At 42.1% G+C, this 72,089-nt stretch overlaps 1 protein-coding gene across 1 annotated transcript; it reads right to left on the reverse strand.

Annotated features, from left to right (window-relative positions):
• Positions 1 to 17,424: 17,424 nt before the first annotated feature.
• Positions 17,425 to 36,616, reverse strand: LOC139421722 (NLR family CARD domain-containing protein 3-like). Its single transcript, XM_071172837.1, has 9 exons — positions 36,483 to 36,616; positions 32,771 to 32,896; positions 28,419 to 28,503; positions 28,061 to 28,289; positions 25,911 to 27,708; positions 25,452 to 25,625; positions 20,556 to 20,729; positions 18,368 to 18,414; positions 17,425 to 17,999 (listed from the first exon to the last, which is right to left on the reverse strand). The coding sequence occupies exons 1-9, from the start codon at positions 36,608 to 36,610 to the stop codon at positions 17,467 to 17,469; spliced, it is 3,294 nt and encodes a 1,097-aa protein (XP_071028938.1). The 5' UTR covers positions 36,611 to 36,616; the 3' UTR covers positions 17,425 to 17,466.
• Between the last annotated feature and the right edge of the window lie 35,473 nt (positions 36,617 to 72,089).

Consider the following 72,089-nt stretch of genomic DNA (forward strand, 5'->3'; position numbering starts at 1 on the left):
TCTATCTATATCCTGTCTGCTGCTCTCTGTGTGAGGGAGAGACAGAGAGAGACAGACTACAGGGAGTCCCACTGTCTCATCTATCTATCTATATCCTGTCTGCTGTTCTCTGTGTGAGGGAGAGACAGAGAGAGACAGACTACAGGGAGTCCCACTGTCTCATCTATCTATCTATACCCTGTCTGCTGCTCTCTGTGTGAGGGAGAGACAGAGAGAGGCAGACTACAGGGAGTCCCACTGTCTCATCTATCTATCTATATCCTGTCTGCTGCTCTCTGTGTGAGGGAGAGGCAGAGAGAGACAGACTACAGGGAGTCCCACTGTCTCATCTATCTATCTATATCCTGTCTGCTGCTCTCTGTGTGAGGGAGAGACAGAGAGAGACAGAGAGAGGCAGACTACAGGGAGTCCCACTGTCTCATCTATCTATCTATATCCTGTCTGCTGCTCTCTGTGTGAGGGAGAGGCAGAGAGAGACAGACTACAGGGAGTCCCACTGTCTCATCTATCTATCTATACCCTGTCTGCTGCTCTCTGTGTGAGGGAGAGACAGAGAGAGACAGAGAGAGACAGACTACAGGGAGTCCACTGTCTCATCTATCTATCTATACCCTGTCTGCTGCTCTCTGTGTGAGGGAGAGACAGAGAGAGACAGAGAGAGACAGACTACAGGGAGTCCCACTGTCTAATCTATCTATCTATACCCTGTCTACTGCTCTCGGTGTGAGGGAGAGACAGAGAGAGACAGAGAGAGACAGACTACAGGGAGTCCCACTGTCTCATCTATCTATCTATACCCTGTCTGCTGCTCTCTGTGTGAGGGAGAGACAGAGAGAGACAGACTACAGGGAGTCCCACTGTCTCATCTATCTATCTATACCCTGTCTGCTGCTCTCTGTGTGAGGGAGAGACAGAGAGAGACAGACTACAGGGAGTCCCACTGTCTCATCTATCTATCTATATCCTGTCTGCTGCTCTCTGTGTGAGGGAGAGACAGAGAGAGACAGAGAGAGACAGACTACAGGGAGTCCCACTGTCTCATCTATCTATCTATACCCTGTCTGCTGCTCTCTGTGTGAGGGAGAGGCAGAGAGAGACAGAGAGAGACAGACTACAGGGAGTCCCACTGTCTCATCTATCTATCTATACCCTGTCTGCTGCTCTCTGTGTGAGGGAGAGACAGAGAGAGACAGACTACAGGGAGTCCCACTGTCTCATCTATCTATCTATATCCTGTCTGCTGCTCTCTGTGTGAGGGAGAGACAGAGAGAGACAGACTACAGGGAGTCCCACTGTCTCATCTATCTATCTATACCCTGTCTGCTGCTCTCTGTGTGAGGGAGAGACAGAGAGAGACAGAGAGAGACAGACTACAGGGAGTCCCACTGTCTCATCTATCTATCTATACCCTGTCTGCTGCTCTCTGTGTGAGGGAGAGACAGAGAGAGACAGACTACAGGGAGTCCCACTGTCTCATCTATCTATCTATATCCTGTCTGCTGCTCTCTGTGTGAGGGAGAGACAGAGAGAGGCAGACTACAGGGAGTCCCACTGTCTCATCTATCTATCTATATCCTGTCTGCTGCTCTCTGTGTGAGGGAGAGACAGAGAGAGACAGACTACAGGGAGTCCCACTGTCTCATCTATCTATCTATATCCTGTCTGCTGTTCTCTGTGTGAGGGAGAGACAGAGAGAGACAGACTACAGGGAGTCCCACTGTCTCATCTATCTATCTATACCCTGTCTGCTGCTCTCTGTGTGAGGGAGAGACAGAGAGAGGCAGACTACAGGGAGTCCCACTGTCTCATCTATCTATCTATATCCTGTCTGCTGCTCTCTGTGTGAGGGAGAGGCAGAGAGAGACAGACTACAGGGAGTCCCACTGTCTCATCTATCTATCTATACCCTGTCTGCTGCTCTCTGTGTGAGGGAGAGACAGAGAGAGACAGAGAGAGACAGACTACAGGGAGTCCCACTGTCTCATCTATCTATCTATATCCTGTCTGCTGCTCTCTGTGTGAGGGAGAGACAGAGAGAGACAGAGAGAGGCAGACTACAGGGAGTCCCACTGTCTCATCTATCTATCTATATCCTGTCTGCTGCTCTCTGTGTGAGGGAGAGGCAGAGAGAGACAGACTACAGGGAGTCCCACTGTCTCATCTATCTATCTATACCCTGTCTGCTGCTCTCTGTGTGAGGGAGAGACAGAGAGAGACAGAGAGAGACAGACTACAGGGAGTCCACTGTCTCATCTATCTATCTATACCCTGTCTGCTGCTCTCTGTGTGAGGGAGAGACAGAGAGAGACAGAGAGAGACAGACTACAGGGAGTCCCACTGTCTAATCTATCTATCTATACCCTGTCTACTGCTCTCGGTGTGAGGGAGAGACAGAGAGAGACAGAGAGAGACAGACTACAGGGAGTCCCACTGTCTCATCTATCTATCTATACCCTGTCTGCTGCTCTCTGTGTGAGGGAGAGACAGAGAGAGACAGACTACAGGGAGTCCCACTGTCTCATCTATCTATCTATACCCTGTCTGCTGCTCTCTGTGTGAGGGAGAGACAGAGAGAGACAGACTACAGGGAGTCCCACTGTCTCATCTATCTATCTATATCCTGTCTGCTGCTCTCTGTGTGAGGGAGAGACAGAGAGAGACAGAGAGAGACAGACTACAGGGAGTCCCACTGTCTCATCTATCTATCTATACCCTGTCTGCTGCTCTCTGTGTGAGGGAGAGGCAGAGAGAGACAGAGAGAGACAGACTACAGGGAGTCCCACTGTCTCATCTATCTATCTATACCCTGTCTGCTGCTCTCTGTGTGAGGGAGAGACAGAGAGAGACAGACTACAGGGAGTCCCACTGTCTCATCTATCTATCTATATCCTGTCTGCTGCTCTCTGTGTGAGGGAGAGACAGAGAGAGACAGACTACAGGGAGTCCCACTGTCTCATCTATCTATCTATACCCTGTCTGCTGCTCTCTGTGTGAGGGAGAGACAGAGAGAGACAGAGAGAGACAGACTACAGGGAGTCCCACTGTCTCATCTATCTATCTATATCCTGTCTGCTGCTCTCTGTGTGAGGGAGAGACAGAGAGAGACAGAGAGAGACAGACTACAGGGAGTCCCACTGTCTCATCTATCTATCTATACCCTGTCTGCTGCTCTCTGTGTGAGGGAGAGACAGAGAGAGACAGACTACAGGGAGTCCCACTGTCTCATCTATCTATCTATATCCTGTCTGCTGCTCTCTGTGTGAGGGAGAGACAGAGAGAGACAGAGAGAGACAGACTACAGGGAGTCCCACTGTCTCATCTATCTATCTATATCCTGTCTGCTGCTCTCTGTGTGAGGGAGAGAAAGAGAGAGACAGAGAGAGACAGACTACAGGGAGTCCCACTGTCTCATCTATCTATCTATATCCTGTCTGCTGCTCTCTGTGTGAGGGAGAGACAGAGAGAGACAGACTACAGGGAGTCCCACTGTCTCATCTATCTATCTATACCCTGTCTGCTGCTCTCTGTGTGAGGGAGAGACAGAGAGAGGCAGACTACAGGGAGTCCCACTGTCTCATCTATCTATCTATATCCTGTCTGCTGCTCTCTGTGTGAGGGAGAGGCAGAGAGAGACAGACTACAGGGAGTCCCACTGTCTCATCTATCTATCTATACCCTGTCTGCTGCTCTCTGTGTGAGGGAGAGACAGAGAGAGACAGAGAGAGACAGACTACAGGGAGTCCCACTGTCTAATCTATCTATCTATACCCTGTCTACTGCTCTCGGTGTGAGGGAGAGACAGAGAGAGACAGAGAGAGACAGACTACAGGGAGTCCCACTGTCTCATCTATCTATCTATACCCTGTCTGCTGCTCTCTGTGTGAGGGAGAGACAGAGAGAGACAGACTACAGGGAGTCCCACTGTCTCATCTATCTATCTATACCCTGTCTGCTGCTCTCTGTGTGAGGGAGAGACAGAGAGAGACAGACTACAGGGAGTCCCACTGTCTCATCTATCTATCTATATCCTGTCTGCTGCTCTCTGTGTGAGGGAGAGACAGAGAGAGACAGAGAGAGACAGACTACAGGGAGTCCCACTGTCTCATCTATCTATCTATACCCTGTCTGCTGCTCTCTGTGTGAGGGAGAGGCAGAGAGAGACAGAGAGAGACAGACTACAGGGAGTCCCACTGTCTCATCTATCTATCTATACCCTGTCTGCTGCTCTCTGTGTGAGGGAGAGACAGAGAGAGACAGACTACAGGGAGTCCCACTGTCTCATCTATCTATCTATATCCTGTCTGCTGCTCTCTGTGTGAGGGAGAGACAGAGAGAGACAGACTACAGGGAGTCCCACTGTCTCATCTATCTATCTATACCCTGTCTGCTGCTCTCTGTGTGAGGGAGAGACAGAGAGAGACAGAGAGAGACAGACTACAGGGAGTCCCACTGTCTCATCTATCTATCAATATCCTGTCTGCTGCTCTCTGTGTGAGGGAGAGACAGAGAGAGACAGAGAGAGACAGACTACAGGGAGTCCCACTGTCTCATCTATCTATCTATACCCTGTCTGCTGCTCTCTGTGTGAGGGAGAGACAGAGAGAGACAGACTACAGGGAGTCCCACTGTCTCATCTATCTATCTATATCCTGTCTGCTGCTCTCTGTGTGAGGGAGAGACAGAGAGAGACAGAGAGAGACAGACTACAGGGAGTCCCACTGTCTCATCTATCTATCTATATCATGTCTGCTGCTCTCTGTGTGAGGGAGAGAAAGAGAGAGACAGAGAGAGACAGACTACAGGGAGTCCCACTGTCTCATCTATCTATCTATATCCTGTCTGCTGCTCTCTGTGTGAGGGAGAGACAGAGAGAGACAGACTACAGGGAGTCCCACTGTCTCATCTATCTATCTATACCCTGTCTGCTGCTCTCTGTGTGAGGGAGAGACAGAGAGAGGCAGACTACAGGGAGTCCCACTGTCTCATCTATCTATCTATATCCTGTCTGCTGCTCTCTGTGTGAGGGAGAGGCAGAGAGAGACAGACTACAGGGAGTCCCACTGTCTCATCTATCTATCTATACCCTGTCTGCTGCTCTCTGTGTGAGGGAGAGACAGAGAGAGACAGAGAGAGACAGACTACAGGGAGTCCCACTGTCTCATCTATCTATCTATATCCTGTCTGCTGCTCTCTGTGTGAGGGAGAGACAGAGAGAGACAGAGAGAGGCAGACTACAGGGAGTCCCACTGTCTCATCTATCTATCTATATCCTGTCTGCTGCTCTCTGTGTGAGGGAGAAGCAGAGAGAGACAGACTACAGGGAGTCCCACTGTCTCATCTATCTATCTATACCCTGTCTGCTGCTCTCTGTGTGAGGGAGAGACAGAGAGAGACAGAGAGAGACAGACTACAGGGAGTCCACTGTCTCATCTATCTATCTATACCCTGTCTGCTGCTCTCTGTGTGAGGGAGAGACAGAGAGAGACAGAGAGAGACAGACTACAGGGAGTCCCACTGTCTAATCTATCTATCTATACCCTGTCTACTGCTCTCGGTGTGAGGGAGAGACAGAGAGAGACAGAGAGAGACAGACTACAGGGAGTCCCACTGTCTCATCTATCTATCTATACCCTGTCTGCTGCTCTCTGTGTGAGGGAGAGACAGAGAGAGACAGACTACAGGGAGTCCCACTGTCTCATCTATCTATCTATATCCTGTCTGCTGCTCTCTGTGTGAGGGAGAGACAGAGAGAGACAGACTACAGGGAGTCCCACTGTCTCATCTATCTATCTATACCCTGTCTGCTGCTCTCTGTGTGAGGGAGAGACAGAGAGAGACAGAGAGAGACAGACTACAGGGAGTCCCACTGTCTCATCTATCTATCTATATCCTGTCTGCTGCTCTCTGTGTGAGGGAGAGACAGAGAGAGACAGAGAGAGACAGACTACAGGGAGTCCCACTGTCTCATCTATCTATCTATACCCTGTCTGCTGCTCTCTGTGTGAGGGAGAGACAGAGAGAGACAGACTACAGGGAGTCCCACTGTCTCATCTATCTATCTATATCCTGTCTGCTGCTCTCTGTGTGAGGGAGAGACAGAGAGAGACAGAGAGAGACAGACTACAGGGAGTCCCACTGTCTCATCTATCTATCTATATCCTGTCTGCTGCTCTCTGTGTGAGGGAGAGAAAGAGAGAGACAGAGAGAGACAGACTACAGGGAGTCCCACTGTCTCATCTATCTATCTATATCCTGTCTGCTGCTCTCTGTGTGAGGGAGAGACAGAGAGAGACAGACTACAGGGAGTCCCACTGTCTCATCTATCTATCTATATCCTGTCTGCTGCTCTCTGTGTGAGGGAGAGACAGAGAGAGACAGGGAGAGACAGAGAGAGACAGACTACAGGGAGTCCCACTGTCTCATCTATCTATCTATATCCTGTCTGCTGCTCTCTGTGTGAGGGAGAGACAGAGAGAGACAGAGAGAGACAGACTACAGGGAGTCCCACTGTCTCATCTATCTATCTATACCCTGTCTGCTGCTCTCTGTGTGAGGGAGAGACAGAGAGAGACAGAGAGAGAGAGACTACAGGGAGTCCCACTGTCTCATCTATCTATCTATACCCTGTCTGCTGCTCTCTGTGTGAGGGAGAGACAGAGAGAGACAGACTACAGGGAGTCCCACTGTCTCATCTATCTATCTATACCCTGTCTGCTGCTCTCTGTGTGAGGGAGAGACAGAGAGAGACAGAGAGAGACAGACTACAGGGAGTCCCACTGTCTCATCTATCTATCTATACCCTGTCTGCTGCTCTCTGTGTGAGGGAGAGACAGAGAGAGACAGACTACAGGGAGTCCCACTGTCTCATCTATCTATCTATATCCTGTCTGCTGCTCTCTGTGTGAGGGAGAGACAGAGAGAGACAGACTACAGGGAGTCCCACTGTCTCATCTATCTATCTATATCCTGTCTGCTGCTCTCTGTGTGAGGGAGAGACAGAGAGAGACAGACTACAGGGAGTCCCACTGTCTCATCTATCTATCTATATCCTGTATGCTGCTCTCTGTGTGAGGGAGAGACAGAGAGAGACAGAGAGAGACAGACTACAGGGAGTCCCACTGTCTCATCTATCTATCTATACCCTGTCTGCTGCTCTCTGTGTGAGGGAGAGACAGAGAGAGACAGAGAGAGACAGACTACAGGGAGTCCCACTGTCTCATCTATCTATCTATATCCTGTCTGCTGCTCTCTGTGTGAGGGAGAGACAGAGAGAGACAGAGAGAGACAGACTACAGGGAGTCCCACTGTCTCATCTATCTATCTATCTATACCGTGTCTGCTGTTCTCTGTGTGAGGGAGAGACAGAGAGAGACAGACTACAGGGAGTCCCACTGTCTCATCTATCTATCTATATCCTGTCTGCTGCTCTCTGTGTGAGGGAGAGACAGAGAGAGACAGACTACAGGGAGTCCCACTGTCTCATCTATCTATCTATATCCTGTCTGCTGCTCTCTGTGTGAGGGAGAGACAGAGAGAGACAGAGAGAGACAGACTACAGGGAGTCCCACTGTCTCATCTATCTATATCCTGTCTGCTGCTCTCTGTGTGAGGGAGAGACAGAGAGAGACAGACTACAGGGAGTCCCACTGTCTCATCTATCTATCTATATCCTGTCTGCTGCTCTCTGTGTGAGGGAGAGACAGAGAGAGACAGACTACAGGGAGTCCCACTGTCTCATCTATCTATCTATACCCTGTCTGCTGCTCTCTGTGTGAGGGAGAGACAGAGAGAGACAGAGAGAGACAGACTACAGGGAGTCCCACTGTCTCATCTATCTATCTATACCCTGTCTGCTGCTCTCTGTGTGAGGGAGAGACAGAGAGAGACAGAGAGAGACAGACTACAGGGAGTCCCACTGTCTCATCTATCTATCTATATCCTGTCTGCTGCTCTCTGTGTGAGGGAGAGACAGAGAGAGACAGAGAGAGACAGACTACAGGGAGTCCCACTGTCTCATCTATCTATCTATATCCTGTCTGCTGCTCTCTGTGTGAGGGAGAGACAGAGAGAGACAGAGAGAGACAGACTACAGGGAGTCCCACTGTCTCATCTATCTATCTATACCCTGTCTGCTGTTCTCTGTGTGAGGGAGAGACAGAGAGAGACAGACTACAGGGAGTCCCACTGTCTCATCTATCTATCTATATCCTGTCTGCTGCTCTCTGTGTGAGGGAGAGACAGGGAGAGACAGAGAGAGACAGACTACAGGGAGTCCCACTGTCTCATCTATCTATCTATATCCTGTCTGCTGCTCTCTGTGTGAGGGAGAGACAGAGAGAGACAGAGAGAGACAGACTACAGGGAGTCCCACTGTCTCATCTATCTATATCCTGTCTGCTGCTCTCTGTTTGAGGGAGAGACAGAGAGAGACAGACTACAGGGAGTCCCACTGTCTCATCTATCTATCTATACCCTGTCTGCTGCTCTCTGTGTGAGTGAGAGACAGAGAGAGACAGAGAGAGACAGACTACAGGGAGTCCCACTGTCTCATCTATCTATCTATATCCTGTCTGCTGCTCTCTGTGTGAGGGAGAGACAGAGAGAGACAGACTACAGGGAGTCCCACTGTCTCATCTATCTATCTATACCCTGTCTGCTGCTCTCTGTGTGAGGGAGAGACAGAGAGAGACAGAGAGAGACAGAGAGAGAACAGAATGTTTCCTCTCTCATTGGTGGAGAGGAGGTATAAACAGAATGTTTCCTCTCTCATTGGTGGAGAGGAGGTAGAACAGAATGTTTCCTCTCTCATTGGTGGAGAGGAGGTAGAACAGAATGTTTCCTCTCTCATTGGTGGAGAGGAGGTATAAACAGAATGTTTCCTCTCATTGGTGGAGAGGAGTTAGAACAGAATGTTTCCTCTCTCATTGGTGGAGAGTAGGTAGAACAGAATGTTTCCTCTCTCATTGGTGGAGAGGAGGTAGAACAGAATGTTTCCTCTCTCATTGGTGGAGAGGAGGTATAAACAGAATGTTTCCTCTCTCATTGGTGGAGAGGAGATAGAACAGAATGTTTCCTCTCTCTTTGGTGGAGAGGAGGTATAAACAGAATGTTTCCTCTCATTGGTGGAGAGGAGCTATAAACAGAATGTCTCCTCTCTCATTGGTGGAGAGGAGTTAGAACATAATGTTTCCTCTCTCATTGGTGGAGAAGAGTTAGACCATAATGTTTCCTCTCTCATTGGTGGAGAGGAGTTAGAACAGAATGTTTCCTCTCATTGGTGGAGAGGAGTTAGAACAGAATGTTTCCTCTCTCATTGGTGGAGAGGAGGTAGAACAGAATGTTTCCTCTCTCATTGGTGGAGAGGAGGTATAAACAGAATGTTTCCTCTCATTGGTGGAGAGGAGGTATAAACAGAATGTCTCCTCTCTCATTGGTGGAGAGGAGTTAGAACATAATGTTTCCTCTCTCATTGGTGGAGAAGAGTTAGACCATAATGTTTCCTCTCTCATTGGTGGAGAGGAGTTAGAACAGAATGTTTCCTCTCTCATTGGTGGAGAGGAGGTATAAACATAATGTTTCCTCTCTCATTGGTGGAGAGGAGGTATAAACAGAATGTTTCCTCTCTCATTGGTGGAGAGGAGGTATAAACATAATGTTTCCTCTCTCATTGGTGGAGAGGGGTAGAACATAATGTTTCCTCTCTCATTGGTGGAGAGGGGTAGAACATAATATTTCCTCTCTCATTGGTGGAGAGGAGGTATAAACAGAATGTTTCCTCTCTCATTGGTGGAGAGGAGGTAGAACAGAATGTTTCCTCTCTCATTGGTGGAGAGGAGGTATAAACATAATGTTTCCTCTCTCATTGGTGGAGAGGAGGTAGAACAGAATGTTTCCTCTCTCATTGGTGGAGAGGAGGTAGAACAGAATGTTTCCTCTCTCATTGGTGGAGAGGAGGTAGAACATAATGTTTCCTCTCTCATTGGTGGAGAGGAGGTATAAACATAATGTTTCCTCTCTCATTGGTGGAGAGGAGGTATAAACAGAATTTTTCCTCTCTCATTGGTGGAGAGGAGGTAGAACAGAATGTTTCCTCTCTCATTGGTGGGTTACAGTATATATTATATATATACTATATACTGGTTTATATTAATAGCTTCTATTTTCAGACCTTGTTTAATTTTTCATCTTTCCCTCCATATCTATTGACATATTGACATATAATCGTAATGTTTAAACTCTATCCCAAACCTTAACCATTCATAATGAGGCACTAAACTTAATCTTTAAACTCTATCCCAAACCTTAACCATTCATAATGAGGGGCTAAACTTAATCTTTAAACTCTATCCCAAACCTTAACCATTCATAATGAGGCCCTAATCTTAATGTTTAAACTCTATCCCAAACCTTAACCATTCATAATGAGGCCCTAAACGTAATGTTTAAACTCTATCCCAAACCTTAACCATTCATAATGAGGCCCTAAACGTAATGTTTAAACTCTATCCCAAACCTTAACCATTCATAATGAGGCCCTAAACGTAATGTTTAAACTCTATCCCAAACCTTAACCATTCATAATGAGGCCCTAATCTTAATGTTTAAACTCTATCCCAAACCTTAACCATTCATAATGAGGCCCTAATCTTAATGTTTAAACTCTATCCCAAACCTTAACCATTCATAATGAGGCCCTAATCTTAATGTTTAAACTCTATCCCAAACCTTAACCATTCATAATGAGGGGCTAAACTTAATGTTTAAACTCTATCCCAAACCTTAACCGTTCATAATGAGGCCCTAAACGTAATGTTTAAACTCTATCCCAAACCTTAACCATTCATAATGAGGGGCTAAACTTAATGTTTAAACTCTATCCCAAACCTTAACCGTTCATAATGAGGCCCTAAACGTAATGTTTAAACTCTATCCCAAACCTTAACCATTCATAATGAGGGGCTAAACTTAATGTTTAAACTCTATCCCAAACCTTAACCGTTCATAATGAGGCCCTAAACGTAATGTTTAAACTCTATCCCAAACCTTAACCATTCATAATGAGGGGCTAAACTTAATGTTTAAACTCTATCCCAAACCTTAACCATTCATAATGAGGGGCTAATCTTAATACACTTCAACTATGACAGACAAAATGAGGAAAAAAAATCCAGAAAATCACATTTTTAATTTATTTATTTGCAAATTATGGTGGAAAATAAGTATTTGGTCAATAACAAAAGTTTACACAGCAACTTGTATCTCTCAGAGAGTCACTATTCCACTAAGACCTCATTGAAACACAAAGCAGAAAATGGAATCAGAGCTGTGTGTGTCATTCTTATTGAAAGTCCTGTTAACTCTCTCACAAAAACACACGTAAAAACGCTTGCACACACACACACACACACACACACACACACACACACACACCCCTCTAGCTCAGTCTAGCCATCTCTGGCCACGGTCAGCATCTAGATAATGAGAAAGGGACTAAAATCAATATACACACCTTGGGAGGAATTCCTGATTACCTAGCCCTCGTGTCTGTCTGTCTGTCTATGTATGTGTGTGTGTGTGTCCTTCATCTTCCTCAGTGGGGAAAGAGAGAAATGAAGAAGTACATTTAAAGACGAACGTCATCCTGAATCATTTCTGCTGACTAATCTCTCCCTCCTTCTCTCTCTCTCTCTTGCTCTCCCTCCTAAGCAGCTCATATCTCTCAGAGAGTCACTGATGTCACCCAGCCCATCAGGGCTCAAAGGCCCCCAATTACCAAACATAAAGCAAATTCCACACATCCTCTCTCTCTCTTTCCCTCTGTTCTGAGTCTCTCCATTCCCTCTCTCGCTCTTCCCTCTGTTCTGACTCTCTCCCCTCCCTCCCTCTCTCTCTCTTTCCCTCTGTTCTGACTCTCTCCCCTCCCTCTCTCTCTCTTTCCCTCTGTTCTGACTCTCTCCCCTCCCTCCCTCTCTCTCTCTTTCCCTCTGTTCTGACTCTCTCCCCTCCCTCTCTCTCTCTTTCCCTCTGTTCTGACTCTCTACCCTCCCTCTCTCTCTCTTTCCCTCTGTTCTGACTCTCTCCCCTCCCTCTCTCTCTCTCTCCCTCTGTTCTGTCTCCCTCCCTCTCTCTCTCTCTTTCCCTCTGTTCTGACTCTCTACTCTCCCTCTATTCTGACTCTCTACCCTCCCTCTCTCTCTCTCTCTTTCCCTCTGTTCTGACTCTCTCCCCTCCCTCTCTCTCTCTTTCCCTCTGTTCTGACTCTCTCCCCTCCCTCTCTCTCTCTTTCCCTCTGTTCTGACTCTCTCCCCTCCCTCCCTCTCTCTCTTTCCCTCTGTTCTGACTCTCTCCCCTCCCTCCCTCTCTCTCTCTTTCCCTCTGTTCTGACTCTCTCCCCTCCCTCGCTCTCTCTTTCCCTCTGTTCTGACTCTCTACCCTCCCTCTCTCTCTCTCTTTTCCTCTGTTTTGACTCTCTACCCTCCCTCTCTCTCTCTTTCCATCTGTTCATACTCTCTACCATCCCTCTGTTCTGACTCTCTACCCTCCCTCTCTCTCTTTCCCTCTGTTCTGACTCTCTACCCTACATTTCCCTCTTTCCCTCTGTTCTGACTCTCTACCCTCCCTCTCTCTCTTTCCCTCTGTTCTGACTCTCTACCCTCCCTCTCTCTCTCTTTCCCTCTGTTCTGACTCTCTACTCTCCCTCTCTCTCTCTTTCCCTCTGTTCTGACTCTCTACCCTCCCTCTCTCTCTTTCGCTCTGTTCTGACTCTCTACCCTCCCTCTCTCTCTCTTTCCCTCTGTTCTGACTCTCTACCCTCCCTCTCTCTCTCTCTTTCCCTCTGTTCTGACTCTCTACTCTCCCTCTCCCTCTGTGATATCTAAGTTTTTTTTAATGAAAATGTTGACACATAAAGTGAACCGTTTTTGCTTTGTAATTCTGGGTTATTGTGTGTAGATTGATGAGGGAAAAAACACATTTAATCCATTTTAGAATAAGTCTGTAACGTGACAAAATGTGTAAAAAGTCAAGGGGTCTGAATACTTTCTGAATGTTACTGTATATCAGTATATTAGACTCTCTCTCTCTCTGGTCTGAATACTTTCTGAATGCACTGTATATCAGTATATTAGTGTGGGAGAGAGAGAAGAAAGTGTGGGAGAGAGAGCAGAAAGTGTGGGAGAGAGAGCAGAAAGTGTGGGAGAGAGAGCAGAAAGTGTGGGAGAGAGAGAGAGAGCAGAAAGTGTGGGAGAGAGAGAGCAGAGTGTGGGAGAGAGAGCAGAGTGTGGGAGAGAGAGAGCAGAGAGAGAGAGAGAAGAGTGTGGGAGAGAGAGCAGAGAGAGAGCAGAGAGTGTGGGAGAGAGAGAGCAGAGAGAGAGCAGAGTGTGTGGGAGAGAGAGAGCAGAGTGTGGGAGAGAGAGAGGGAGCAGAGAGAGAGAGAGCAGAGAGCAGGCTGAGAAAGCAAAGAAAGAGTGAGAGAGCAAAGAGTGAGAGAGAGAGCAGAGAGCGAATGTTACTGTTTATCAGTATAATAGACTCTCTCTCTCTCTCTGGTCTGAATACTTTCTGAATGTTACTGTATATCAGTATATTAGACTCTCTCTCTCTGGTCTGAATACTTTCTGAATGTTACTGTATATCAGTATATTAGACTCTCTCTCTCTCTCTGGTCTGAATACTTTCTGAATGTTACTGTATATCAGTATATTAGACTCTCTCTCTCTCTGGTCTGAATACTTTCTGAATGTTACTGTATATCAGTATATTAGACTCTCTCTCTCTCTGGTCTGAATACTTTCTGAATGTTACTGTATATCAGTATATTAGACTCTCTCTCTCTGGTCTGAATACTTTCTGAATGTTACTGTATATCAGTATATTAGACTCTCTCTCTCTCTCTGGTCTGAATACTTTCTGAATGTTACTGTATATCAGTATATTAGACTCTCTCTCTCTCTCTCTGGCGTTGTAGAGACTGCATTTTCGGATTTCTTTCTTAGCCAAACGTGATGAACAAAACGGAGCGATTTCTCCTACACAAATAATATTTTTGGAAAAAATGAACATTTGCTATCTAACTGAGAGTCTCCTCATTGAAAACATCTGAAGTTCTTCAAAGGTAAATGATTTTATTTGAATGCTTTTCTTGTTTTTGTGAAAATGTTGCCTGCTGAATGCTTAATGCTATGCTAGGCTATCAATACTCTTACACAAATGCTTGTGTAGCTTTGGTTGAAAAGCATATTTAGAAAATCTGAGATGACAGTGTTGTTAACAAAAGGCTAAGCTTGTGAGTTAATATATTTATTTCATTTCATTTGCGATTTTCATAAATAATTAACGTTGCGTCCCTCTCTCTCTCTTTCCCTCTGTTCTGACTCTCTACCCTCCCTCTCTCTCTCTCTTTCCCTCTGTTCTGACTCTCTACTCTCCCTCTCCCTCTGTGAATCTAAGTTTTTTTTAATGAAAATGTTGACACATAAAGTGAACCGTTTCTGCTTTGTAATTCTGGGTTATTTTGTGTAGATTGATGAGGGGAAAAACACATTTAATCCATTTTAGAATAAGGCTGTAACATGACAAAATGTGTAAAAAGTCAAGGGGTCTGAATACTTTCTGAATGTTGCTGTATATCAGTATATCAGTATATTAGACTCTCTCTCTCTCTGGTCTGAATACTTTCTGAATGTTACTGTATATCAGTATATTAGACTCTCTCTCTCTGGTCTGAATACTTTCTGAATGTTGCTGTATATCAGTATATTAGACTCTCTCTCTCTGGTCTGAATACTTTCTGAATGTTACTGTATATCAGTATATTAGACTCTCTCTCTCTCTCTGGTCTGAATACTTTCTGAATGTTACTGTATATCAGTATATTAGACTCTCTCTCTCTGGTCTGAATACTTTCTGAATGTTGCTGTATATCAGTATATTAGACTCTCTCTCTCTCTCTCTCTCTCTCTGGTCTGAATACTTTCTGAATGTTACTGTATATCAGTATATTAGACTCTCTCTCTCTCTGGTCTGAATACTTTCTGAATGTTGCTGTATATCAGTATATTAGACTCTCTCTCTCTCTCTCTCTCTCTCTGGTCTGAATACTTTCTGAATGTTACTGTATATCAGTATATTAGACTCTCTCTCTCTCTGGTCTGAATACTTTCTGAATGTTGCTGTATATCAGTATATTAGACTCTCTCTCTCTCTGGTCTGAATACTTTCTGAATGTTGCTGTATATCAGTATATTAGACTCTCTCTCTCTCTCTCTCTCTCTGGTCTGAATACTTTCTGAATGTTACTGTATATCAGTATATTAGACTCTCTCTCTCTGCAGTGATGTTGTTTTCATCACTTCTGGTTTAACACTGCCATCAAGTGGAGATTGTCCAAACTGCACCACTGTTAAGATAGAGAGAGATAGAGAGAGCAGAAAGTATGGGAGAGAGCAGAAAGTGTGGGAGAGAGCAGAAAGTGTGGGAGAGAGCAGAAAGTGTGGGAGAGAGCAGAAAGTGTGGGAGAGAGCAGAAAGTGTGGGAGAGAGAGAGAGCAGAGTGTGGGAGAGAGAGAGAGCATAGAGAGAGCAGAGTGTGGGAGAGAGAGAGAGCAGAGAGAGACAGCAGAGAGTGTGGGAGAGAGAGAGAGCAGAGAGTGTGGGAGAGAGAGAGAGAGCAGAGAGAGAGCAGAGTGTGTGTGGGAGAGAGAGAGCAGAGAGTTGGGAGAGAGATAGAGCAGAGAGAGAACAGTGTGTGGGAGAGAGAGAGCAGAGTGTGGGAGAGAGAGAGGGAGCAGAGAGAGAGAGAGCGAGAGAGCAGCAAAGCAGAGAGCAGAGAACAGAGAGAGAGCAGATAGAGCAGAGAGAAGAGGGCAGAGAGAGCAGAGAGAGCAGAGAGAACTCTGTTGCTATAGTAACCCTGCATCACAACACTCTGTTGCTATAGTAACCCTGCATCGCAACACTCTGTTGCTATAGTAACCCTGCATCGCAACACTCTGTCGCTATAGTGACCCTGCATCGCAACACTCTGTTGCTATAGTAACCCTGCATCACAACACTCTGTTGCTATAGTAACCCTGCATCACAACACTCTGTTGTACTAATTGTACAATTTGTTTAATTCTATTCCACATATTTAATTGTTTTGTATTTCATTTCATATTTGTTTCATGTTTCAACCAGTCGCAGGTTAACATCAACCTGACAGAGGAAACGTTAAATCAATAAACAAACTGTTTTCACAATTAACAGCCTTTTCTTGTTTCAACCAGTCGCAGGTTAACATCAACCTGACAGAGGAAACGTTAAATCAATAACTAAACTGTTTTCACAATTAACAGCCTTTTCTTGTTTCAACCAGTCGCAGGTTAACATCAACCTGACAGAGGAAACGTTAAATCAATAAACAAACTGTTTTCACAATTAACAGGCCTTTTCTTGTTTCAAGTATGTTTTATTATGAAAAGTACAATATATCCTTGTATACTTGTACAACTATGGAGAGTATGTCCATATATAATTATACAACTATGGAGCGTATGTCCAGATATAATTATACAACTATGGAGTGTATGTCCAGATATAATTGTACAACTATGGAGCGTATGTCCAGATATAATTATATATAATTGTATAATTCGTTTTTCAACATAAAAGACAACACATGATCACATTGGTATTTTAAGTGTTATTGTAAGAGGTCCTCACAACTATAGAAAGACGCGCATGTGTGTGTGTGTCCAGAGTGTGTGTGTCCAGAGTGTGTGTGTCCAGTGTGTTGGTGTCCAGTGTGTTTGTGTCCAGTGTGTGTGTGTGTCCTGTGTGTATATGTTTGTCCACTGTGTGTGTGTGTGTGTGTGTGTGTGTGTGTCCAGTGTGTGTCTGTGAGTCCAGTGTGTGTGTGTGTGTCTGTCCAGAGTGTGTGTGTGACCAGTGTGTGTGTGTCCAGTGTGTGTGTGTCTAGTGTGTGTGTGTCCAGTGTGTGTCTGTGAGTCCAGTGTGTGTATGTGTGTGTGTGTGTGTGTCCAGTGTGTGTATTTGTCTAGTGTGTGTTTGTCCAGTGTGTGTGTGTGTGTGTCCACTGTGTTTGTGTGTGTGTGTATTTGTCCAGTGTGTGTTTGTCCTGTGTGTGTGTGTGTGTGTCCACTGTGTTTGTGTGTGTATTTGTCCAGTGTGTGTGTGTGTGTGTCTGTGAGTCCAGTGTGTATGTGTGTGTCCAGTGTGTGTGTGTCTTCGTCCAGTGTGTGTGTGTGTGTTTGTCCAGTGTGTGTGTGTGTGTGTTTGTCCAGTGTGTGTGTGTGTTTGTCCAGTGTGTGTGTGTGTTTGTCCAGTGTGTGTGTGTTTGCCCAGTGTGTGTGTGTGTTTGCCCAGTGTGTGTGTGTGTGTGTGCCCAGTGTGTGTGTGTGTGTTTGTCCAGTGTGTGTGTGTGTGATTGTCCAGTGTGTGTGTGTGTGTGTGTGTGTGTGTGTGTGTATCACTGACAGAGGAACACTGAGTCGCCTTCATCCCAACAAACCCCAAACCCTGGATAGAGGGGCTCAGTGAATGTGGAGGTGAATGTGATCAGGTGGGTCAGTGTGTCAGAGGAGGCTCTATAGAAGGACAGAGTGCCGGCTGGCCAGTCCAGATACACTCCTACTCTGTGGGATCTGGAGGAGGGGACGTCTATTATAGTGAGATTATTATTGTGCCAGGCAATGTAACTGTTGTCAGAGCAGGACAGTCTCCAGGACTTGTCATTCCATCCAAGACAACAGTCATAACCCCCTCCTCTCCTGTTGATTCCTTTATATGTCACTCCTATATCTGCCCTCCCACTCCACTCTGCCTCCCAGTAACAGCGCCCAGTCAGACCCTCTCTACACAGCACCTGTCCCCAGACCTCAAATCTCTCTGGGTGATCAGGATACGGCTGCTCCTCTCTCCTCCATTTCACCTTTCTGTTCTCCTCAGACAGAGAGAGGCGTCTGTTTACTGTGTTTGGGTCCAGTGTGAGATCACAGACATCTGATGGATGAAACCAGACACAATATTAGAAATCATCATCATTCACATTAGAATGTTCACTCACTTTCTACTAATTCATTTAATGTAGATGTTTCTAGGTATCAAAAGGAGAAGTTAAGGTAACTTGAGACTTGTTGAATGATCATATGTTATACTGTATGGTAATATAAAACACACTTATTCCCATTAATATCACACACACACACACACACCTCTTTGTAAACTTTAGTGTCCCTGATTTCTGCTTCTGTAGAACTACAGCTGATATTTAATATGACCAAGTCAGTAATGATGGTGGTCTTTGACTTTAACTTAACTTGAATTAAGACTTATTCTTAGTCATATTCTTCACAGCAGTCAACACTCACATTTTCTAAGCCCAGGTTTAATTCTGTTCTCTCCACCATGTTCCACACTGTAGTGGTAAGCAGAAGAACAGACAGTCATTGAGGGATACACCTGAACTCAAAATTAAATAAAATGAATGAACTCTCTCTCACAAACAACTCTATCTCACACGGAAATACAGTGCCTTGCGAAAGTATTCGGCCCCCTTGAACTTTGCGACCTTTTGTCACATTTCAGGCTTCAAACATAAAGATATAAAACTGTATTTTTTTGTGAAGAATCAACAACAAGTGGGACACAATCATGAAGTGGAACGACATTTATTGGATATTTCAAACTTTTTTAACAAATCAAAAACTGAAAAATTGGGCGTGCAAAATTATTCAGCCCCCTTAAGTTAATACTTTGTAGCGCCACCTTTTGCTGCGATTACAGCTGTAAGTCGCTTGGGGTATGTCTCTATCAGTTTTGCACATCGAGAGACTGACATTTTTTCCCATTCCTCCTTGCAAAACAGCTCGAGCTCAGTGAGGTTGGATGGAGAGCATTTGTGAACAGCAGTTTTCAGTTCTTTCCACAGATTCTCGATTGGATTCAGGTCTGGACTTTGACTTGGCCATTCTAACACCTGGATATGTTTATTTTTTAACCATTCCATTGTAGATTTTGCTTTATGTTTTGGATCATTGTCTTGTTGGAAGACACATCTCCGTCCCAGTCTCAGGTCTTTTGCAGACTCCATCAGGTTTTCTTCCAGAATGGTCCTGTATTTGGCTCCATCCATCTTCCCATCAATTTTAACCATCTTCCCTGTCCCTGCTGAAGAAAAGCAGGCCCAAACCATGATGCTGCCACCATGTTTGACAGTGGGGATGGTATGTTCAGGGTGTTCAGCTGTGTTGCTTTTACGCCAAACATAACGTTTTGCATTGTTGCCAAAAAGTTCAATTTTGGTTTCATCTGACCAGAGCACCTTCTTCCACATGTTTGGTGTGTCTCCCAGGTGGCTTGTGGCAAACTTTAAACAACACTTTTTATGGATATCTTTAAGAAATGGCTTTCTTCTTGCCACTCTTCCATAAAGGCCAGATTTGTGCAATATACGACTGATTGTTGTCCTATGGACAGAGTCTCCCACCTCAGCTGTAGATCTCTGCAGTTCCTCCAGAGTGATCATGGGCCTCTTGGCTGCATCTCTGATCAGTCTTCTCCTTGTATGAGCTGAAAGTTTAGAGGGACGGCCAGGTCTTGGTAGATTTGCAGTGGTCTGATACTCCTTCCATTTCAATATTATCGCTTGCACAGTGCTCCTTGGGATGTTTAAAGCTTGGGAAATCTTTTTGTATCCAAATCCGGCTTTAAACTTCTTCACAACAGTATCTCGGACCTGCCTGGTGTGTTCCTTGTTCTTCATGATGCTCTCTGCGCTTATAACGGACCTCTGAGACTATCACAGTGCAGGTGCATTTATACGGAGACTTGATTACACACAGGTGGATTGTATTTATCATCATTAGTCATTTAGGTCAACATTGGATCATTCAGAGATCCTCACTGAACTTCTGGAGAGAGTTTGCTGCACTGAAAGTAAAGGGGCTTAATAATTTTGCACGCCCAATTTTTCAGTTTTTGATTTGTTAAAAAAGTTTGAAATATCCAATAAATGTCGTTCCACTTCATGATTGTGTCCCACTTGTTGTTGATTCTTCACAAAAAAATACAGTTTTATATCTTTATGTTTGAAGCCTGAAATATGGCAAAAGGTCGCAAAGTTCAAAGGGGCCGAATACTTTCGCAAGGCACTGTACCTCATCCCCATACTGTTTTGTAACTTCAAGCGTTGGTAAGAATGGATGTGAATGACATGAATGTGTGTGTGTGTGCGTGTGCGTCCAGTGTGTGTGTGTGTGTGTCCAGTGTGTGTGTGTGTCTAGTGTGTGTTTGTGTCCAGCATGTTTGTGTGTGTGTGTGTGTGTGTGTGTGTTTGTCCAGTGTGTGTGTGTGTCCAGTGTGTGTCCAGTGTGTGTGTGTGTGTGTGTTTGTGTCCAGCATGTTTGTGTGTGTGTGTGTGTGTGTTTGTGTGTGTGTGTCATTGAGAGACTTACACACACATTGGACCCACACACTGTACTCACACACACTGGACACACACACACAGGAAACACACACTGGACAAACACACACACTGGACAAACACACAACACATACTTGAGTTTCTCCAGTCTGCAGTGTGGATCCTCCAGTCCAGCAGAGAGCAGTCTGACTCCTGAGTCTCCTGGGTGATTGTAGCTCAGGTCCAGCTCTCTCAGGTGTGAGGGGTTTGACCTCAGAGATGAGACCAGAGAAGCACAGCCTTCCTCTGTGACTCGACAGCCTGACAGCCTGCAAAGAGTCAAATCATATTAAAACCACACTGATATTCTTTGGTGATGAAAATAGTGCCAGTATATTTTTGTAAAGAGTTGTATTGAGTATACAGTCCACACCATATCTATTTAGACAGTGAAGTATCAGATTTAGATTGTATTGAGTATACAGTCCACACCATATCTATTTAGACAGTGAGGTATCAGATTTAGATTGTATTGAGTATACAGTCCACACCATATCTATTTAGACAGTGAGGTATCAGATTTAGATTGTATTGAGTATACAGTCCACACCATATCTATTTAGACAGTGAGGTATCAGATTTAGATTGTATTGAGTATACAGTCCACACCATATCTATTTAGACAGTGAGGTATCAGATTTAGATTGTATTGAGTATACAGTCCACACCATATCTATTTAGACAGTGAGGTATCAGATTTAGATTGTATTGAGTATACAGTCCACACCATATCTATTTAGACAGTGAGGTATCAGATTTAGATTGTATTGAGTATACAGTCCACACCATATCTATTTAGACAGTGAGGTATCAGATTTAGATTGTATTGAGTATACAGTCCACACCATATCTATTTAGACAGTGAGGTATCAGATTTAGATTGTATTGAGTATACAGTCCACACCATATCTATTTAGACAGTGAGGTATCAGATTTAGATTGTATTGAGTATACAGTCCACACCATATCTATTTAGACAGTGAGGTATCAGCTTTAGATTGTATTGAGTATACAGTCCTCACCATATCTATTTAGACAGTGAGGAATCAGATTTAGATTGTATTGAGTATACAGTCCACACCATATCTATTTAGACAGTGAGGTATCAGATTTAGATTGTATTGAGTATACAGTCCACACCATATCTATTTAGACAGTGAGGTATCAGATTTAGATTGTATTGAGTATACAGTCCACACCATATCTATTTAGACAGTGAGGTATCAGATTTAGATTGTATTGATTATACAGTCCACACCATATCTATTTAGACAGTGAGGTATCAGCTTTAGATTGTATTGAGTATACAGTCCTCACCATATCTATTTAGACAGTGAGGTATCAGATTTAGATTGTATTGAGTATACAGTCCACACCATATCTATTTAGACAGTGAGGAATCAGATTTAGATTGTATTGAGTATACAGTCCACACCATATCTATTTAGACAGTGAGGTATCAGATTTAGATTGTATTGAGTATACAGTCCACACCATATCTATTTAGACAGTGAGGAATCAGATTTAGATTGTATTGAGTATACAGTCCACACCATATCTATTTAGACAGTGAGGAATCAGATTTAGATTGTATTGAGTATACAGTCCACACCATATCTATTTAGACAGTGAGGAATCAGATTTAGATTGTATTGAGTATACAGTCCACACCATATCTATTTAGACAGTGAGGTATCATATTTAGATTGTATTGAGTATACAGTCCACACCATCTCTATTTAGACAGTGAGGTATCAGATTTAGATTGTATTGAGTATACAGTCCACACCATATCTATTTAGACAGTGAGGTATCAGATTTAGATTGTATTGAGTATACAGTCCACACCATATCTATTTAGACAGTGAGGTACCAGATTTAGATTGTATTGAGTATACAGTCCACACCATATCTATTTAGACAGTGAGGAATCAGATTTAGATTGTATTGAGTATACAGTCCACACCATATCTATTTAGACAGTGAGGTACCAGATTTAGATTGTATTGAGTATACAGTCCACACCATATCTATTTAGACAGTGAGGAATCAGATTTAGATTGTATTGAGTATACAGTCCACACCATATCTATTTAGACAGTGAGGTATCAGATTTAGATTGTATTGAGTATACAGTCCACACCATATCTATTTAGACAGTGAGGAATCAGATTTAGATTGTATTGAGTATACAGTCCACACCATATCTATTTAGACAGTGAAGTATCAGATTTAGATTGTATTGAGTATACAGTCCACACCATATCTATTTAGACAGTGAGGTATCAGATTTAGATTGTATTGAGTATACAGTCCACACCATATCTATTTAGACAGTGAGGTATCAGATTTAGATTGTATTGAGTATACAGTCCACACCATATCTATTTAGACAGTGAGGTATCAGATTTAGATTGTATTGAGTATACAGTCCACACCATATCTATTTAGACAGTGAGGTATCAGATTTAGATTGTATTGAGTATACAGTCCACACCATATCTATTTAGATAGTGAGGTATCAGATTTAGATTGTATTGAGTATACAGTCCACACCATATCTATTTAGACAGTGAGGTATCAGATTTAGATTGTATTGAGTATACAGTCCACACCATATCTATTTAGACAGTGAGGTATCAGATTTAGATTGTATTGAGTATACAGTCCACACCATATCTATTTAGACAGTGAGGTATCAGATTTAGATTGTATTGAGTATACAGTCCACACCATATCTATTTAGACAGTGAGGTATCAGATTTAGATTGTATTGAGTATACAGTCCACACCATATCTATTTAGACAGTGAGGTATCAGCTTTAGATTGTATTGAGTATACAGTCCTCACCATATCTATTTAGACAGTGAGGAATCAGATTTAGATTGTATTGAGTATACAGTCCACACCATATCTATTTAGACAGTGAGGTATCAGATTTAGATTGTATTGAGTATACAGTCCACACCATATCTATTTAGACAGTGAGGTATCAGATTTAGATTGTATTGAGTATACAGTCCACACCATATCTATTTAGACAGTGAGGTATCAGATTTAGATTGTATTGATTATACAGTCCACACCATATCTATTTAGACAGTGAGGTATCAGCTTTAGATTGTATTGAGTATACAGTCCTCACCATATCTATTTAGACAGTGAGGTATCAGATTTAGATTGTATTGAGTATACAGTCCACACCATATCTATTTAGACAGTGAGGAATCAGATTTAGATTGTATTGAGTATACAGTCCACACCATATCTATTTAGACAGTGAGGTATCAGATTTAGATTGTATTGAGTATACAGTCCACACCATATCTATTTAGACAGTGAGGAATCAGATTTAGATTGTATTGAGTATACAGTCCACACCATATCTATTTAGACAGTGAGGAATCAGATTTAGATTGTATTGAGTATACAGTCCACACCATATCTATTTAGACAGTGAGGAATCAGATTTAGATTGTATTGAGTATACAGTCCACACCATATCTATTTAGACAGTGAGGTATCAGATTTAGATTGTATTGAGTATACAGTCCACACCATCTCTATTTAGACAGTGAGGTATCAGATTTAGATTGTATTGAGTATACAGTCCACACCATATCTATTTAGACAGTGAGGTATCAGATTTAGATTGTATTGAGTATACAGTCCACACCATATCTATTTAGACAGTGAGGTACCAGATTTAGATTGTATTGAGTATACAGTCCACACCATATCTATTTAGACAGTGAGGAATCAGATTTAGATTGTATTGAGTATACAGTCCACACCATATCTATTTAGACAGTGAGGTACCAGATTTAGATTGTATTGAGTATACAGTCCACACCATATCTATTTAGACAGTGAGGAATCAGATTTAGATTGTATTGAGTATACAGTCCACACCATATCTATTTAGACAGTGAGGTATCAGATTTAGATTGTATTGAGTATACAGTCCACACCATATCTATTTAGACAGTGAGGTATCAGATTTAGATTGTATTGAGTATACAGTCCACACCATATCTATTTAGACAGTGAGGTATCAGATTTAGATTGTATTGAGTATACAGTCCACACCATATCTATTTAGACAGTGAGGTATCAGATTTAGATTGTATTGAGTATACAGTCCACACCATATCTATTTAGACAGTGAAGCTAACATTTTAAATGTGTCTCTATACTCCAACATAACATTAATATATTTCCAACATTTTGGATTTGAGGTCAAATGTTTCATATGAAGTGACAGTTTATAATGTCACCTTTAATTTGAGGGTATTTTAATACATATCTGTTTCACCATTTAGAAATAAAAGCACTTTATGTATCTAGTCCCCCCTTTTGAAGAAGACATAAGTATTCTGACTAATTAACTTATATGTATTAAAGTAGTCAAACGTTTAGTATTTGGTCCAATATTCTTTAAATACAATGACTACATCAGCCTGTGACTGGCATGATTGAGAAAGATCATGAATGAATCATGAATAATAATGAGTGAGAAAGTAACAGAGGCTACAACAAAACATACTAACCTCTCACCATTACCAATAACAGAGGCTACAACAAAACATGCTAACCTCTCACCATTAACAATAACAGACTACAACAAAACATGCTAACCGCTCTCACCATTACCAATAACAGAGGCTACAACAAAACATGCTAAACGCTCTCCATTACCAATAACAGAGGCTACAACAAAACATGCTAACCTCTCACCATTACCAACAACAGAGGCTACAACAAAACATACTAACCTCTCACCATTAACCTCAAATAAAAGGTGACATTCTGTACTGTCAACTAATATGAAACATTATATCTAAAATCCAAAACTCTGGAGCAAAGCACCACATTTAAAACTGTAAGCTTCACTGTCCAAACACATATGGTGTGGACTATGTGTGTCTGGTAAACACATGTGGATCTGGTGAACAGTTATCACTTGTTGACCAACTAGAGGAATACTGACCTCAGAGTCTCCAGTTTACAGTGGGGATTCCCCAGTCCATCAGAGAGCAGCTTCACCCCTGAATCCTTCAGGTCATTGTTACTCAGATCCAGCTCTCTCAGGTGTGAGGGGTTTGACTTCAGAGCTGAGACCAGAGAAGCACAGCCTTCCTCTGTGAGTCCACAGCCTGACAGCCTGACAAAGAGATCATCATGACTTCACAAACACACTGTTAATTTAACACCAGTAGTGTAGAAGGACAATGGTAGATGCATTTAGTTAATTCTCCCAAACAACATATAGATTAATCTTCCGTCTCCTAGAATTGTATGGTCATATTGTTCTACTAATGTGAAAATCAATGAATTTATTGAATATGTTATTCAATATAATATTATTTACATATAATAATACATATTTTTCTCTAACTGAATATTTCTTCCTGATGATTAGTTCTTAAATGTCATTTTATTTACTCACAGAACAACTCTGGAGGCTTTGACCACTGGCAGCAGCCTCAGAAGACCTTCCTCTGATCTGGAGTATTTCTTCAGGTCAAACACATCCAGCTCCTTTTCTGAAGTCAGCAACACAAAGACCAGAGCTGACCACTGTGCAGGTGACAGTTCGTCTTCTGAGAGACTTCCTGATCTCAGGAAGCTTTGGATCTCCTCCACTAGAGAATGGTCATTCAGTTCATTCAGACAGTGGAACAGATTGATGCTCCTCTCTGGAGAGGGATTCTCCCTGATCTTCTCCTTGATGTACTTGACTGTTTCTTCATGGCTCTGTGAGCTGCTTCTTGTCTTTGTCAGTAGACCTCGTAAGTGCTTCTGATTGGACTCCAGTGAGAGGCCCAGAAGGAAGCGGAGGAAAAGGTCCAGGTTTCCCGTCTCACTTTGTAAGGCTTTATCCACAGCACTCCTGTAGAAAGTAACTTTACGCCTTTGTTTGATCCTCACAGAAAAGTTCCTGGATGTTGATTGCAGTTTGTCCATTAGATTCTCATTGTTGTTGATGAATGAGAGGAACACATATACAGCAGCCAGAAACTCCTGAATGCTCAGATGAACAAAGCAGTACACCTTGACCTGGTACAGCACACATTCCTCTTTAAAGAGCTGTGTGCACAATCCTGAGTACACGGAGGCTTCATTAACATCAATGCCAGACTCTTTCAGGTCCTCTTCATAGAAAATCAGATTGCGCTTCACAAGCTGTTGAAAAGCCAGTTTTCCCAGTGACAGAATGCTCTGTTTATTCCAGTGTGGACCTGTATCTTCTTTCCCAAGATACTTTTCATTATTCTGTTTGGTATGAAACACCACAAGGTGTGTGTACATCTCAGTCAGAGTCTTGGGCATCTCTTCTCTCTTATGTTTCAGCATATGTTCAAGGACTGTTGCAGAAATCCAACAGAAGACTGGAATGTGGCACATGATGTGGAGGCTCCTTGATGTCTTTATGTGTGAGATGATTCTGCTGGCCAGGTCCTCATCACTGAATCTCTTCCTGAAGTACTCCTCCTTCTGTGGGTCATTGAACCCTCGTACCTCTGTTACCTGGTCAACACACCATGAAGGGATCTTATTGGCTGCTGCAGGTCGGGTAGTTATCCAAATGAGAGCAGAGGGAAGCAGATTTCCCTTGATGAGATTTGTCAGCAGAACATCCACTGAGGATGACTCTGTGACGTCCCAACAGATCTTGTTCTTCTGGAAGTCTAGGGGCAGTCGGCACTCATCCAGACCATCAAAGATGAACAGAACTTTGTACTTGTTGTAGTTTGAGATTCCTGATTGTTTGGTTTCCATTGAGAAGTGATTAAGAAGTTCAATGAAAGTGTGTTTGTCCTCTTTCATCAAATTCAGCTCCCGAAAAGGGAATGAAAATACAAATTGGACATCCTGATTTGCTTTTCCTTCAGCCCAGTCCAGAATGAACTTCTGCACAGAGACTGTTTTTCCAATGCCAGCGACTCCCTTTGTCAGCACAGTTCTGATAAGTTTGTCTTGTCCAGTTAAGGGTTTGAAGATGTCGTTACATTTGATTGCAGTCTCTGGTCTTGCTTGTTTCCTGGTTGTTGTCTCAATCTGTCTCAGCTCATGTTCATTATTGACCTCTCCTGTTCCACCCTCTGTGATGTAGAGCTCTGTGTAGATCTTATTGAGAAGTGTTGGGTTTCCTTGTTTAGCGATCCCCTCAAATACACATTGAAACTTCTTCTTTAGATTAGATTTGAGTTCACATTGGCAAATCACAGCGAGCTCATCTGAATCTATAAATAACACAGAGGATATATAATATAACACAATACCTACAGTAGGACTGTTATAATGTTAAACATTTTAATAATTGATAATCAGACTGTGTAAATGTGTTGATATTGCATTACAGACTGGTGTGACTGATTATATTATTATCGGTGTTATTGATGGTATAATTTATGTTGTCTCTCTCTCTCTAAATTAATCACCACAACACATCCCTGCTGCTACTTGATGAGGTCACTAGGTGTTGTGTTAAGGCTGCTACAATATCATTGAGTTACACAGCTACTTTAGCTGTACTTTAGCTACAGCTTTTAAATGTTATAAAACATCATTCATCATGAGGCAGACAGATCTTACATTTCTCCAGTGTGTCAGCAAGCTCCTTCTGGTTCATTTTCCTCAGGATGTGCAGTGTGATCTTCAGAGCCCCCTCTCTGGCATTGCTCTCCTGCTTCTCATCTTCAGCGTCCACCACTTCCTTATCCTGCTTCTGACTCTCAAAGCCTTCTGGGAGTTCTGGACTAAGAATCCTCTTGAACATCTTCAGCTCGTTTTTCAAAAATGTCATAATATTCTCTTCAAGCAACTGAAATAAATCAGGTAAATAAGTTAAGCAAGAAAATAAATGCTTTCTCATTAACACATTAATGAATGATTGACAGATCAACTTTACTTGAGGTAAACAAAAACAAATGTACATAACAGGACCACATACACTGAATATGGAGGCCAGGTCTGTTTGATGACTCTGGGAAGACTGACCACTGAGAATCTCTGACTCTGATCTCTCCTGATGGTTTCTGTGGACAAAACATGAGATTACATCTCCTCATCCAGGGAGTACACACACACACACACACACACACACACACACGGAGGGAATGTTGTGTTTGTTTAATACTGTTTTAGGACTATGGGAATGGATAAAAGGATGAGCCTATGGATTATGAAAACAACAACAATAAATGGGAAAATGGGAGAGGAGAAATGACTAGAGACAGTGTTGTTTAACTCACTGACCATCACCCATGAGTTCTTCTTACCTTTGTTCAGTAGAATAGTTTCCCTCTCTAAAGGTTTGAGGAGGATCCATAGACTTGTCACTCTTCATGGACACACAGCTGGGAACAGGGGAGGCTGGTCTCTCCTGCTTGATTGGTCTTCAACACAACAGAGACAAACATTACATCTCATCTACTCTGAGCTCAGATGGGGAAACATAAGAAGAGTTTCATTCCATAACGCTATATATCACTTTTCAGAAATGTTCATAAATGAGCTTTTATTGTTTAAAGCATTTCTGAAAGAGATTGGTGTGTTTTTCCACTATCTTATCATGGCATGGGGTTGTTCACTATCTAATCATGGGGTTGTTCACTATCTAATCATGGCATGGGGTTGTTCACTATCTAATCATGGCATGGGGTTGTTCACTATCTAATCATGGGGTTGTTCACTATCTAATCATGGCATGGGGTTGTTCACTATCTAATCATGGGGTTGTTCACTATCTAATCATGGGGTTGTTCACTATCTAATCATGGCATGGGGTTGTTCACTATCTAATCATGGGGTTGTTCACTATCTAATCATGGCATGGGGTTGTTCACTATCTAATCATGGGGTTGTTCACTATCTAATCATGGCATGGGGTTGTTCACTATCTAATCATGGCATGGGGTTGTTCACTATCTAATCATGGGGTTGTTCACTATCTAATCATGGCATGGGGTTGTTCACTATCTAATCATGGGGTTGTTCACTATCTAATCATGGCATGGGGTTGTTCACTATCTAATCATGGCATGGGGTTGTTCACTATCTAATCATGGGGTTGTTCACTATCTAATCATGGCATGGGGTTGTTCACTATCTAATCATGGCATGGGGTTGTTCACTATCTAATCATGGGGTTGTTTACTATCTAATCATGGCATGGGGTTGTTCACTATCTAATCATGGGGTTGTTCACTATCTAATCATGGGGTTGTTCACTATCTAATCATGGGGTTGTTCACTATCTAATCATGGGGTTGTTCACTATCTAATCATGGCATGGGGTTGTTCACTATCTAATCATGGGGTTGTTCACTATCTAATCATGGCATGGGGTTGTTCACTATCTAATCATGGCATGGGGTTGTTCACTATCTAATCATGACATGGGGTTGTCCACTATCTAATCATGGGGTTGTTCACTATCTAATCATGGGGTTGTTCACTATCTAATCATGGGGTTGTTCACTATCTAATCATGGGGTTGTTCACTATCTAATCATGGGGTTGTTCACTATCTAATCATGGGGTTGTTCACTATCTAATCATGGCATGGGGTTGTTCACTATCTAATCATGGGGTTGTTCATGGGGTTGTTCACTATCTAATCATGGGGTTGTTCACTATCTAATCATGGGGTTGTTCTATCTAATCATGGCATGGGGTTGTTCATTATCTAATCATGGGGTTGTTCACTATCTAATCATGGCATGGGGTTGTTCACTATCTAATCATGGGGTTGTTCACTATCTAATCATGGCATGGGGTTGTTCACTATCTAATCATGGAGTTGTTCACTATCTAATCATGGCATGGGGTTGTTCACTATCTAATCATGGGGTTGTTCACTATCTAATCATGGCATGGGGTTGTTCACTATCTAATCATGGCATGGGGTTGTTCACTATCTAATCATGGCATGGGGTTGTTCACTATCTAATCATGGCATGGGGTTGTTCACTATCTAATCATGGCATGGGGTTGTTCACTATCTAATCATGGCATGGGGTTGTTCACTATCTAATCATGGAGTTGTTCACTATCTAATCATGACATGGGGTTGTTCACTATCTAATCATGGGGTTGTTCACTATCTAATCATGGCACTATCTAATCATGGGGTTGTTCACTATCTAATCATGGCATGGGGTTGTTCACTATCTAATCATGGCATGGGGTTGTTCACTATCTAATCATGGCATGGGGTTGTTCACTATCTAATCATGGCATGGGGTTGTTCACTATCTAATCATGGCATGGGGTTGTTCACTATCTAATCATGACATGGGGTTGTCCACTATCTAATCATGGGGTTGTTCACTATCTAATCATGGGGTTGTTCACTATCTAATCATGGGGTTGTTCACTATCTAATCATGGGGTTGTTCACTATCTAATCATGGGGTTGTTCACTATCTAATCATGGGGTTGTTCACTATCTAATCATGGCATGGGGTTGTTCACTATCTAATCATGGGGTTGTTCACTATCTAATCATGGGGTTGTTCACTATCTAATCATGGGGTTGTTCTATCTAATCATGGCATGGGGTTGTTCATTATCTAATCATGGGGTTGTTCACTATCTAATCATGGCATGGGGTTGTTCACTATCTAATCATGGGGTTGTTCACTATCTAATCATGGCATGGGGTTGTTCACTATCTAATCATGGAGTTGTTCACTATCTAATCATGGCATGGGGTTGTTCACTATCTAATCATGGGGTTGTTCACTATCTAATCATGGCATGGGGTTGTTCACTATCTAATCATGGCATGGGGTTGTTCACTATCTAATCATGGAGTTGTTCACTATCTAATCATGGCATGGGGTTGTTCACTATCTAATCATGGGGTTGTTCACTATCTAATCATGGCATGGGGTTGTTCACTATCTAATCATGGGGTTGTTCACTATCTAATCATGGCATGGGGTTGTTCACTATCTAATCATGGAGTTGTTCACTATCTAATCATGGCATGGGGTTGTTCACTATCTAATCATGGCATGGGGTTGTTCACTATCTAATCATGGCATGGGGTTGTTCACTATCTAATCATGACATGGGGTTGTTCACTATCTAATCATGGCATGGAGTTGTTCACTATCTAATCATGGCATGGGGTTGTTCACTATCTAATCATGGCATGGGGTTGTTCACTATCTAATCATGGGGTTGTTCACTATCTAATCATGGCATGGGGTTGTTCACTATCTAATCATGGCATGGGGTTGTTCACTATCTAATCATGGCATGGGGTTGTTCACTATCTAATCATGACATGGGGTTGTTCACTATCTAATCATGGGTTTGTACACTATCTAATCATGGCATGGGGTTGTTCACTATCTAATCATGGCATGGGGTTGTTCACTATCTAATCATGACATGGGGTTGTTCACTATCTAATCATGGGGTTGTACACTATCTAATCATGGCATGGGGTTGTTCACTATCTAATCATGGGGTTGTTCACTATCTAATCATGGCATGGGGTTGTTCACTATCTAATCATGGGGTTGTTCACTATCTAATCATGGGGTTGTTCACTATCTAATCATGGGATGGGGTTGTTCACTATCTAATCATGGGGTTGTTCACTATCTAATCATGGCATGGGGTTGTTCACTATCTAATCATGGGGTTGTTCACTATCTAATCATGGGGTTGTTCACTATCTAATCATGGGGTTGTTCACTATCTAGTCATGGGGTCGTTCACTATCTAATCATGGCATGGGGTTGTTCACTATCTAATCATTGTTCAATACCAGACATGTATTTCTTTAAAAATCACTTGATGTTTTCATTTCAGAGAGACAAATAATCTTGTTTCATTTCCGCAAAATGCTATATATTTGCCTCACTCTCAAATGTTACCGACCGGAATAATAAGGCTATAAGGAGTACCAGTACTGAGTCAATGTGCAGGGTACCAGGTAGTTGAGTTAATAATGAGGCAATAAGGAGAACCAGTACTGAGTCAATGTGCAGGGTACCAGGTAGTTGAGGTAATAATGAGACTATAAGGAGTACCAGTACTGAGTCAATGTGCAGGGTACCAGGTAGTTGAGGTAATAATGAGACTATAAGGAGTACCAGTACTGAGTCAATGTGCAGGGTACCAGTTAGTTGAGGTAATAATGAGACTATAATTGAGATAATATGTACATGTAGGTAGCGGTAAAAGTGACGAGGTAATCAGAATAGAGATTACTTCTCCTCATCCAGGGCTGGGAGTGTTGTGATTATACTTATTGAAAACACATGACCCATGAGTTCTTCTTACCTTTGTTCAGTAGAAAAGTCTCCCTCTCTAAACTTTATAGGTTGCTCCATAGACTTGTCACTCTTCATGGACACACAGCTGGGAACAGGGGAGCTGTTCTCAGCTGGTCTCTCCTGCTGGATTGGGCTTCAACACAACAGAGACAAACATTACATCTCTCATCTACTCTGAGCTCAGATGGGGAAACATAAGAGTTTCATTCCAAAATAAGTTATGTTCATGTTAAGGTCTGTTCATGTTTTTTTGCTGAATGAGGAGATGGCACGTGGGTACCTGGTTCTATAAACCAATGAGGTTTAATGAATGAAATGAATGAATTAAATTATTTCAGCTTTACTGGAAGCAGAATGAAATGAATGCAGCATTACTGAGAGTAGAATTAAATGAATGCATCATTACTGAGTAAGAATGAAATGAATGCAGCATTACTGAGATTAGAATGAAATTAATGCAGCATTACTGAGAGTAGAATGAAATGAATGCAGCATTACTGAGTAAGAATTGAATGAATGCAGCATTACTGAGTAAGAATTAAATGAATGCAGCATTACTGAAAGTAGAGTAAAGTAGAAATTAATGCAGCTGCAACAAACACTGGTTGATGCTCATTTATAAAACCGTCTTAGGCCTCACTCCCCCCTCTGAGATATCCACTGCAGCCCTCATCCTCCACATACAACATACGGTCTGCCAGTCACATTCTGTTAAAGGTCTCCAAAGCACACACATCCCTGGGTCACTTGTCTTTTCAGTTCACTGCAGCTAGCGACTGGAACGAGCTGCAACAAACACTCAAACTGGACAAACATGGATGTTGCTGCTTTGCGTGATGTATTGTTGTCTCTACCTTCTTGACCTTTGTGCTGTTGTCTGTGCCCAATAATGTTTGTACCATGTTTTGTTCTGCTACCATGTTGTATTGCTACCATGTTGTGATGCTACCATGTTGTTGTCATGCGTTGCTGCCATGCTATGTTGTTGTGTTACACGGAACCCAAACCGCAACTGGCGCCATCATGCGCTATCGTGCATAAATGTATTTTGTCCTGGGATATAAACATTGAGTTGATATTTTACCTGAAATGCACAAGGTCCTCTATGCCGACAATTAATCCACATATAAAACTGACAACCGAATAATTTCTAGTCATCTCTCCTCCTTCCAGGCTTTTTTCATCTTTGAACTTATATGGTGATTGGCATCTACACTTTTACCACGACAACTGGCAAAACATTTCGTCTTTCAATCAAGCACAAGGGTATAACCAATGAGGAGATGGCACGTGGGGACCTGCTTCTATAAACCACTGAGGAGATGGGAGAGTGTGATCTGCGTCAGAAATAAATAGCTCTATTTTAGCCCATTTAGGCATCGCAGACACTCAGTGGGTGAATATTTGAATAACATGGATTTAAAAATGTATTTTGCGACGCTAGCGCACGCAACGTGTCTGGTCTGGTAAGCATGTTTAGGTCTCTCTCTATGTTGTGTTGTCTCTCTTGTCCTATATTTATATTTATTTATTTAATCCCAATAAATAAGGACTTGCAGCGCGATCTGAGTCACAAATAGAACTGACTTCCAGACGCTCGTTGGCACGTGCGAGCAGTGTTTCATTTTAAATAACTCAATTAATTTAGCGACGCGAGCGTTGTAGTCAGTCTGTCAGCCCCGCTAAAAGGCTGGTGTCGTTACTCTGCCTTCTCCGGGGGCATGTTGAGGTAAATTTACTAACTGAGAGTCTTGAATTATGTAATTTATTAGAGGGCTGGAAGACGCACTCTTGTCTTTTCTATCCCGAGGTTGTTTACTCGCAATATCAGATATTAAGATGATTTTATAATGAATGTATACTGAGGTTGAGGTTCTGACTAGTGATTTTTTACCCGGGGTTCAATACCTGCTATTGAGGCGCTCCAAAAATAATATTTAAAAGTTCGGTCCTTGGACACAGAGGGGTTAAACACTAAAGTTACCGTCCATCTAGTGAAGAGAGGAGAACTGGTCAGAGGTAGCCAGCATCCGTCAACAAGAGAATTATGTATTGTTAGCTAAGTTAACTAGGATGCTGGTATAGCTAGCTAGCTTACCGAGCTGTACCGACTAGCTAGCAGGTCGTTCCCTCGTCTCGATGGAAATGACGAATCCGGTGAACCACAAAATGAAACAAGGATAGAGAGTGAAAAGGATCTTGCTACACTCACACTGTCCCTGACCGTAAAGAAAAAAGCAAACTGACCAATGAACTTCGGTGTCTCAACACTGTAACAAACTCCGTCGTTATTCCCCAAGATCACCTCTGTCCACTGTACGGGGACGAGGACAGTTCTGTACGGGGACGCGGACAGTTCTGTACGGGGACGCGGACAGTTCTGTACGGGGACGCGGACAGTTCTGTACAGGGACGCGGACAGTTCTGTACGGGGACGCGGACAGTTCTGTACGGGGACGCGGACAGTTCTGTACGGGGACGCGGACAGTTCTGTACAGGGACGCGGACAGTTCTGTACGGGGACAGTTCTGTACGGGGACGCGGACAGTTCTGTACAGGGACGGGGACGAGGACAGTTCTGTACGGGGATGCTGACAGTTCTGTACGGGGACGCGGACAGTTCTATACGGGGACGCGGATGGTTCTGTACGGCGACGCGGACGGTTCTGTACGGGGACGCGCGCAGTGCAACACAATCAACTAAACCCAGTCTCTACAGTGGGTTACATTAGTAATATTCATTTTTTATTATTATGTTAAACAAACATTCTACGTTTTTTTTATAACAATATGTTGAGATCAGGGACCATACCCACAAAGTGTCTCAGAGTAGAACATTGGTCGTATAAGTGCTGAGAATAAAGACACTTCACACTTATGGGTATAAGTGGGTGGGTAACTATGCATGAAGTCTCTAGTCCCACCTAGTCGGCAGACATTTAGGGCACCTCGTGAGCTGTCCTAAGTAGTTAAGAGTTAACAGCAGGTGTCCTAAGTAGTTAAGAGTTAACAGCAGGTGTCTTGATAATACTATAAAATAATGCAGTGAGTCAGTGGTTCCTGCACCACATGTAATTGCTTTGTAGTAGTTAAAAATTATGTTTTTATATTTCTATATGATCAATCCAATTGGTTAATATAGACATGTTCTGTGCTTTTGTAAATTATGTACTGTATGTATATTAATTATGTATAACAAGTGATACCATGTATAACTGCATAGCATTTTGTCTTCATTTTGTCAGATTAACTCAGGCTTATTTTTTGAAGATTAACTCAGTCTGGAGTTGGAGTAGTCAAAGTGGTCGTGTCGGATTGAGAACCCCTGCAGTACCTCCACAGACCCCGGATTGAGAACCCCTGCAGTACCTCCACAGACCCCGGATTGAGAACCCCTGCAGTACCTCCACAGATCCCGGATTGAGAACCCCTGCAGTACCTCCACTGACCCCGGATTGAGAAACCCTGCAGTACCTCCACAGACCCCGGATTGAGAACCCCTGCAGTACCTCCACAGACCCCGGATTGAGAACCCCTGCAGTACCTCCACAGACCCCGGATTGAGAACCCCTGCAGTACCTCCACAGACCCCGGATTGAGAACCTATGATTTAGCAGATGCTCTTATCCAGAACGCTTTACAGTAAGTGCATTCATCTTAAGATAGCTATTTATTTTGGAAATAAACTTAATAAATTCTTCATAAAATTGTCATCTTACCTCTTAGCTGTGGTGTCATGTCCCCCAGAGAGACTCATTTTAGAGTCAGGGCCCCCCTCCCCTCTCTCTCCAGAGAGACTCATTTTAGAGGCAGGGCCCCCCTCCTCTCTCTCCCCAGAGAGACTCATTTTAGAGCACTGACCCCTAAACAGAGATCCAACATGTTGGTTGTGGTTAACACAGTGACAAATAAACAGAGATCCAACATGTTGGTTGTGGTTAACACAGTGACAACTAAACAGAGATCCAACATGTTAGTTGTGGTTAACACAGTGACAACTAAACAGAGATCCAACATGTTGGTTGTGGTTAACACAGTGACAACTAAACAGAGATCCAACATGTTGGTTGTGGTTAACACAGTGACAACTAAACAGAGATCCAACATGTTGGTTGTGGTTAACACAGTGACAACTAAACAGAGATCCAACATGTTTGTTGTGGTTAACACAGTGACAACTAAACAGAGATCCAACATGTTGGTTGTGGTTAACACAGTAACAACTAAACAGAGATCCAACATGTTGGTTGTGGTTAACACAGTGACAACTAAACAGAGATCCAACATGTTGGTTGTGGTTAACACAGTGACAACTAAACAGAGATCCAACATGTTGGTTGTGGTTAACACAGTGACAACTAAACAGAGATCCAACATGTTGGTTGTGGTTAACACAGTGACAACTAAACAGAGATCCAACATGTTGGTTGTGGTTAACACAGTGACAACTAAACAGAGATCCAACATGTTGGTTGTGGTTAACACAGTGACAACTAAACAGAGATCCAACATGTTGGTTGTGGTTAACACAGTGACAACTAAACAGAGATCCAACATGTTGGTTGTGGTTAACACAGTGACAACTAAACAGAGATCCAACATGTTGGTTGTGGTTAACACAGTGACAACTAAACAGAGATCCAGCATGTTGGTTGTGGTTAACACAGTGACAACTAAACAGAGATCCAACATGTTGGTTGTGGTTAACACAGTAACAACTAAACAGAGATCCAACATGTTGGTTGTGGTTAACACAGTGACAACTAAACAGAGATCCAGCATGTTGGTTGTGGTTAACACAGTGACAACTAAACAGAGATCCAACATGTTGGTTGTGGTTAACACAGTGACAACTAAACAGAGATCCAACATGTTGGTTGTGATTAACACAGTGACAACTAAACAGAGATCCAACATGTTGGTTGTGGTTACCACAGTGACAACTAAACAGAGATCCAACATGTTGGTTGTGGTTAACACAGTGAAAACTAAACAGAGATCCAACATGTTGGTTGTGGTTAACACAGTGACAACTAAACAGAGATCCAACATGTTGGTTGTGGTTAACACAGTGACAACTAAACAGAGATCCAACATGTTGGTTGTGGTTAACACAGTGACAACTAAACAGAGATACAACATGTTGGTTGTGGTTAACACAGTGACAACTAAACAGAGATCCAACATGTTGGTTGTGGTTAACACAGTGACAACTAAACAGAGATCCAACATGTTGGTTGTGGTTAACACAGTGACAACTAAACAGAGTTCCAGCATGTTGGTTGTGATTAACACAGTAACAACTAAACAGAGATCCAACATGTTGGTTGTGGTTAACACAGTGACAACTAATTCTTGAATGTCAATTGTTCTCATTTATTCATTATCTCTTTGAGAAATAAAACATTTACTAACAGACATAGAAACAGTCAGGTGATTTAATGCATCACATGAACATGTAGTTGTGACATTTCATCTCCATGGTAACTGTCAATAATAGTAATAAGTCACTGTTTGTTAAGGTAGTTCTAGACAGTACAGAAACACAAGGCCATGTCTCACAATTATTTGTATTCATTTAAAGTAGGCTATTTATTGTCTTTCAATCTGTTATTTTCTAAATGTATCTGAGAATGTAGACAGAAGGGCTAAAACGGACATGAATGATCTGATGAAGAAATCATTGATCCATTCAGAAAGGTTTCATGCATCAAGTAAGATATTTTATATTATGTAAGGGAATACCCCCCTGAATTGTACAAAAATGAATGGCAAGATATTGGCATTGGACAAACCATATACACGATGTCCAATACCACCCAAAGCGGCGTTGATTCGTGTAAAGTATATGGCAAATGCCATATGGCAATTGCCAATTGTAACACCTCAAAAATCCAACAGGGGGCGAGTGCGCTCCACCGGGGTTTTTCATATTGGAAATGTAACCCAAGTCAACATCCAAAAGAAAATTTTTGAAAAAAGGATATTTTTTTCAAAAACTTTTCACCCCTTAAAAAAGTGCTTTCTGGGCCTTTTTTCGAAATTCTTTCGATTTTTTTGTCAATTACACATGTGTAAGAGCTGTATGAATATACTTTTGTCCAATTTTTTTATCATATTTTTTTTTATTTTAATTACATGCGCATAAGGCATATGTTTTGTACATTTGCAATATGATTTCATAGGAAGTCAAAAGTCAAAAGTCAAAAATGTCAAAATTTGGTAAAAAACTTCACACATCCTTAAAAAAGTGCTTTCTGGACCGTTTTTCAAAATTCTTTCAATTTTTATGTCAATTACACATGTATAAGAACTTTATCAACATACTTTAGTCATACTTTATTATCCTTTTTTTTTTTTTTTTTTTACTTGTGCATAAGGCATATGTTTTCTCCATTTGGAATATGATTTCATAGGAAGTCAAAAGTCAAAAGTCAAAAATGTCAAAATTTGGTAAAAAACTTCACACATCCTTAAAAAAGTGCTTTCTGGACCGTTTTTCAAAATTCTTTCAATTTTTGTGTCAATTACACATGTATAAGAACTTTATCAACATACTTTAGTCATACTTTATTATCATTATTATAATTTTTTTTTTTACTTGTGCATAAGGAATATGATTTGTCCATTTGCAATATGATTTCATAGGAAGTCAAAAGTCAAAGTCCAAAGTCAATTTTTTGGGGGGCCAAAATTGACTGAACTGATGAACTCGGGACGGCCGGGCAGTGATAGTTGTTCCTTTCCATCACTCGTTGTGTTGATTTCATCATGTCCATTTGAATCATGTCCACTATAGAATCATATTGCAAATGCGCGTGCAACTGGTAACCGGGAAAAAAAAAATGATGATTTCATTATGTCCATTTGTTTATGTTTCCTTACTTTTTCAAAGTCACTGTGCATTTGCAATATGTTTCAATGGGCAGGTACCGTCACGAATTTGTCATGCTCAAAAATTTTTAGATGTATTTTTTTTTGTTTCTTACTTTTTCAAAGTCACTGTGCATTTGCAATATGTTTTAATGGGCAGGTACCATCACGAATTTGTCATGCTCAAAATTCAAGCTTTACTTTGCTCAAACTATACCTTTGTCATCTTGTGATCTAAAATATGCAACTGGTTACCCAAAAAATGTGTTGATGTTTTTTTGTTTATGTTTCCTTACTTTTTCAAAGTCACTGTGCATTTGCAATATGTTTCAATGGGCAGGTACCGTCACGAATTTGTCATGCTCAAAAAATTTTAGATGTATTTTTTTTTGTTTCTTACTTTTTCAAAGTCACTGTGCATTTGCAATATGTTTTAATGGGCAGGTACCATCACGAATTTGTCATGCTCAAAATTCAAGCTTTACTTTGCTCAAACTATACCTTTGTCATCTTGTGATCTAAAATATGCAACTGGTTACCCAAAAAATGTGTTGATGTTTTTTTGTTTATGTTTCCTTACTTTTTCAAAGTCACTGTGCATTTGCAATATGTTTCAATGGGCAGGTACCGTCACGAATTTGTCATGCTCAAAAAATTTTAGATGTATTTTTTTTTGTTTCTTACTTTTTCAAAGTCACTGTGCATTTGCAATATGTTTTAATGGGCAGGTACCATCACGAATTTGTCATGCTCAAAATTCAAGCTTTACTTTGCTCAAACTATACCTTTGTCATCTTGTGATCTAAAATATGCAACTGGTTACCCAAAAAATGTGTTGATGTTTTTTTGTTTATGTTTCCTTACTTTTTCAAAGTCACTGTGCATTTGCAATATGTTTCAATGGGCAGGTACCATCACGAATTTGTCATGCTCAAAATTTTTTAGATGTATTTTTTTTTGTTTCTTACTTTTTCAAAGTCACTGTGCATTTGCAATATGTTTTTTCACTATAGAATCATATTGCAAATGCACATGCAACTGGTCATCCCCCCAAAAAAATTTTAGATTTTTTTTTTTATGTTTCCTTACTTTTTCAAAGTCACTGTGCATTTGCAATATGTTTTTTCACTATAGAATCATATTGCAAATGCACGTGCAACTGGTCATCCCCCAAAAAAAATTTTAGATTTTTTTTGTTTATTTTTCCTTACTTTTTCAAAGTCACTGTGCATTTGCAATATGTTTTTTCACTATAGAATCATATTGCAAATGCACATGCAACTGGTCATCCCCCCAAAAAAAAATTAGATTTTTTTTATGTTTCCTTACTTTTTCAAAGTCACTGTGCATTTGCAATATGTTTTTTCACTATAGAATCATATTGCAAATGCACATGCAACTGGTCATCCCCCCCAAAAAAATTTAGATTTTTTTTATGTTTCCTTACTTTTTCAAAGTCACTGTGCATTTGCAATATGTTTTTTCACTATAGAATCATATTGCAAATGCACGTGCAACTGGTCACCCAAAAATAAAAAATTTGGATTTTTTTTGTTTATGTTTCCTTACTTTTTCAAAGTCACTGTGCATTTGCAATATGTTTCAATGGGCAGGTACCATCACGAACTTGTCATGCTCAAAATTTTTTAGATGTATTTTTTTTTGTTTCTTACTTTTTCAAAGTCACTGTGCATTTGCAATATGTTTTTTCACTATAGAATCATATTGCAAATGCACATGCAACTGGTCATCCCCCCAAAAAAATTTTAGATTTTTTTTGTTTATGTTTCCTTACTTTTTCAAAGTCACTGTGCATTTGCAATATGTTTTTTCACTATAGAATCATATTGCAAATGCACGTGCAACTGGTCATCCCCCAAAAAAAAATTTAGATTTTTTTTGTTTATGTTTCCTTACTTTTTCAAAGTCACTGTGCATTTGCAATATGTTTCAATGGGCAGGTACCATCACGAACTTGTCATGCTCAAAATTTTTTAGATGTATTTTTTTTTGTTTCTTACTTTTTCAAAGTCACTGTGCATTTGCAATATGTTTTTTCACTATAGAATCATATTGCAAATGCACATGCAACTGGTCATCCCCCCAAAAAAATTTTAGATTTTTTTTGTTTATGTTTCCTTACTTTTTCAAAGTCACTGTGCATTTGCAATATGTTTTTTCACTATAGAATCATATTGCAAATGCACGTGCAACTGGTCATCCCCCAAAAAAATTTTTAGATTTTTTTTGTTTATTTTTCCTTACTTTTTCAAAGTCACTGTGCATTTGCAATATGTTTTTTCACTATAGAATCATATTGCAAATGCACATGCAACTGGTCATCCCCCCCAAAAAAATTTAGATTTTTTTTATGTTTCCTTACTTTTTCAAAGTCACTGTGCATTTGCAATATGTTTTTTCACTATAGAATCATATTGCAAATGCACATGCAACTGGTCATGATTTTTTTTGTTTATGTTTCCCCCCAAAAAATTTTAGATTTTTTTTGTTTATGTTTCCTTACTTTTTCAAAGTCACTGTGCATTTGCAATATGTTTTTTCACTATAGAATCATATTGCAAATGCACGTGCAACTGGTCACCCAAAAATAAAAATTTTGGATTTTTTTTGTTTATGTTTCCTTACTTTTTCAAAGTCACTGTGCATTTGCAATATGTTTCAATGGGCAGGTACCATCACGAATTTGTCATGCTCAAAATTTTTTAGATGTATTTTTTTTTGTTTCTTACTTTTTCAAAGTCACTGTGCATTTGCAATATGTTTTAAAGGGCAGGTACCATCACGAATTTGTCATGCTATAAAAATCTTGCAGGAATGTGAAATTGACTGGCCCGATGAACTCGGGATGGCTTTGCAGTGATTCTGGGTCATCTCAATCGCTCGTTTGGGTTGATTTCAGAATGTCGCTTTTGGTGATGTTTTTTCACTATAGGATCATATTGCAAATGTACAAGAGTCAAGTGGACAAGAGTCTATCAGTCAATTAGATATCATTCTGACCACCAAACTGATACAAACTGACACCAAACCCACTTTTTCCAACTCGTTTAGTAGCCAACTATTACATACTTCAGAGCTGGCCCAAAATTCACAACCCCTTCGGTTCAAACCATAAAAAAACCATAAAACACGTAGTTACGTTCTAGCTGCGGGTCCATTTCTTATGTTATGTGTTGGCCTAGCTGAGGCGACCCCGAATCCCAAGTTTCGGCTCGATAGGTCATTTGGTGTCCGAGAAAAACCCTAATTGGTGCTGAAAATCCACTATTTTCCATGACTTGCTACGGGGTCCTTGAATGAGCTATTGGACAGAAACGTTGGGGTCTGTCTATATGGGCCGAGACGTTTGCAATGCACCTAGTCTTGCGACTCTGGGACATTTCTAAATGTCGTCATTTTCGTGATGCAAAAATGAATTGAAGTTATTTCAAATGTACGAGGCTGTTTCTCGGTCCGAGAACCTTCTAGAGCCACGTAACTCACCACGCACCATCTACGGGAGGTCTAGAACAGGTTTCTAAAGTTTCGGAACTCTAGGTCCGACGGTTCTTTTTTAGCTCCAACAAAGCTAACTATTGGAGCCAGTGTCTGTCTCTACGCACCCCAATACGTCCCTCCTTCCAAGTTGTGTTTTAGTGTGATTTTTTTTTCCTTTGAATTTTTTTGGGAAAAATGACTGATTTACAGTTCATGGGGGTTGCCTAATCACACATATGAAGTTTTGGAAAGATCAGACTTTTTTAACCCTTCGAAACAGCCCCTAAGACACCAATTATGGCACTTCCGGTTGGCACAGGAAGTTATAAATCAACACATATCCTCATTGGGGTATGCTGTTACAGAATCCTGAGTTTTAAGTCCTTACGTTAAGAATTGACTGATCTACACAGGGTTGAATGCACTATGTCTATCAAACTGCATGCAGTGTATGGGTAAACACTTTTAGGGGCATTTTAACCACTTCCGGTTGGTCCAGGAAGCTTAGAATCAACACAGGTAGACCTCATAGTGGCCTGATGGACTGGTACCGAAGACAGGTTCATACGGCATTCATAACCCACATAGGCCTCAGGTTGAAATTAGGGGTGCAGGCAATGTATTCCTATGGGGAGAGATGACACTGTAATCTGTGAGATCAAAAAACACTGTTTTACTGTTAAGGGTTAATGCCACACGGTCAAGGTTAGGCTTGTTCAGATCGGGAGGACCTTAGGAACATTCATGTGGTGCAATTTTTCTTCTCACTCTAACGGTTCTCTCACTGTCACCCAAAAGCAAATGACATTGTGGTGCAGGCTTCATTTTGGGCCTACTATTCTAATGCTCGCTGCGCCTAGACCGAGCGAGCTACGGTCAAGCGGGATATCTCGCTGAACTCGGTACGGCCTAGGGATTATGGTAATGCCATTTCCTGCTCTCTGTGTCTTTAAGCACCGCACTTTATCACTCCATCCTTCCTGTGTGTGTGTGAGGGAGCTTTTCTTTGACATCTGTTGGGATTAATGACTGATTTACAGTTCAGAAGGGTTACCTAGTCACACATATGAAGTTTTGGAGAGATGTGACTTTTTTAACCCTTCGAAACAGAGAGTGTGACCCAATTAAAGGCACTTCCGGTTGGCACAGGAAGCTATAAGTAAACACATGTCTTGATTTACATAGCCACTTACAGAATCCCGAGTTTTAAGTCTTTACGTTAAGAATTGACTGATCTACACAGGGTTGAATGCACTATGTCTATCAAACTGCAGGCAGTGTATGGGTAAACACTTTTAGGGGCATTTTAACCACTTCCGGTTGCTCCAGGAAGCTTAGATTCGACACAGGTAGATCTCATAGTGGCCTGATGGACTGGTACCGAAGACAGGTTCATACGGCATTCATAACCCATATAGGCTTCAGGTTGAATTTTGTGGTGCAGGCAATGTATTCCTATGGGGAGAGATGTCACTGTAATCTGTGAGATCAAAAAACCCTGTTTTACTGTGAAGGGTTAATGCCACACGGTCAAGGTTAGGCTTGTTCAGATCGGGAGGACCTTAGGAACATTCATGTGGTGGAATTGTGCTTCTCACCCTAACGGTTCTCTCACTGCCACCCAAAATCAAATGACATTGTGGTGCAGGCTTCATTTTGGGCCTTCTTTTTTTCAAGTTTGCTGCACTCAGAACGAGCTACGGTCAAGCGGGGCGTCTCCTTGAACTCGGCACAGTCTGGAGACTATGGTGATGCCATTTTTTGTGTTGATTTCAGAATGCCATTTTGGTGATGGTCCCTCTCCGTTTAAACATATTGCAAATGTACAAAAGTCAACTAGCAAGTCAGTGTCCATCAGTCAATTAGATGTCATTATGACACCAAATGGATATCAATTGACACCAAACCCACTTTTTCCTACTCATTTAGTAGCCAACTATCACATATGTCAGAGCAGTCCCATAATTCACAGCGCCTTCGGTTTAAAACATAATAAAAAGGTAAAACACATAGTTACGTTCTAGCTGCGGGTCCAGTTCGGACATTATGTGAAGGCCTATGTGAGGCGACCCCGAATCCCGAGTTTCGGCTCGATAGGTCATTTGGTGTCCGAGAAAAACCCTAATTGGTGCTGAAAATCCACTTTTTTCCATGCCTTGCTACGGGGTCCTTGAACGAGCTATCGGACAGGCACGTCGGGGTCCGTCTCTATGGGCCGAGCCGGTTTCAATGCACCTAGCCTTGCGTCTCTGAGACTTTTCTAAACGTCGTCATTTTCGTAATGGTCAAAATGAATTGAAGGTATTGCAAATGTACGAAGCTGTTTCTCGGTCCGAGAACCGTCTAGAGCCACGTAACTCACCACGCACCATCGACCGGAGGTCTAGAACAGGTTTCTAAAGTTTCGGAACTCTAGGTCCGACGGTTCTTTTTTAGCTCCAACAAAGCTAACTATTGCAGCCACTGTCTGTCTCTACGCACCCCAATACGTCCCTCCATCCAACTTGTGTTTTAGTGTGATTTTTTTTTCCTTTGATTTTTTTTGGGAAAAATGACTGATTTACAGTTCATGGGGGTTGCCTAATCACACATATGAAGTTTTGGAAAGATCAGACTTTTTTAACCCCTCGAAACAGCCCCTGAGACACCAGTTATGGCACTTCCGGTTGGCACAGGAAGCTATAAATCACCACATATCCTCATTGGGGTATGCTGTTACAGAATCCTGAGTTTTAAGTCCTTACGTTAAGAACTGACTGATTTACACAGGGTTGAATGCACTATGTATGTCAAACTGCAGGCAGGGTATGGGTAAACACTTTTAGGGGCATTTTAACCACTTCCGGTTGGTCCAGGAAGCTTAGAATCAACACAGGTAGACCTCATAGTGGCCTGATGGACTGGTACCGAAGACAGGTTCATACGGCATTCATAACCCATATAGACTTCAGGTTGAAATTAGGGGTGCAGGCAATGTATTCCTATGGGGAGAGATGACACTGTAATCTGTGAGATCAAAAAACACTGTTTTACTCTTAAGGGTTAATGCCACACGGTCAAGGTTAGGCTTGTACAGATCGGGAGGACCTTAGGAACATTCATGTGGTGGAATTTTTCTTCTCACCCTAACGGTTCTCTCACTGTCACTCAAAAGCAAATGACATTGTGGGGCAGGCTTCATTTTGGGCCTACTTTTCTAATGGTCGTTGCGCTTAGACCGAGCGAGCTACGGTCAAGCGGGATAGCTCGTTGAACTCAGCACAGTCTGGAGACTATGGTGATGCCATTTTTTGTGTTGATTTCAGAATGCCATTTTGGTGATGGTCCCTCTCCGTTTAAACATATTGCAAATGCACAAAAGTCAACTAGCAAGTCAGTGTCCATCAGTCAATTAGATGTCATTATGACACCAAACCCACTTTTTACTACTCATTTAGAAGCCAACTATCACATATGTCAGAGCAGTCCCATAATTCACAGCGCCTTTAGTTTAAAACATAATAAAAAGGTAAAACACATAGTTACGTTCTAGCTGCGGGTCCAGTTCGGACATTATGTGAAGTCCTATGTGAGGCGACCCCGAATCCCGAGTTTCGGCTCGATAGGTCATTTGGCGTCCGAGAAAAACCCTAATTGGTGCTGAAAATCCACTTTTTTCCATGCCTTCCTACGGGGTCCTTGAACGAGCTATCGGACAGAAACGTTGGGGTCCGTCTCTATGGGCCGAGCCGGTTTCAATGCACCTAGCCTTGCGTCTCTGAGACTTTTCTAAACGTCGTCATTTTTGTAATGGTCAAAATGAATTGAAGGTATTGCAAATGTACGAGGCTGTTTCTCGGTCCGAGAACCGTCTAGAGCCACGTAACTCACCACGCACCATCGACCGGAGGTCTAGAACAGGTTTCTAAAGTTTCGGAACTCTAGGTCTGACGGTTCTTTTTTAGCTCGAACAAAGCTAACTATTGCAGCCACTGTCTGTCTCTACGCACCCCAATACGTCCCTCCATTCAAGTTGTGTTTTAGTGTGATTTTTTTTTCCTTTGAATTTTTTGGGGAAAAATGACTGATTTACAGTTCATGGGGGTTGCCTAATCACATATATGAAGTTTTGGACAGATCTGACTTTTTTAACCCTTCGAAACAGCCCCTGAGACACCATTTAAGGCACTTCCGGTTGGCACAGGAAGCTATAATTAACCACATATCCTCATTGGGGTATGCTTTTACAGAATCCTGAGTTTTAAGTCTTTACGTTAAGAACTGAGTTATTTACGGAGGGTTTAGTATGTGTGTGTTATTTCAGAAAATCATAGAAAATCACAGAAATGTCGCAGAGCTCCGCAGCACACTTTAAAAAGATTCGTATGAACACCCTGCAACTGGATCTGTAACCGTTGAAAAAAAAAAACGCCTATTTGTGACCATCACCAAGATGTCATTGTTCCGTTTCTCTTAAATGACGATAGATAAATGGCTGTTTTTTTTTTTATTGACACCGGAGGCTCCTTGACTTTGACCTGAAGTGGAAAAATAATTTCTCTATTTCCATTTAGGACCTTTAATCCCAGAAAAACGGCCATAACTCAAAAACCGTCGAGGCCTGGACGCCATCTTGTTCGGGGCCAACTGCCCATTATGCCAAACCTACGCTCACCGAGTTTCGGCTTCGAAATATTTTCCGTTTTCGAGATAAGGCCCCGTCGTGATTCGTGATGTTTTGCCAAATTGCCATATGATTCCGTATGCCCTCTTGTGGGAAATTCCGGGACAGCGGAAAAACGCTCAAAAACTTGTTTATTTTATAAAACGGAAACCGAATGTCCGACAAAGTTCATTTGATGACTTCCCGGTAGGTCTGGCCCTACCGCACGGCCCGACGCCGACCGCGAATTTTACAAACGATTTCGGACGTCTAGTAAGGGACCGTACATTTGCAATATGGACTTTCTCACTGATCATACACGAAATGCCGAAATGTTCCCTTAAGGTATGTAAAGTAGACTAGGTTATAATGTATAGTAGTGGGTTGTTAGTGATATGTAGATGTTATATTATGTAAAGTAGACTAGGTTATAATGTATAGTAGTGGTTTGTTAGTGATATGTTATATTATGTAAAGTAGACTAGGTTATAATGTATAGTAGTGGGTTGTTAGTGATATGTAGATGTTATATTATGTAAAGTAGACTAGGTTATAATGTATAATAGTGGGTTGTTAGTGATGTGTAGATGTTATATTATGTAAAGTAGACTAGGTTATAATGTATAGTAGTGGGTTGTTAGTGATATGTAGATGTTGTATTATTTAAAGTAGACTAGGTTATAATGTATAGTAGTGGGTTGTTAGTGATATGTAGATTCTATTTTATGTAAAGTAGACTAGGTTATAATGTATAATAGCAGTTTGTTAGTGATGTGCTGATCAAGGTCTATAGCTAATCTACATATCATAGACAACCAGCCTAAACCTGTTCAGATCAGTTCACATAATGTTATAGTCCTACCAGTAGCAGGACAGAGCATCTACACTATATATACAAAAGTATGTGGACACCCCTTCAAATTAGTAGATTCGGCTATTTCAGCCACACCCGTTGCTGACAGGTGTATAAAATCGAGCAGTCAGCCATGCAATCTTCATAGGCAAACATGTAGAATGACCAGTACTGAAGAGCTCAGTGACTTTCAATGTGGCACCGTCATAGGATGCCACCTTTCCAACAAAGTCAGTTCTTCAAATTCCTGCTAGAGCTGCTCCGGTCAACTGTAGGTCAACTGTAAGGGCTGTTATTGTGAAGGGGAAACATCGAGGAGCAACAACGGCTCAACAGTGAAGTGGTAGGCCACTCAAGCTCGCAGAAAGGGCCCGCCAAGTGCGGAAGCGCATAAAAATGGTCCTCGGTTGCAACACTCAATACCGAGTTCCAAACTGCAACGTCAGCAAAATAACTGTTCGTCGGGAGCTTCATGAAATCAGTTTCCATGGCCAAGCAGCCGCACACAAGATCACCAGAGCAGCATCGGCTTGAGTGGTGTAAAGCCATCATTGGACTGTGAAGCAGTGGAAGATGGCAGGAAAACACTACCTGCCCGAATCCTAAAATTTAGAGGAATGATGGTCTGGGGCTGTTTTTCATCGTTTGGGCCCCCTAGTTCTAGTGAAGATAAATCTTAAAGCTACAGCATAAAATAACATTCTAGACGATTCTAGTGTTCCAACTTTGTGGCAACAGTTTGGGGAAGGCCCTTTCCTGTTTCAGCATGACAATGTCCCCGTGCACAAAGCGAGGTCCATACAGAAATGGCTTGTCGAGATCGGTGTGGAAAAACTTGACTGGCCTATACAGAGCCCCGACCTCAACCCCTTCGAACTCCTTTGGGATGAATTGGAACGCCGATTGCGAGCTAGGCCCAATCACCCAACATCAGTGCTCAACCTCCCTAATGCTCTTGTGGCTGAATGGAAGCAAGTCCACACAGCGATGTACCAACATCTAGTGGAAAGCCTTCCCAGAAGAGTGGAGACTGTTATAGCAGTAACGGCAGGACCAACTCCATATCAATGCCTATGATTTTGAAATTAGATGTTCGACTAGCAGGTGTCCACATTTTGGTCATGTAGTGTATAAAGCCTCATCTAAATCAAATCAAATTGTATTTGTCACAATGTCTGAGCAGCATAGACTAAGATACAGTAGAATAGTATAGAATACAGTATCTACATATGAGATGAGTAATGCATAGACTAAGATACAGTAGAATAGTATAGAATACAGTATCTACATATGAGATGAGTAATGCATAGACTAAGATACAGTAGAATAGTATAGAATACAGTATATACATATGAGATGAGTAATGCCAGATATTTATAGCCGAGGCCAGATTCTTTCACAACATTTCCAACAGAGACCATCAGGTTGGTCGGCATGATTAGTGATCATACTGTAGCTCAAACCTACTGTGACTGTTGAATGTCTGACGACGACCTAACTTTATAATAGTTCGTAGCCGACCTACCAGAATCTGCCCGTCTTTCCTTCAAATCAACACGTTTATCTGTCTTCTAATGCAGTGGTGTAAAGTACTTCAGTAAAATACTTTAAAGTACTACTTCAGTAGTTTTGGGGGGAATCTGTCCTGTACTTTAATATTTATATTTTAACAACTTTTACTTTTACTTCACTACAGTCATAAATAAAATGATGTACTTTTTACTCCGTACATGTTCCCTGACACCCAAAAGTTACATTACATGTTGAGGACAGAAAATGGACTCACTAAACACAAATGCTGTTTTTAAATGATGTCTGAGTGTTGGAGTGTGACCCTGGCAATCCATAAATTAAAATAACAAGAACATAACATGAACATTGTGCCGTCTGGTTTGATTAATAAAAGGAATTTAAATTATTACTACTTTACTTTTACTTTTGATACTTAATTATATTTAAAACCAAATACTTTTAGACTTTTCCTGAAGAAGTATTTTACTGGGTGATTTTCACTTTTACTTGAGTCATTTTCTATGAAGGAATCTTTACTTTTACTCCAGTTTGAGAACTGAGTTCTGTTTCCACCACTGTTCTAACGTTCCATATGAGACACAGTTTCAACAGACATTCTGGAACTGAGTTCTGTTTCCACCACTGTTCTAACGTTCCATATGAGACACAGTTTCAACAGACATTCTGGAACTGAGTTCTGTTTCCACCACTGTTCTAACGTTCCATATGAGACACAGTTTCAACAGACATTCTGGAACTGAGTTCTGTTTCCACCACTGTTCTAACGTTCCATATGAGACACAGTTTCAACAGACATTCTGGAACTGAGTTCTGTTTCCACCACTGTTCTAACGTTCCATATGAGACACAGTTTCAACAGACATTCTGGAACTGAGTTCTGTTTCCACCACTGTTCTAACGTTCCATATGAGACACAGTTTCAACAGACATTCTGTAACCGAGTTCTGTTTCCACCACTGTTCTAACGTTCCATATGAGACACAGTTTCAACAGACATTCTGGAACTGAGTTCTGTTTCCACCACTGTTCTAACGTTCCATATGAGACACAGTTTCAACAGACATTCTGGAACTGCGTCGGCTACAAAGTTACTTTCCATTTCATATCAGGAAATAAAGTAACGGTCACTGGGTGAATTAGTTGTGCATTGCCCGGCTCCCCGGGGGAGCAGAGTTTACACATTTTAGACTATTCCATTGGTCCATAAAATAATGTCCACCCACCTGTAGCACCAGGCCATGCAAAACAAACTTCCCACTGTCACAGAGACACAGAGTTCTAAACCCAGACGTGTTTCTTCAAGACATCTCTCTTACATTATTAATTTATAAACATATAATTGTCTCGAAACCAAGTTTAGCTGTGTTTTTATCCTCCAAGATGTGAGTTACTGTAGGACTTTAATAATTGTTAACAGGCCTACAAACCCAAAAGGTTTTAATTTGAGAATGTTCATTTGTTTGCCTCAAATATTAAACTGTCTGAAAATATGTGATGATTAGTTGAATCAGGTGTGTAAGTGCTGGTAAGAACAAAAGGATGGAGAAACCCTGAGATAAACATAAAACCATATCATTGAAAAGCTCCTCCACCATCTTTACCAGACGTGTTACTGATAACATGTAGGTCTACTGATTAGTTTACACTTTGAAAACTGCTGTCTGTCAGCAACTCAGCTCAAGTAGCAGTTCTACTAACTAGTAATATATCATTCCAGATATTCATTCTCTTACTCTGTCCAATAGGATAGATTATTGTTCAGAAATACTTACTATATTTTTCAGGTCTGTCCATGTAGTGTTTTCTGCTCTGTCGTCTCAAAATGGATCCTATACAAAAGAACAAATGTACTTTATGCTTCAGCTCAGCCGCCTCCCCACCCTGATAATAAAGGGATTTATTGTGTGTCCAAAGGAAAGGAGTCGGTGTGTCCAAAGGAATGTAGTGGGTGTGTCCAAAGGAATGTAGTGGGTGTGTCAAAGCGCTCTGCTATAGGTTAGAGGGTTCTGATTGAGCTGTGTTTTGTTTCATCCATTTCTTACTACTCAACAACCATACATTGATCTACCATACATTGATCTACAATGCATTGATCTACCATATATTGATCTACCATGCATTGATCTACCATACATTGATCTACTTTTGTTAAGGGATTTTTTTTATCAATAATGACTAATTATGTATACATTTCAATCAGGACTGACTAATCAGAATACTATTATGTTACTGTATATGTACTAATCAGAATACTATTATGTTACTGTATATGCACTAATCAGAATACTATTATGTTACTGTATATGTACTAATCAGAATACTATTATGTTACTGTATATGTACTAATCAGAATACTATTATGTTATTGTATATGTATGAATTTTCTTTTAATCCTAGTACTGAATATAATGTGTGTAAATATAATCAAGAATTAGAACAATGACTGTCTGTTCCTTGGTAGAAATGAATGAACTATATCTTCAGACTAGCTAGAATGCTTATCTACGCAAGAAGACCTTGGCTCGGTCATAAATTATATTAAATTGGTAGGGAGACGATGTGGGAAGGCTTGAGATACTGCCTTTGTACCAGTGTGAAGAAGAGACGGGACAGTTCGAAAACTAATGACGTCATTTTCAGTTTATAACCTGTGGTAAACTGTATCATGCTCAGTACTCTCGAGAATAAACGCTGCTGAATTGGGTATTAAAACATATAGGAATTTAATTCCTGTAACAACCATCCATTGATCTACCATACATTGATCTACCATCCATTGATCTACCATACATTGATCTACATTGATCTACCATACATTGATACACCACAAGAGTTTAAGTGGCTACCAAGTACTACTGTCTGGCTGGGAAGTAGCTACCTAGTACTACTGTCTGGCTGGGAAGTAGTTACCTAGTACTACTGTCTGATAATGGCTGGGAAATAGTACTAGGTAGCAACTTCCCAGTGATTACCAGACAGTAGTACTAGGTAGCAACTTCCCAGTCATTACCAGACAGTAGTACTAGGTAGCTACTTCTCAGCCATAGTACCCTCCAAACTCGTCATCAAGCTCGAGACCCTGGGTCTCGACCCCGCCCTGTGCAACTGGGTACTGGACTTCCTGACGGGTCGCCCCAGGTGGTGAGGGTAGGTAACAACATCTCCACCCCGCTGATCCTCAACACTGGGGCCCCAAAAGGGTGCGTTCTGAGCCCTCTCCTGTACTCCCTGTTCACCCACGACTGCGTGGCCATGCACACCTCCAACTCAATCATCAAGTTTGCAGATGACACTACAGTGGTAGGCTTGATTACCAACGACGACGAGACGGCCTACAGGGAGGAGGTGAGGGCCCTCAGACTGTGGTGTCAGGAAAATAACCTCACACTCAACGTCAACAAAACAAAGGAGATGATTGTGGACTTCAGGAAACAGCAGAGGGAGCACCCCCCTATCCACATTGATGGGACAGTAGTGGAGAGGGTAGTAAGTTTTAAGTTCCTCGGCGTACACATCACGGACAAACTGAATTGGTCCACCCACACAGACAGCGTTGTGAAGAAGGAGGCTGAAGAAATTTGGCTTGTCACCAAAAGCACTCACAAACTTCTACAGATACACAATCGAGAGCATCCTGTCAGGCTGTATCACCGCCTGGTACGGCAACTGCTCCACCCACAACCGTAAGGCTCTCCAGAGGGTAGTGATGTCTGCACAACGCATCACCGGGGGCAAACTACCTGCCCTCCAGGACACCTACACCACCCGATGTCACAGGAAGGCCATAAAGATCATCAAGGACAACAACCACCCGAGCCACTGCCTGCTCACCCCGCTATCATCCAGAAGGCGAGCTCAGTACAGGTGCATCAAAGCAGGGACCGAGAGACTGAAAAACAGCTTCTCTATCAAGGCCATCAGACTTTTAAACAGCCACCATTAACATTAGTGGCTGCTGCCAACATACTGACTCAACTCCAGCCACTTTAATAATGGGAATTGATGGAAATGTATTTAAACATATATCACTAGCCACTTTAAACAATGCTACCTTATATAATGTTACTTACCCTACATTATTCATCTCATATGCATACGTATATACTGTACTCTATATTATCGACTGTATCCTTATGTAATACATGTATCACTAGCCACTTTAACTATGCCACTTTGTTTACATACTCATCTCATATGTATATACTGTACTCTATACCATCTACTGCATCTTGCCTATGCTGCTCTGTACCATCACTCATTTATATATCTTTATGTACATATTCTTTATCCCTTGACACTTGTGTGTATAAGGTAGTAGTTGTGGAATTATTAGGTTAGATTACTCGTTGGTTATTAATGCATTGTCGGAACTAGAAGCACAAGCATTTCGCTACACTCGCATTAACATCTGCTAACCATGTGTATGTGACAAATAACATTTGATTTGATTGGATCTATAGCAGAGTGCTTTGACACACCCACTGCATTCCTTTGGACACACCCACTCCATTCCTTTGGACACACCGACTACATTCCTTTGGACACACAATAAATCCCTTTATTATCAGGGTAGGGAGGTGGCTGAGCTGAAACAGAAAGCACAGTTGTTCTTTTGTACAGGATCCATTTTGAGACGACAGAGCGGAAAACACTGTAGGGAGAGAACTGAAAAATAAAGTACGTATTTCTGAACAATAATCTATCCTAATGGACAGAGTAAGAGAATGAATACCTGGAATGAGATATTATTACTGCTACTTGTGCTGAGTTGCTGACAGACAGCAGTTTTCAAAGTGTAAACTAATCAGTTGACCTACATGTTATCAGTAACACGTCTGGTAAAGATGGTGGAGGAGTTTTTCAATAATATGGTTTAATGTTTATCTCAGGGTTTCTCCATCCTTTTGTTCCTACCAGCACTTACACACCTGATTCAACTAATCATCAAATATTTAAGACAGTTTAATAATTGAGGCATACAAGTGAACATTCTCAAATTCAAATGTTTTGGGTTTGGTAGGCCTGTTAACAATTATTATATGCCTACAGTAATTCATATTTTGGAGAGAAAAAAACTAAACCTGGTTTGGAGTAAATTATAACTTTAGCTAAAATAAGAGAGATGTCTTGAAGAAGGACTATAAAACATTTTTAAGCAAGATTTGGCACAAGTTACTGCTGTCGCTTGCAATTGACTGTTACCGTTACCCTCTGGTTACTAACTATTGAAGAATCACTGAAGCTGGAGACTTATATCTCCCTCACTAACTTTAAGCATCAGCTGTCAGAGCAGCTCACAGATCATTGCACCTGTACATTGCCCATCTGTAAATAGCCAACTACCCCATCTGTTATGTATTTGTTTGCTCCTTTGCACCCCAGTATCTCTACTTGCACATCTACAGAGGAGGAACCCAGGGCCAACCGCACCAGCATATGGTCTCACAAGGGGTCTGAGGATCTCATCTCGGTACCTAATGGCAGTCAGGCTACCTCTGGCGAGCACATGGAGGGCTGTGCGGCCCCCCAAAGAAATGCCACCCCACACCATGACTGACCCACCACCAAACCGATCTTGCTGGAGGATGTTGCAGGCAGCAGAACGTTCTCCACGGCGTCACCAGACTTTGTCACGTCTGTCACATGTGCTCAGTGTGAACCTGCTTTCATCTGTGAAGAGCACATGGCACCAGTGGCAAATTTGCCAATCTTGGTGTTCTCTGGCAAATGCCAAACGTCCTGCACGGTGTTGGGCTGTAAGCACAACCCTCACCTGTGGACGTCGGGCCCTCATACCACCCTCATGGAGTCTGTTTCTGACCGTTTGAGCAGACACATGTACATGGCTGTGGCCTGCTGGAGGTCATTTTGCAGGGCTCTGGCAGTGATCCTCCTGCTCCTCCTTGCACAAAGGCGGAGGAGCGGTCCTGCTGCTGGGTTGTTGCCCTCCTACGGCCTCCTCCATATCTCCTGATGTACTGGCCTGTCTCCTGGTAGTGGCTCCATGCTCTGGACACTACGCTGACAGACACAGCAAACCTTCTTGCCACATCTGGCATTGATGTGCCATCCTGGATGAGCTGCACTACCTGAGCCACTTGTGTGGGTTGTAGACTCCGTCTCATGCTACCACTAGAGTGGAAGCACCGCCAGCATTCAAAAGTGACCAAAACATCAGCCAGGAAGCATAGGACCTGAGAAGTGGTCTGTGGTCCCCACCTGCAGAACCACTCCTTTATTGGGGGTGTCTTGCTAATTGCCTATAATGTCCACCTGTTGTCTATTCCATTTGCACAACAGCATGTGAAATTTATTGTCAATCAGTGTTGCTTCCTAAGTGGACAGTTTGATTTCACAGAAGTGTGATTGACTTGGAGTTACATTGTGTTATTTAAGTGTTCCCTTTATTTTTGAGCAGTGTATCACTCCAGTGTTTAATTGCTACATTTTAATTACTTTGCCGCTACGGCCTATGTATTGCCTTACCTCCCTAATCTTACCTCATTTGCACACTCTGTTTATAGACTTTTCTATTGTGTTATTGACTCTACGTTTGTTTATTCCATGTGTAACTCTGTGTTGTTGTTTGTGTCGCACTGCTTTGCTTTATCTTGGCCAGGTCGCAGTTGTAAATGAGAACTTGGTCTCAACTAGCCTACCTGGTTAAATTGCGGTGAAATATATATATTTTTTAAAGAGTGCGTGCTACCTCAACTAGCTCATTTATATATTGTTATTTTTTACTGCTGCTTTGTAATCTCTTATTCTTATCCATATTTATTTTTACAATGTTGATTAGGGGCTCAAAGTCAGCATTTCACTGTAAGCTGAAATGTGACAAATACAATTTGATTTGATATTGATGTATAAAAGTGTGGCGCTATTGTTATATGAAGGGGTGGCACCGTGACTGCAGTTGAAATTTGTACAGGGACATTTTTAGATGACAGAGCAGCTCAGAGTTGAATCTTTATCTCATGCTTTCCAGGTCCATGCCCAAACAGTTCCAGCTTCTAATTTTAAAAACTTAATCTCTCCAGAAATAAGTCTCTCACTGTTGCCGCCTGTTATAGACCCCCCTCAGCTCCCAGCTGTGCCCTGGACACCATATGTGAATTGATTTCTCCCCATCTATCTTCAGAGTTCGTTCTGTTAGGTGACCTAAACTGGGACTGTATGTTTGTTTACTCCATGTGTAACTCTGTGTTGTTGTTTGTGTCGCACTGCTTTGCTTTATCTTGGCCAGGTCGCAGTTGAAAATGAGAACATGTTCTCAACTAGCCTACCTGGTTAAATAAAGGTGAAATAAAACATATTTTTTTAAATAAAATGATAATTCGTTGGTGATGTGGACACCAAGGGAGTTGAAATTCTCGACCCGCTCCACTACAGCCCCATCGATGTTAATGGGGGCCTGTTTCCTGTGGTCTACAAGCAGCTCCTTTGTCTTGCCCACACTGAGGGAGACGTTGTTGTCCTGGCACCACACTGCCAGTTCTCTGACTTCTCATCATTGTCGGTGATCAGGCTGTTGTGTTGTCAGCAAATGTAACAATGGTGTTGGAGTCGTGTTTGACCACGCAGTCGTGATGAGCTTCGTGGGCGCTATGGTGTTGAACTCTGAGCTGTAGTCAATGAACAGCATTCTCACATAGGTGTTCCTTTTGTCCAAGTGGGAAAGGGCAGTGTGGAGTGCGATTGAGAAATCACATTGCTATTCATGTTAAATAAATGAATCTGTCATTTTGTACAAAGCTAACTGCTAAATAATCTTGCCCAGGCTAATGTAGTATATCTGAAATAAGATGTAGGCCTATCAGGGGCTAGTTTACTACTGCAGTCTATCTGAAATAAGATGTAGGCCTATCAGGGGCTAGTTTACTACTGTAGTCTATTAGGGGCTAGTTTACTACTGTAGTCTATCTGAAATAAGATGTAGGCATATCAGGGGCTAGTTTACTACTGCATTCTATCTGAAATAAGATGTAGACCTATCAGGGGCTAGTTTACTACTGCAGTCTATCAGGGGGTAGTTTACTACTGCAGTCTATCAGGGGGTAGTTTACTACTGTAGTCTTTCTGAAATAAGATGTAGACCTATCAGGGGCTAGTTTACTACTGCAGTCTATCAGGGGCTAGTTTACTACTGTAGTCTATCTGAAATACGATGTAGACTTATCAGGGGTGAGTTTACTACTGTAGTCTATCTGAAAAAAAGATGTAGACCTATCAGGGGTGAGTTTACTACTGTCGTCTATCTGAAAAAAAGATGTAGACCTATCAGGGGTGAGTTTACTACTGTCGTCTATCTGAAATACGATGTAGGCCTATCAGGGGCTAGTTTACTACTGTAGTGTATCAGGGGCTAGTTTACTACTGTAGTCTATCAGGGGCAAGTTTACAACCGTAGTCTATCTGAAATAACATATAGTCTATCAGGGGCTAGTTTACTACTGCAGTCTATGTGAAATAAGATGTAGGCCTGTCAGGGGCTAGTTTACTATTGTAGTCTATCTGAAATAAGATGTAGACTTATCAGGGGTTAGTTTTCAGACCTTGTGGACGGGTTTTGAGTGGTCATTGGGCAAGAAAAAGTAATTGTATTAAATCCCCTGACTGTTTGGATTTGTCTGTTAAATAATGTTTTATTTCTAAGAGATAATGAATGAAACAGAACAATTGACATTCATGAATTAGTTGTCATTGTGTTAACCACAATCAACATGCTGGATCTCTGTTTAGGGGTCAGTGCTCTAAAATGAGTCTCTCTGGAGAGAGAGAGGAGGGGGCCCCTGCCTCTGAAATGAGTCTCTCTGGGGAACAGGACACCAAAACTAAGAGGTGAGATGACAATATTGTTTAAGAATTTATATTTAAAAAACATATTTTTTATCAGAATTGTTTGCTCATGGGTACATTCTATATAACTGTTCTAGATTTTAGATGTTTCTGAAAATGTTTTTTGCAAAATGCTATATATCCATTGTTGTCTCACCTAGATATCTATATATCCATTATTTATCAGGAATGGAATGTTGGTATCCTGTATATTAGACTGTGATATGTGGTTGTCTCACCTAGATATCTATATATCCATTATTTAACAGGAATGTTGGTATCCTGTATATCTGACTGATATGTGGTTGTCTCACCTAGATATCTATATATCCATTATTTAACAGGAATGGAATGTTGGTATCCTGTATACAGTGCCTTGCGAAAGTATTCGGCCCCCTTGAACTTTGCAACCTTTTGCCACATTTCAGGCTTCAAACATAAAGATATAAAACTGTATTTTTTTGTGAAGAATCAACAACAAGTGGGACACAATCATGAAGTGGAACGACATTTATTGGATATTTCAAACTTTTTTAACAAATCAAAAACTGAAAAATTGGGCGTGCAAAATTATTCAGCCCCTTTACTTTCAGTGCAGCAAACTCTCTCCAGAAGTTCAGTGAGGATCTCTGAATGATCCAATGTTGACCTAAATGACTAATGATGATAAATACAATCCACCTGTGTGTAATCAAGTCTTCGTATAAATGCACCTGCACTGTGATAGTCTCAGAGGTCCGTTAAAAGAGCAATTGGAGGCCACGGAAGGAGAGTTGTATGGCAATGAAGCTTGCCTGGAGGGTTGTTAACACAGTGTCCAAAGACAGGCCAGAAGTATACAGAATGGTGTCGTCTGCGTAGAGGTGGATCAGAGACTCACCAGCAGCAAGAGCGACCTCATTGAAGTATACAGAGAAGAGAGTCGGTCCAAGAATTGAACCCTGTGGCACCCCCATAGAGACTGCCAGATGTCCAGACAGCAGACCCTCCGATTTGACACACTGAACTCTATCAGAGAAGTAGTTGGTGAACCAGGCGAGGCAATCATTTGAGAAACCAAGGCTGTCGAGTCTGCCGATGAGGATGTGGTGATTGACAGAGTCGAAAGCCTTGGCCAGATCAATGAATACGGCTGCACAGATGGCTTAACCGATGGCGGTTAAGATATCATTTAGGAACTTGAGCGTGAAACCAGATTGCATAGCAGAGAAGGTATGGTGAGATTCGAAATGGTCGGTAATCTGTTTTCGAAGATAATTTTAGAAAGGAAGGGTCCAGATTGTCTAGCCCGGCTGATTTGTAGGGGTCCAGATTTTGCAGCTCTTTCAGAACATCAGCTAAACAGATTTGGGAGAAGGAGAAATGGGGAAGGCTTGGGTGAGTTGCTGTGGGGGGTGCAGTGCTGTTGCCCGGGGTAGGAGTACCCAGGTGGAAAGCATGGCCAGCCGTTTTTTATTTTACCTTTATTTAAAGGTACACATTCTTATTTTCAATGACGGCCTGGGAACAGTGGGTTAACTGCCTGTTCAGGGGCAGAACGACAGATTTGTACCTTGTCAGCTCAGGGGTTTGAACTCGCAACCTTCCGGTTACTAGTCCAATGCTCTAACCACTAGGCTACGCTGCTGCCCCGTAGAAAGATGCTTATTGAAATTCTCAATTATGGTGGATTTATCAGTGGTGACAGTGTTTCCTATCTTCAGTGCAGTGGGCAGCTGGGAGGAGGTGTTCTTATTCTCCATGGACTTTACAGTGTCCCAGAACCTTTTTGAGTTAGTGCTGCAGGAAGCAAATTTCTGCTTGAAAAAGCTAGCCTTAGCTTTTCTAACTGCCTGTGTATAATGGTTTCTAGCTTCCCTGAACAGCTGCATATCACAGGGGCTGTTCGATGCTAATGCAGAACGCCATAGGATGTTTTTGTGTTGGTTAAGGGCAGTCAGGTCTGGGGAGAACCAAGGGCTATATCTGTTCCTGGTTCTAAATTTCTTGAATGGGGCGTGTTTATTTAAGATGGTTAGGAAGGCATTTAAAAAAAATATCCAGGCATCCTCTACTGACGGGATGAGATCAATATCCTTCCAGGATACCCCGGCCAGGTCGATTAGAAAGGCCTGCTCGCTGAAGTGTTTCAGGGAGTGTTCGACAGTGATGAGTGGAGGTCGTTTGACCGCTGACCCATTACGGATGCAGGCAATGAGGCAGTGATCGCTGAGATCTTGGTTGAAGACAGCAGAGGTGTATTTAGAGGGCAAGTTGGTTAGGATGACATCTATGAGGGTGCCTGTGTTTAAGGCTTTGGGGAGGTACCTGGTAGGTTCATTGATGATTTGTGTGAGATTGAGGGCATCAAGTTTAGATTGTAGGATGGCTGGGGTGTTAAGCATGTTCCAGTTTAGGTCGCCTAGCAGCACGAGCTCTGAAGATAGATGGGTGGCAATCAGTTCACAAATGGTGTCCAGAGCACAGCTGGGGGCAGAGGTGGTCTATAGCAGGCGGCAACGGTGAGAGACTTGTTTTTAGAGACGTGGATTTTTAAAAGTAGAAGTTCAAATTGTTTGGGTACAGACCTGGATAGTAGGACAGAACTCTGCAGGCTATCTTTGCAGTAGATTGCAACACCGCCCCCTTTGGCAGTTCTATCTTGTCTGAAAATGTTGTAGTTTGGGATTAAAATTTCAGAATTTTTGGTGGTCTTCCTAAATCAGGATTCAGACACAGCTAGAACATCCGGGTTGGCAGAGTGTGCTAAGGCAGTGAATAGAACAAACTTAGGGAGGAGGCTTCTAATGTTAACATGCATGAAACCAAGGCTATTACGGTTACAGAAGTCATCAAAAGAGAGCACCTGGGGAATAGGAGTGGAGCTAGGCACTGCAGGGCCTGGATTCACCTCGACATCGCCAGAGGAACAGAGGAGGAGTAGAATAAGGGTGCGGCTAAAAGCAATAAGAATTGGTCGTCTAGAACGTCTGGAACAGAGATTAAAAGGAGGTTTCTGGGGGCGATAAAATAGCATCAAGGTATAATGTACAGACAAAGGTATGGTAGGATGTGAATACAGTGAAGGTAAACCTAGGTATTGAGTGATGAAGAGAGAGATATTGTCTCTAGAAACATAATTGAAACCAGGAGATGTCATTGCATGTGTGGGTGGTGGAACTAATAGGTTGGACAAGGTATAGTGAGCAGGACTAGAGGCTCTACAGTGAAATAAGCCAATAAACACTAACCAGAACAGCAATGGACAAGGCATATTGACAATAAGAAGAGGCATGCTTAGTCGAGTGATCAAAAGGGTCCAGTGAGTAGAGAGGTTGTTTGGGGGTCACGGCGATTTAGACAGCTAGCCAGACCATCGGTAGCAAGCTAGCATAGGATGGAGGTCTGTTATTAGCCACCTCTTGCGTTCCGTCAGTAGATTAGTGGGGTTCCGTGTGGTAGAGGGGATTAATAAAAAAAAAACAATAGATATAGTTATAGAGGCCCAAGAAGAAAAAATAAATAATAATAATATTAAAAATAAATAAATAAATTGTCCGATTGTCTATTCAGATAGCAGCCGATAAGACAGCTAACGGTTAGCGGGCCGCAGATGGGCGTTCAGGTAACGTCGCGACGGAGGAGCCAGCCGGATAACTCCTTCGGGTAGATAACGTCGGCAGTCCAGTTGTGAAGGCCCAGTGGGGCTCCGCGTAGGCAGTAAAACGGGTCCGGATAGGTGATTGTAGCCCAGGAGTGATTGATGGAACTCTTCAGCTGGCTAGCTCTGGAATAATTGATGTTTTCTCCGGAATCGACGAAAGCAGATAATCACACGGATAGCAGCTATCTAGCTGTGAGATCCAGGTATGAATGTCCAGAGTTAGCAGTTGAAATCCAGGGACATGGAGAGAAAAATTGGTCCGGTATGTTCCGTTCCGGGCCGCGCTGCACAAAACTGGCGATAGATTTTCGAGCTAAAGGAAAGCTGAAGACCACAAACCATGGTTAGCTGAATACTAACGTTAGCCAGTAAAGAAGCTGACTAGCTTCTGATTAGCTTCTGGATTAGCTTCTGGATTAGCTTCTGGCTAGCTTCTGGCTAGCTTCTTGGAGGATTACAGATTTGAGGTAAATAATACTTTTTTTTATAAATATAAATTGGTGAGGCGGGTTGCAGGAGAGTGTTTAGAAGATGGTTTTGAAGATGAGTTTATGGATAATTGAAAAATATATATAAAAAGGTATGTGAAAAAAATTGTAAATATATATATACGGGACACGACAAGACGAGGACAAAAGACGTCTGAACTGCTATGCCATCTTGGTGATATGTGGTTGTCTCACCTAGATATCTATATATCCATTGATTATCAGGAATGGAATGTTGGTATCCTGTATATTAGACTGTGATATGTGGTTGTCTCACCTAGATATCTATATATCCATTGTTTATCAGGAATGGAATAATGGTATCCTGTATATTAGACTGTGATATGTGGTTGTCTCACCTAGATATCTATATATCCATTGGAATGGAATGTTGGTATCCTGTATATCTGACTGTGATATGTGGTTGTCTCACCTAGATATCTATATATCCATTATTTAAAACCTCTTATGGATAGGGGAGATGCTAGCGTCTCAACTGGCCAATTTCCAGGGGAAATGCAGAGCGCAAGATTCAAATAAAATGCTATAAAATTCTAACTTTCATTAAATCACACATGTAAGAAACTCAATTAAAGCTACACTCGTTGTGAATCCAGCCAACATGACAGATTTAAAAAAAGCTTTTCAGCGAAAGCATAAGAAGCTATTATCTGATAGCCTGGACCATCTGCACCAGCTGTAAACAAAGGAGCTAGCATAGCAGGCACTACACAAAACGCTGAAATAATATATAAAACATGCATTACCTTTGACGAGTTTCTTTTGTTGGCACTCCAATATGTCCCAGAAACATCACAATTTGTCCTTTTGTACGATTAATTCCGTCCATATATATCCAAAATGTCCATTTATAAAGCACGTTTGATCCATAAAAAAACAGCTTTGAAAAACGCAACGTCACTACAAAATATTTCAAAAGTTGCCTATAAACTTTGCCAAAATATTTCAAACTACCTTTGTAATACAACTTTAGACATTTTTAAACGTTAATAATCGATCAAATTGTAGACGGGGCCATCTGTATTCAATACAGGAAGTAAACAAACCAAAGCTGCTTTTCACGTCTTGCGCAACTCACAAAATTGTCCCCGTTCCGAGTTAGCCTACTTCCTGATAAAACAAAGGAAAAATCTCAGCCATATTCCAAAGACTGGCGACATCTTGTGGAAGCGGTAGGACCTGAAAATAGATTGCTGTTAAATATCCAATGACAAAGACAATATAGGGAAGAGAGATGGGGAAAAAAAATTCTGAACAGTTAGTCCTCGGGTTTTGCCTGCTACATAAGTTCTGTTATGCTCGCAGACATGATTCAAACAGTTTTAGAAACTTCCAAGTGTTTTCTATCCAAATCTATGAATAACATGCATATCTTATATTCTTGGCATGAGTAGCAGGAAGTTGAAATTGGGCACGTTATTTATCCAAAAGTGAAAATTCTGCCCCCTAGCTTTAAGAGGTTCTCCTATCCAAACCTCAATGTATCTTATCTCCCCCTATTTATTATCAATGATAAATAGGATTTTTTTCTGTTGAAATACCAAATCAATAATAGCCAATTCAAAAACTTCACAGCCAATGTTGTAAAACACAATCCTGAACCACTTTCTCATCTGTGATTCAAACTATAATTATATCCCAAAACTATAAACTCCATTATAATTAATTTACCTTAAAACTAGTAACCCAAATGAACACAAATTCATTATACAAATGGCTCTCTCCTGAGGCTGATCAGACCCCAAGAGATAGCCATGATTAGGTCAAAGGTCATACCACCCTGTTATAGTCATGTTCCATACGACATTGGACATATTAAAGAACCCTTTATCCTAAAATATAAACAATTCACTTGTATAATTAAAACTCCGGGTTTAAATGCCTAAAGTTCCATATGTGAGCGTGCCTTTTTAAAATACCTTTGCACTAAAACAAATAGTCCTAACAAATGTTTTATGTGTGTATATTGGCAAACCTTAATGAAAAAATGAAAAACTTCCAGGCCCTTTTCAATTTGGTCGTTTATGGCCTCAATCTCACCCACTCTTCCCAAGATTATAGTCCCAGGAAACATCTAAAAGAGAAACAATAGAATTCCCATTCTCCCAGAAAAACACAAATGCCTAACTAGCATTCACTATGCTACATCGATTCAGAAACTCAAAGTGAACTATAAACCAAACCTAAAGATAATTCCTCTTTACCTCAAATCATGAATCATAAGTTTTAAACAACTTCAATGTATATGTATACTTAAGTAAACATGCTACCCTTGGATACAATTAACCTGATAACATTATTATCTAATGTATTACTTTTTCCCTCTGTCACAAATGTCGTACATTTCTCAGTGTAAGAAATCAGTAATTTAATCCCAGGTATTTAATAATAATGTAAACGTATTCTCCCATGGCTCCTTTAATTATTATTATTATTTTTTACCTTCTATGTGTGTGTATTTCTATGATGTGTGTGCTATTTACCGTTACCCAGTTACTTTAGCTGCTCTCCTGTCTGACTATGTGTGTGTATTTATCGTTACCCAGTTACTTTAGTTACTCTCCTGTCTGACTATGTGTATTTATCGTTACCCAGTTACTTTAGCTGCTCTCCTGTCTGACTATGTGTGTGTATTTACCCAGTTACTTTAGCTGCTCTCCTGTCTGACTATGTGTGTGTATTTACCCAGTTACTTTAGCTGCTCTCCTGTCTGACTATGTGTGTGTATTTACCGTTACCCAGTTACTTTAGTTGCTCTTCTGTCTGACTATATGTGTGTCTCTTTAACCCTTCGGCTTGCAAAACCAGGATTTATTAAGCTCTAGTTTATTTACGGTAGTGCACCTTACCACAGGTCATTTCAGACCTGTTTCCTTCCTTCCTATCGATTTTGGTTAAAACACAAAGTAGAAACCCATTGTATTTGTTCAGAATATCAAGCACCTATCATTGATTAAATCCAAATTCCTTTAGCACATTCAATCAAAAATATCCCAAATAATTCCTCCCAAATTCAAGAATAAAGACTATTTACTTTCGTCCTGTAGACTGGGAAAAGCAATGCCGGTTTGATTCCGTCACCTTTTCTGTCCCCGTCAGATCTGTATAACGGCCTGTTCTTTAAACCTCAATCCAGAGGCCAGGTCTTTATATAACGAGTCCAGACTCGTCCGTGCACGGCTTTCAGCTTTCCCTTCGGACGACAGAGGCAAGTTTGTGGAATCCGGCTCGAAGGACCAATTGTTATTGTAATTTAGTTATTCCAATGTGTTTTCATTAATTGAATTCCCTTAAATGTATTTTATGAGAATTTGTAAGATTCGTGTTTGCATAAAATAGATGGAGACCAGTCTTATCAATAATAGGTAACAGAATGTATTCTCGGAGCGTGCTGCCACGTTACCACGAGCAACAGTTTATATACAATAACATGACGCCATTTCATTGCTTAAGACCTGTATTGGGTTCTTTGCTTCGTCTACGGTTGACAGAACTATGGGTCATGTCTCTGCTGCCGCTGGTGGTGTGAGCTCGGCTGTGGTCTCTGGGAGACCGGGCCCTGATGCTGTCCCTTGGGGGGTGGGACCGACTGCTACCCCTGGTGGGCTGGGCCCGGCTGCTGCCCCTGGTGGGCTGGGCCCGGCTGCTGCCCCTGGTGGGCTGGGACCGGCTGCTACCCCTGGTGGGCTGGGACCGGCTGCTACCCCTGGTGGGCTGGGACCGGCTGCTACCCCTGGTGGGCTGGGACCGACTGCTGCCCCTGGTGGGCTGGGACCGACTGCTGCCCCTGGTGGGCTGGGACCGGCTGCTGACATTGTCATGATGTCCGTGTCTCTCACCAGTCTTGCATTGTTTTTTAGCAGGTTGTCCTTCGTAGGGTTGCAGTATCCATTCTGGAGGTATACGGCGTTTCACCTTTGCTGTAGTAGGAGTATGACAAACGTTTTGTGGCCGTTTGTTGTACCGAGTTGGCGGTCCATTGTAACCCTTGGTCTTCGGTGACAGTCCTATGTCATGACTAACTTGTTGTAATCTGTTTTTGTCAGACCTACCTTAAGTCAAAGGGTTGGGGGTGTCTAGGGTACACAGGTACATTGTGTAGAACCAGAAGGTGGTGTTGATATGTGTTGCGGTCCTCTGTGTTATACAGCCTGTCATTAGAGGCAATTTCATGCCACCTTCTCTGCTGTATGTTGTCGTGTTGATATGTGTTGATATGTGTTGTAGTGGTCCTCTGTGTTATACAGCCTGTCATTAGAGGCTCTTTCATGCCACCTTCTCTGCTGTATGTTGTCGTGTTGATATGTGTTGATATGTGTTGTAGTGGTCCTCTGTGTTATACAGCCTGTCATTAGAGGCTCTTTCATGCCACCTTCTCTGCTGTATGTTGTCGTGTTGATATGTGTTGATATGTGTTGTAGTGGTCCTCTGTGTTATACAGCCTGTCATTAGAGGCTCTTTCATGCCACCTTCTCTGCTGTATGTTGTCGTGTTGATATGTGTTGTGGTCCTCTGTGTTATACAGCCTGTCATTAGAGGCTCTTTCATGTCACCTTCTCTGCTGTATGTTGTCGTGTTAAAATGTGTTGCGGTCCTCTGTGTTATACAGCCTGTCATTAGAGGCTCTTTCATGCCACCTTCTCTGCTGTATGTTGCGCAAGGGAGAGGGTGTAGATTCCCTCAACTGTGTATATTCCTCAACTCTTAGGCCCATATTGTGATGCTGGTAGTACCATTCGCCTCTGTTATTGTATGTTGAATAAACGTCATGTGACATTCTATCTTTTGTTTCTAATTCTTGTTGTTTTGTAAAGTACTTCACACTAGCACTGGACCATCTTCATGGTTCAGCTGCAAATATACACTGAAATTAGCACTGTCTGTGTAACTAATCTTATATATGTGGCTGAGGCTCCTCGATAAAAGCTTCAAGGCCGTTTGAAGTAATCACCACAATGTGTCATCAGGTAGACAATATGTATCTTTCTTGTTTTACTGCTTAGGTGTCAACATGAGGTGACCTAGTTTCAATGTCTCAATGTGGGTTGTGTATCTAACCACTGCTGTTTCTATGGGCTTCCGATACGTCCAACCAATGCTGTTTCTATGGGCTTCCGATAGGTCCAACCACTACTGTTTCTATAGGCTTCCGATAGGTCCAACCACTGCTGTTTCTATGGGCTTCCGATAGGTCCAACCACTACTGTTTCTATGGGCTTCCGATAGGTCCAACCACTGCTGTTTCTATGGGCTTCCGATAGGTCCAACCACTACTGTTTCTACGGGCTTCCGATAGGTCCAACCACTGCTGTTTCTACAGGCTTCCGATAGGTCCAACCACTACTGTTTCTACGGGCTTCCGATAGGTCCAACCACTACTGTTTCTATAGGCTTCCGATAGGTCCAACCACTGCTGTTTCTACGGGATTCCGATAGGTCCAACCACTACTGTTTCTACGGGCTTCCGATAGGTCCAACCACTGCTGTTTCTACAGGCTTCCGATAGGTCCAACCACTACTGTTTCTACGGGCTTCCGATAGGTCCAACCACTGCTGAATTGTCCATTCCGATGTTATGCACCCAACCGCTGTTCGTCTAACATTACTCATAGAATCCAAACAGAGCTGACACCTCCGGCCGCAGCTGGGTCATCCATCCGCTGTTATGCTGATGAAACTCACACTTTCCAAGTACAGATGACTCACCCACCTAATGTTATCTCCATGGGGCTCAGAACATCCAACACCTACAGGGGGTTCCAACAGCTGTTATGTATATGGGGCTGGGAACATCCAACACCTACAGGGGGTTCCAACAGCTGTTATGTATATGGGGCTGGGAACATCCAACACCTACAGGGGGTTCCAACAGCTGTTATGTATATGGGGCTGGGAACATCCAAAACCTACAGGGGGTTCCAACAGCTGTTATGTATATGGGGCTCAGAACATCCAACACCTACAGGGGGTTCCAACAGCTGTTATGTATATGGGGCTCAGAACATCCAACACCTACAGGGGGTTCCAACAGCTGTTATGTATATGGGGCTCAGAACATCCAACACCTACAGGGGGTTCCAACAGCTGTTATGTATATGGGGCTCAGAACATCCAACACCTACAGGGGGTTCCAACAGCTGTTATGTATATGGGGCTCAGAACATCCAACACCTACAGGGGGTTCCAACAGCTGTTATGTATATGGGGCTGGGAACATCCAACACCTACAGGGGGTTCCAACAGCTGTTATGTATATGGGGCTCAGAACATCCAACACCTACAGGGGGTTCCAACAGCTGTTATGTATATGGGGCTCAGAACATCCAACACCTACAGGGGGTTCCAACAGCTGTTATGTATATGGGGCTCAGAACATCCAACACCTACAGGGGGTTCCAACAGCTGTTATGTATATGGGGCTGGGAACATCCAAAACCTACAGGGGGTTCCAACAGCTGTTATGTATATGGGGCTGGGAACATCCAAAACCTACAGGGGGTTCCAACAGCTGTTATGTATATGGGGCTCAGAACATCCAACACCTACAGGGGGTTCCAACAGCTGTTATGTATATGGGGCTCAGAACATCCAACACCTACAAGGGGTTCCAACAGCTGTTATGTATATGGGGCTCAGAACATCCAACACCTACAGGGGGTTCCAACAGCTGTTATGTATATGGGGCTCAGAACATCCAACACCTACAGGGGGTTCCAACAGCTGTTATGTATATGGGGCTCAGAACATCCAAAACCTACAGGGGGTTCCAACAGCTGTTATGTATATGGGGCTCAGAACATCCAACACCTACAGGGGGTTCCAACAGCTGTTATGTATATGGGGCTCAGAACATCCAACACCTACAGGGGGTTCCAACAGCTGTTATGTATATGGGGCTCAGAACATCCAACACCTACAGGGGGTTCCAACAGCTGTTATGTATATGGGGCTCAGAACATCCAACACCTACAAGGGGTTCCAACAGCTGTTATGTATATGGGGCTGGGAACATCCAACACCTACAGGGGGTTCCAACAGCTGTTATGTATATGGGGCTCAGAACATCCAACACCTACAGGGGGTTCCAACAGCTGTTATGTATATGGGGCTCAGAACATCCAACACCTACAGGGGGTTCCAACAGCTGTTATGTATATGGGGCTCAGAACATCCAACACCTACAGGGGGTTCCAACAGCTGTTATGTATATGGGGCTCAGAACATCCAACACCTACAGGGGGTTCCAACAGCTGTTATGTATATGGGGCTGGGAACATCCAACACCTACAGGGGGTTCCAACAGCTGTTATGTATATGGGGCTGGGAACATCCAAAACCTACAGGGGGTTCCAACAGCTGTTATGTATATGGGGCTCAGAACATCCAACACCTACAAGGGGTTCCAACAGCTGTTATGTATATGGGGCTGGGAACATCCAACACCTACAGGGGGTTCCAACAGCTGTTATGTATATGGGGCTGGGAACATCCAACACCTACAGGGGGTTCCAACAGCTGTTATGTATATGGGGCTGGGAACATCCAACACCTACAGGGGGTTCCAACAGCTGTTATGTATTTGGGGCTGGGAACATCCAACACCTACAGGGGGTTCCAACAGCTGTTATGTATATGGGGCTGGGAACATCCAACACCTACAGGGGGTTCCAACAGCTGTTATGTATATGGGGCTGGGAACATCCAAAACCTACAGGGGGTTCCAACAGCTGTTATGTATTTGGGGCTGGGAACATCCAAAACCTACAGGGGGTTCCAACAGCTGTTATGTATATGGGGCTCAGAACATCCAACACCTACAGGGGGTTCCAACAGCTGTTATGTATATGGGGCTGGGAACATCCAACACCTACAGGGGGTTCCAACAGCTGTTATGTATATGGGGCTCAGAACATCCAACACCTAAAGGGGGTTCCAACAGCTGTTATGTATATGGGGCTGGGAACATCCAAAACCTACAGGGGGTTCCAACAGCTGTTATGTATTTGGGGCTGGGAACATCCAACACCTACAGGGGGTTCCAACAGCTGTTATGTATATGGGGCTCAGAACATCCAAAACCTACAGGGGGTTCCAACAGCTGTTATGTATATGGGGCTGGGAACATCCAACACCTACAGGGGGTTCCAACAGCTGTTATGTATATGGGGCTGGGAACATCCAAAACCTACAGGGGGTTCCAACAGCTGTTATGTATATGGGGCTCAGAACATCCAACACCTACAGGGGGTTCCAACAGCTGTTATTTCAATGAATCTCAGACTGTCCAAGTGTGAATGATTCACCCAGCTACTGCTATCTCCATGGTGATCAAACATCCACACCAGATAGGTCCTTCTATTAGCTATGTCATCTACTGCTATCTCCATGGTGAGCAAACATCCACACCAGATAGGTCATTCTATTAGCTATGTCAACTACTGCTATCTCCATGGTGATCAAACATCCACACCAGATCGGTCATTCTATTAGCTATGTCAACTACTGCTATCTCCATGGTGAGCAAACATCCACACCAGATAGGTCATTCTATTAGCTATGTCAACTACTGCTATCTCCATGGTGATCAAACATCCACACCACATAGGTCATTCTATTAGCTATGTCAACTACTGCTATCTCCATGGTGATCAAACATCCACACCAGATAGGTCCTTCTATTAGCTATGTCATCTACTGCTATCTCCATGGTGATCAAACATCCACACCAGATAGGTCATTCTATTAGCTATGTCAACTACTGCTATCTCCATGGTGATCAAACATCCACACCAGATAGGTCATTCTATTAGCTATGTCAACTACTGCTATCTCCATGGTGATCAAACATCCACACCAGATAGGTCATTCTATTAGCTATGTCAACTACTGCTATCTCCATGGTGATCAAACATCCACACCAGATCGGTCATTCTATTA

The sequence above is a fragment of the Oncorhynchus clarkii genome, chromosome 12 (genome assembly GCF_045791955.1).
Source record: "Oncorhynchus clarkii lewisi isolate Uvic-CL-2024 chromosome 12, UVic_Ocla_1.0, whole genome shotgun sequence".
Taxonomy (NCBI): Eukaryota; Metazoa; Chordata; class Actinopteri; order Salmoniformes; family Salmonidae; genus Oncorhynchus; species Oncorhynchus clarkii.

What these genes read in the sequence shown, in the direction of transcription:
- LOC139421722 (XM_071172837.1), bottom strand. Translation starts at nt 36,610, where the DNA reads ATGAGTCTCTCTGGGGAGAGAGAGGAGGGGGGCCCTGCCTCTAAAATG. An exon ending in ACCTGGCCTCCATATTCAGT is followed by an intron (nt 28,290 to 28,418) that starts GTATGTGGTCCT and finishes GATTTATTTCAG; the next exon opens with TTGCTTGAAGAGAATATTAT. An exon ending in TAAACCTGGGCTTAGAAAAT is followed by an intron (nt 18,000 to 18,367) that starts GTGAGTGTTGAC and finishes TTCATCCATCAG; the next exon opens with ATGTCTGTGATCTCACACTG.